We start from the raw sequence: 72089 nt of genomic DNA on the forward strand, positions 1-72089 counted from the left end.
GCATAGTCCCACAATCGCTTAATCACCCCTGTCAAGTCAGGTAGCACCATACATTGAACAACCACAAGTGGCCCACCCCAGGCAACTCAGGCATGGGCTTGCATAGATTTCCTAGCTCATGTTCGCACAAATAAATGTAATAGCAAATTTTCCAATATTCGTTTTAAAAATTTCTAGACTGTAGAGACTGCAGTAGATATAAAGCAGAAACCAGGTTCCCCTATTTTGGAAAAAACAAACAAAACAAAACAAAAAAAACTTGTGTGGGACTTAATATTGTAGTTCTTTTAATAGAGTTGTAAAGTAAGATCATCTGGAATCTAAATCCAAATGAGGGAATACCAAGAAAGACAGTGAAGGTACACTTGGGTGTAATTTCATGCTGGTGATTTTTTGTTTAATGTAAGCAGCTAGTCTTAGAGCAAATTTTAAACTAAAAGTTGCATATTCATTGATACACACATGACTCGGAACATAAGTGACTTAGCACATTTGTACACATGCTTACATAACCTTAGTGAGAAGTATTTACATATTCAAAGTTTCATTTTAACAGCTGAAATTTAAACACATGAAAGCATATTAGCTACTACAAAAATGCATAATGGGATCAAATTTTACACTAGCATAAAACACATTTTAAAGTACTTTCTGGGTATTTCAAATTAATTATTTTCTATATGGTCTTGTGTAGCATACTTTCAGTCATTACAAAATTAACTTAATCATTTACTTATCTATTTGCAGGTACATTGTCAATTAAAAAAACTAGCATGAACTTTTACTTGTACACAACTTTTATGCTCTATCAACATAATTGCATACAATCATAAATTCAAATGAAGTTCTCAAATACTTTGGTTTAATCTTAGTTGGGAATAAGTATTTGATGCAACACAAATCACATCCGCCACCCTAACTTTGCTGAAGAAACAAAGACATTGATAGCGTTCTTTGGTAAAAATGTTTGGGGCATTTTGTATGCATTTGTGTTTACCAAAAAGTGGTCTCTCTGATACTGTTGTACTGTCAGTTTACAGACTTAAAAAGCTATTCCAATTTAGTGAAGAATATAAAACTATCAATTTAGTAATCAATGAAAATTGGCAGAGACAACATCTGCAACTACTACAAGGGATCAATAGTATTTCTGAACCCCCCTTTATTTTAAACACTTATCTTTTATTTTGTAAATACTTGAACTACAGCCTGTCTATTATTTTGCAGGTAAAGTAGAAACATTGTTAGGATTCTGAAAAGTCACCTAACAGAGTCAAAGATGAGACAGTATTTAACTGCAAAGTATTTGTGCATCAACTACAATACATACTAGGCAAAGGCTATTAAAAAGAAAATCAGTTAACTGCTACAACAGAAGCTATGCAAATATAAAACAGAGCAGATATAACACTGAACATACCGTACTTTATTAGCACAAAAAGCTGTAACAAGGCACAGCAAGCAGAAAAATACATTGATTGAAGGGTTAGTGTTGCATACAAGAAAAGTTATTCTTGTATTTGCAGCCATAAGGTTCTCTAACTCACACAGTCACTGCCATGGAGAAGTAACAACATACTGTAGCAGCTGGTAAAGAAACTAGGGAGCAGGAAAGTGGTACAGAGCACATTTCAAAAAGGGGTTGGCGATTCCAACACAATTTTAGTGCAAAAATATCCAGGACAGAACAGTTGGAAACTCTTTGATTAAATAAGTTTAATCCACTTATTTAATACTGGAAACTTCTATCCAATAATAAAATAAAAAACAGAAGTTTAATTTCAAGTAGTTTGTTCAAATGGTATCAGCACAAACATTGCAAAAAGGTGCTAAATGGAAAAATATTATTTATAAACAAAATAAACAGTAACCTTTGAAACCTGCTATTTACTACAGTTATGTCTTTTTTTAAAAAATTGTATTAAGTTATACTTTAGCTATGAACACTTTCAGCATAAACAATGTTAAGTAGAGTTTTAAATTAAGCATTTCTCCTCAACATCATTTGCAACTGAGACATAGATGTCAGGTCACTAACTCCTATAACCTGGGAAATAGGGTTTCCTGGATTAAGGAATTGTTGCAGAATATGGATGGTGCTGAGGCAGGGTCTGAGAAGGAAGGGGAGTGTAAGGGGTATGTGGATGGGGCACTTACCTGGTGCTCCATTCCAAAGGGCACACATGGCTCTGTGCTCCCTGCCGCACTCAGACACAGCCCTCCGCCACTATGGGAGCAGCAGAAGAAAAGCATCTGGGGAAGCACTTCGCTGCACTGCCATTCCCTTAGCTGAGGGAAGGGGATGCAGCAGCATGCAGAGCCGCTTCCTCCTACCTCTGTCATGGTACAAACTACAGGTGTTCCCGGATCAGGGACATCCAAAGTACGGAGGTTCAGGTATATTTAGCTTTTAGCGAAGTATACAGACTGTTTTAACTAATGGCAATAATCAAATTTGAACAAACTTTCATTTTTAAAAAATTTCAAATAGCAGATTTTTAACTGCCTGTCCAAGATAGTATTAATCTTGCTAATAATGCCACTTGAATCCGTGAATGTTCTAAATACAAGCCCACTTCTGATCAGACATGTTCAAGCCCTTATCAAAAGGAAACCTGGTGAGCTAACTAACTGTGAATGATTTTTAGCATCCAAAAACTCTTAATGTAGCACAGGCTTCCCATGCTGCTAAAAAAATATTTAGAGATGTTTCGTTTCTTGACATTTGGAAACTTGTTTGGAAGGAACAATTAAAAACTTTTCAAAGATGAAAAGATTTTGTTGAAAAAAATTAACCACCACTCAAAACATTAAAATAGTCAACCAATAAAAAAAATGAGTTTTTGTTCTTTAGCATCAGATGAAATGCCCCATAGTTGCTTCACCCAATTACTACAGCTACAAATTTAGAAGTTAGCAACAAATACTTATGTAGACCTTAATGTAAAGCACATCACTTTGTCTCTGCTTACTGTATTAAGAAGCATCACAACATGATTGGTGTAACAGCACACAGGAACTGACATACTAAATATACAGTATTGCAAAAAAGCGGATGTGTTTGCCAAGTTAAACTAATGCGCGCGCACACACACACACACACACACACACACACACACAAAAGGCAGCGCAGATTCTAGTAAGCCTACTGGGGACTTTCGGTTTACTTTGTCTTAATGGGTTCCCGTTCCAACCATCGCACCCGGACTTTTTGTTTATAGTGATATTCCTTTAGAAAGTCTTGCAACATTGATGGTAAAGGGAGACCATCAATTCCATCATATGTAGTGCACCTGCAGATTACTGCCCGGCAGATATACTGCAGACTAAAAGGAAAAGTCCTGTTCAGAGATACAGTAAGTAATGGTTCAAAAAACATGCAAGAACTAGGATCTTTATAGTGTTCTAGAAGTCCTGTAACTGTGGAGGAGTGAAATACACAGGGATCGTGAGCATCAAAACTAAAGTTGTGATTCCATTGCTCAATACGTGCATGTAGGGATCGGTTATAACGACGGAAGCTCACAGAAAAGAGATAGTCCTCTTGTGCAGAATCCCTGAGCAAAAAAGTGCCTTCAGGTTTGCCTTCCAGGAGAGCCTCTGCTTCATAACGGTCCATCACACCCCAATAACATGGGTTACCTGTTATTTTAAGCAAGTCTGGCACAAGGCAGTGTATGTAATCAATTTGCGTGTGTACTTTCCAAGCTCCTTGTCTGCTACTATGGATATGGCTCTCTCCAGACACCTGACGTTGCTTTTGCCTGCGAGACTGCAAGCAGAGTGTTGTTGCATCCTCTTCATGTTCACAGTTTCCCTGTAGTGTTGCACTATTGTCTCCAGTCAGCTCAGTCATACCTGGGGCTAACTTTGGTCCCAATTTATATAATGGATTAACCTGTGCTGTAGTTTCAAAAGTATGTATTTGGGCATTAGGAGGGGGATCCACCCCTTCTTCAATACTAAGCCTACGTCTCTCTCTAAGTCGGTCTTCTTCATCTTCTGTGGAAATCAAGGAAGGATCAAATGTATCAAAAAAAGTTGAATGAGGACTCACGGGAGCTGTATGTTGCTTAATCAGATGCCACTTTTGGGCAAGGTCAGATCCAGCAGGGAAAGGACATTTCTCAAGCATTAGTTCAGAGAGATGAATCTTTCTTTTATTAGAAAAGATAGGTTTTGACCTCTTGCTATAAGTTTTCATGGGAAAACATAACCCAACAGTATCCTGAAGCCGCTGTCGCAGAGAACGGCTACCTACCGTCCTGTTTGATACACTCTCCATATCATGAACAGAGCTCACGCCGTATCTTCGCTCCCTCCTTTGGAAGCCACTTCGTGTTCGACCAAATCTTTTATCATTATCCATTGAGCTTTGGGTTTTTGTAGAACAGGAATGTTTCTTCTTCCCACCCCAAGGAGCATGCCGGGAATAGGAATCTCTTCGTGCAAGTCTAGTTCCTGTGACACACGTGTCATTATCTTTCTCAATGCTTATTTCAACAATTTGAGGGATGTCAGTGACACAATTCTGATTTCTCTTCACTGAATTCTTTGAAGGACTTAAACCCAGTTGTAAGGCAATGTTCTCTCTTAGAGGGCTGCTTAGTTGCTGCTGAGCCAAATCGGGCACATGGATACTTCGGTCTTTAACAGAGGAATGCCTACTGGAGTCTACATCTGTGTTTTCATTTCTGTTTCCACCTTCATGATTGAAGAGATTCTGGCATCTGTATTTGAAGTTGTTCCACATCTTTCCCACTTGATCCATGGATTATGTTACCTAAATTCAAAGAGGATGAAAAGATTAATTAAAATTATTAAAAATAAAGATACCTATCTGATTAATGTAGCAATAGCATTCAAATGAACTAGAGGTATGGAGAAGATATTAGTTAACTGAAAAATTTAGAAAAAAAAATTAGTGCCTGCATAATCTTGTAGTGCTATTCTATTCATGTTGCATTATTTGAAGATTTAAAAAACAAGAATAGCAAAGAAAAGAACGCAGACAAGCACAAGTGACTAGTTTCCAAGAAGCTGCAGAATAAATGAATCTCACTTTACAAAAAGCCTTTCCCCACCCTACACCTAATCCCAAAATAGCCAAAAGCCCAAAAAAGCATTAATGGAAACAAGCACTATGATAACTTTTCAGTTTTGATATTTACATTTGATGGGCACATAAACATCTCTATAAAAAACAAAGAAAGAACAACATAAAGCCAATATTGCTGAAGTTAATTGTGTATTTGAGCCTAAAGCTTGTTATTTACATTTTATAATTACAATACATGTAAAGTCTCCAAGTCTTCAAATATGAGTGTCAGATATCTGTAAGTGACTCCCTAAAGAGGAGTGCCAAGAAACGGTAGTAAAACAAATGAAAAATGAAGGCTAACACCATTGAGTAGACTCCAGCAGAGCAGTTATGAAATTAGTCAAATAAACACTCTTTCCATCCCTGAAAGGGCAGAGGCCCTCTCTACAAAAAGCAGTTAGATTCATAAACTAAAATGGAAAAGTCAGGTCATGGTTTCAAGCTGTATTTGACAGATGTGAGAACCCCAACTTCAAAATTCAAAGATTTGATGAAAGAAAGCTGACAAGAGCTAATTCTCAAGAGGAACAGCAGGACACTCACAAAAGCTTACTGTTGAGGCTTCACTAAAGCGTCTCTTAACTATGAAACACCTAATAAAAACAGCATTTCTAATTTAACCCCCCCCCCCCACACACACACCAACCAAACAAGTGGGAAAACCGTGGAACTTCTGTTTTTACTTGTAGCAAATTTTACTTGTCAAAAATTAAATACAAATACAGTAGACTTCCAATAATCTGGCACCTTTGAGACCTAGGTGGTGCTGGATTATCAGATATGCCGGAGCACCAGGAAGTACTATAAGGGGGCATACTCCCAACCCAATCCCCCTTCCCATCTTATGCTCAGGTCCCGGAGCCGCCGGTACAGCTGCGCATCTCCCTCCAGGCGCTGGGGTACGTGCGCTGAGTGGCTGGCTTTTCAATGATTTGGCTGGGACGCCGTGCGCAACCCAATCCCCCTCCTCTCCTCTCCCCTCCCCTTCCCCAGAGCCAAACACCTCCCCTCCCTGCTGTCACCCAATCCCCCTTCTCCCCCAACCTATGTCCAGGTCCCGAAGTAGCTGCCTGTGCTCAGCGGCTGGCTGCTAGCACATGCAGGCTGGACAATGTGTGCGCTGGGGACCGTGAGCGGAATGGCGTGGGCTGTGAGCACGCATGCGGCTCACAGTGGCCCAGCCGTGAAAGCAGCTGACCTGAGCAGTTCCGGATTCCAGTTGCTCCAGACTATCAGGAGTGCCGGACAACTGGGTGACAGACTATTGGAGTTTTACTGTATTAGCAGCATCCACAATACAGTTACTCCTTTAGAAGCCAAATCTGATAACCTATAATCAAGGTATGAAGAACATGGGAGCTGCCTGGAATATTCTTATGAATCATATGTTTATCTATTTTGATTGATATTGTCATGTTGCTAACAAAGAGCTAATTTCTGCTACACAGTTTTTCTTCCCAATGACTTTATTCAACAGATATTACAAAGTATCAAGTCTCTCTAGTGATTCTAAGGAAAGGAGGAATCCAGGTGGAAGAAAATGGGAACTAAGGATTTGAGAATTGTTATTTTATGTTTACACTAAAACCAGCCAGCACAGTAATTAGTGTAGTGGTGCATGCCCGCACGCCCTGTGTGACTTGGGCCATCCATTGCCCTTTGCAAGAAGCAGGCTCAGATTGTTCAGTTCTCCAGGGGAGCAGAGTGCAGCTGGGCTGTAGCTGCCTGGTTTTCTTGCTAATTTCATGGCTCTGTGAAATTGACATGAGCAACAGCCACTGTCCACAGACATTGCCTGGCCCGCTCTACACCAAAATCAACCCTACACCTCTTGTGGAGATGGTATTTATGTTGGTGGAGATCATTTACATTAGGAGAGAAAGACAAGACTGAAATGTAGACTTGCAAGTAGTTAAGCTGATGTAAGTTGTCTTACAATAACATCCCTAATCTATACTACACAGCAGAAGTGGATAATTCACTAATTGTGTAGTCAACAGAATTTTTAGATCAATTAATAAAGGAAGGTGTTCAGTCCTGCTTCCCACTACATTTAAAATGAAGAGCCACAGCGGGGGTAGCTCAGGCCACAAACAAACAGGCTTCAGGCCACGTGTTGAGTAGTCCTGTTTTAGCCTTTTTGATTAAAAAAAAAATCCATAGGAACTTAGCAAACAAGTTACTCTGTCATTATATTGATATGGTTCTCAGCTCCCCTAAAGTGTTTAGCAGGAGCCAAAAACAATTGGAGCTGGTAGGTAACAAGACTGGTAAAGAAGGGTGTATGTAGCCTGCAGACCCAGTCTAATAATGGGACGAGTCCAGGGAATCTCAGAGAAGTGCAAGCATGGATCTGTCGCTGGAAATAGATGCTCACAGACAGATTGACTCAAGGGTCAAATGTACAGCTTAACTCTGAGTCACAGTTCCAGGGTAACAAATGTGGAGCACCCTATTGCTGCTGGAGCCCCAAACCACAGGAGAAACTTCTTTTACTAAAACACCTTCAGAAGAAACAAAAGAGCAACTTCATTAGAAAGAAAAATAAGAGAACTGAGCTAATGAAGGATTCTAAAAGATACAGAATTAGAGACTAACATCTTTACTCTTCTAGAATTAGAGACTAACACCTTATTAAGTCATGTAAACTAAAATGATGGATAAATCTGACTGAAATTTCTTGTAACTACTATGTGGGCTGCAAGTTCCTCCCTATAGCGATCCTGAAACGATTGCAGGTATGGAGAAAGTGTACTCTTCTGAATTGGTGCTCTGAAAATTAGGTCCAGATTAGGGATGTGAGTAGTCGACTCAACTAGTCACTTTCTCCACCCCCTGCTGCCTCTATCGCAGGGGGGCGGGGCAGAAGCTGGTGTTGGGGGGAACCGGTTCCCCCCAGTACCATCTCTGTGGGGGATAGGGGAGGCAGAGGCACAGTGGTAAACAGTGCAAGCGGGCACTGCTTCAGTCCCAGCTCATGTTGGTTCCCACTGCAGGCACTTCTGCTTTTGAAATGACAAGAGCCCTGTAAGAGGCAGCGGGACGGGAACGGACGGACGCACACACACACACGAGCCAGCTTAAAAGCCAGTTCTCCCCAGCACTGTCTCCTCTATCAGAGATGGGGGAGGGGCGGGGGGAGAGAGAGGGAATAGGGGATGCTGCTGCGAAGCAGCCCCTGTCCGCAGGGCTCCCAGCAGGTAGCTCCCCCACCGCAGACAAGAGTTGTTGGAGCCCCTGTCCATGGCCAGCCCTAGTTGTCATGAACAGGGGCGGGGGCTGGAGCCGAGCTATCCACTGTGAAGAGGGGCTGCTGGACTCAGGGGTATGTCTACACTACCACCCTAGTTCGAACTAGGGTGGTTAATGTAGGCAACCGGAGTTGCAAATGAAGCCCGAGATTTGAATTTCCCGGGCTTCATTTGCATATTGCCAGGCACCGCCATTTTTAAATGTCCGCTAGTTCGGTCTCCGTGCCCGCGGCTACACGCGGCTCAAACTAGGTAGTCCGGATTAGGCTTCCTATTCCGAACTACCGGTACACCTTGTTCCACGAGGAGTAATGGTAGTTCGGAATAGGAAGCCTAATCCGAACTACCTAGTTCGAGCCGCGTGTAGCCGCAGGCACGGAGTCCGAACTAGCGGACATTTAAAAATGGCGGTGCCCGGCAATATGCAAATGAAGCCCGGGAAATTCAAATCCCGGGCTTCATTTGCAACTCCGGTTGCCTACATTAACCACCCTAGTTCGAACTAGGGTGGTAGTGTAGACATACCCCAGGAGCCAGGACTGCTTGGTCCTAGATCATGCTCACTGATCGCTGCGGCTCTGCATTTTAAATGTAATAAAAGCCCAGCAGCTCTTCCTACATTTAAAATTCAGAGCTGCAGCCCGGGTGGCTCCAGAGCCGTCACGAGCCAGGACTGCTCAGTCCCGGCTTAAGTCAGCTCCTGGAGCTACCCCCACTGCGGCTCTGCAGAGATGCTTATCGACTAATCATATAACCAATACAAATTGTATCGGCTATATGATTAGCCAGATAATTGCATTTTAAACACCGTTGGTCCAGATATTAGTTGCTTCTAAGTTGTATTAAATATAACGGATACCCTTCTTACCCAGAAAAGGCATAAAAACCACTATGTTCCGTCCTGAGACTGTATCTCACTATGTACAGTTTGGACTTCTTCAAGCTGTGGATAACATGATTACTATAAAAAGAAAGATAGTTAAATGTTATTTTCATTAAGTTATCTTTACCTAGAAATTTAATATTTGCCACCTTATTATAAAGTATATTTAACATATGTATGCAATGGCTTGTGTTCAGTTTATCATACCAAACAGAAACCTTAAAGAAAGTTTTTCCTTTTTTAAGTCTGTTAGTACTTATGAGACAGGACTTTGCAGAAGATCCTAAAACGGATGTTTTTAAATACATCAAAGCTAAAAGCACCTGGATCCTTGAGGCTTCAGATCCTATGAGCACACTTGTATAGACCTTGTGGAAAATGGTCTCACATCTAAAAGCAATGGTTCCCAAGCTCTGGTCTGCAGAAGCCCCTGTGGCCTGACAAGCTAGTAGATCACTTGATCCTGGCTCTCCTTATCTCCAGCTGCTACATCACATCAAAAAGTCAGCTAAAAATATATACTTTCCTACTATTACTCTTCCAGGTAAGCAACTGCAGTAACTGCCACAACGATGTTATTCAATTGTAAAGCAGAGGCGATGATAACTTGTGCACTTAAAACATGGGAAGGAAGGTTAGTCAGAAGAAAATCTATTGAAGAGGAGGTCACACTATACCTTGAAAGTTTAGGGTTAAGTCTCTCCAAAATGATGGTGTATGTTTCATTTCAGGAATCCAAGAACTGGTAAGAGGATTTCAGGAGAAGAACAGTACTCAGCTGCTAGTTAGAGTTTCAGAAGCAACAAGGAGAAGTAACAACTTAATGACTGAATCTACTGCTTCCTTACTCCAAACCCCAGCCTGTACTAGTAAGAGTGAGCTTAAAATAGTACTGGTATACAAGGGAATTATGTGTATAAAAAAAGATTTAGGGTATGTCTACACTACAAAGTTAGTTCGAACTAACGGATGTTAGTTCGAACTAACTTTAATAGGCGCTACACTAGCGCTCCGCTAGTTCGAATTTAATTACTAGCGGAGCGCTTAGTTCGAACTAGGAAAACCTCATTTTACAAGGATTAAGCCTAGTTCGAACTAGCTAGTTCGAATTAAGGGGTGTGTAGCCCCTTAATTCGAACTAGTGGGAGGCTAGCCCTCCCCAGGTTTCCCTGGTGGCCACTCTGGCCAACACCAGGGAAACTCTATTGCCCCCCTCCCGGCCCCGGACCCCTTAAAGGGGCACGGGCTGGCTACGGTGCCCATGCCAGGTGCAAGCCTGCCAGCACCCAGCCAGCAGACCCTGCACCTGGCACGGATCGAGCCACCCACCCGATGCCCCCCAGCCCTCCCCCTCTTCCCGGGACCAGGCTGGCAGCTCCCAGGAGCTTGCCCGGGACCGCAAGAGGCGGGCACCCGCCTGGGCTAGTGCAGACATCGTGGACCTCAGCCACGACCTCCGCACTAGGCACAGGAAAGTGGCCATCTAGGGCAGGAGAGCTGCCAGCCTGGCCACCCAGGAGCAGGTGTGCATGAAAATCAAGGGGGTCCACTGAGACCCCTGATCCTGAGCTTACAATGGCCATACTGGGTCAGACCAAAGGTCCATCTAGCCCATTAGCCTGTCTGCTGACAGCGGCCAACCCTAGGGACCCTGGAGGGGATGGACCGAAGACAGTGACCAAACCATTTGTCTCGTGCCATCCCTCTCCAGCCTTCCACAAACCTTGGGCAGGGACACCACTCCTACCCCCTGGCTAATACCACTTCATGGACCCAACCTCCATGACTTGATCTCACTTCCCTTTAAACTCTGTCCTAGTTCTAGCATTCACAGCCTCCTGCAGCAAGGAGTTCTACAAGTTGACTCTTTGCTTTGTGAAGAACAACTTTCTGTTACTAGTTTGAAGCCTGCTACCCATTCCTTTCCTTTGGTGTCCTCTAGTCCTTTTTTATGGGAACTAATGAAGAACTTTTCTGTATGCACCCTCTCCACCCAACTCCTGCTTTTAGAGACCTCTATCCTGTCCCCCCTCTGTCTCCTCTTTTCTAAGCTGAAAAGTCCCAGTCTCTTTAGCCTCTCTTCATATGGGACCTGTTCCCAACCCCTGATCATTTTAGTTGCCCTCCCCTCTCCCAGCCTCTCTCTTCCCCTCTCCCACCTCCTTTTCCCAGTCTCCCCCAGTTTTGTTCAATAAAGACAGATTCCATTTTTGAACACAATTGTCCTTTATTTTGTACATCAAGAAGAGGGGCTAGGGAAGGGTAAGTGGAAGGAGGTGAGCGAGGAATGGGGTACGTGCCCCCGATGGGGAGGACTGGGCTGGCTCTGCGGGCTTCTGGGGGTGGAAGCTCTCCTGCAGCCCCCCAATTGCCCCCTCTCCCCAGATGGCAGCCTGCGGCAAGTGCAGCCGGGCTGATGGCCGAGTGCTGTGATGTGCCCAGTGTGGGTACTCCGGGCAATTCAAGCCAGGACTGCCTTGCAGTCTGAGAACTGTCTCTCCGGGGTGGGGGTCGGGACCCTTTAAGCACAGCCCTCGGCTAGCCTGAGACAGCATCTCCACGCTCTAAGTCCTCCTCTGATGCCCTGCCGGCACTGCTTCCAGCCATCCTTAAGCCTGGTTCTGGGTCCACTTAACGTGAACATGCTAGTTCGAATTAGCAAAACGCTAATTCAAACTAGTTTTTTAGTCTGGATCCGTTAGCTCGAATTAGATTGCGCCCAACAGCAATCTGCGGCCAAATGTGATTTTTTGCTTCTAACACAATCCTGTGTATTGTACTTGAATAGGAAGAAAGACATAAAATAAGTATCTTAAAAATAGTCAGATGCAGACAGGCTTTACCTGAAACCAAGAATTGTGTCTTAAAATGGAAGAAAAAATATTAACATGTTTAAATATAAAACTATCAAAAATGCTAGTCAGGTAGAATTTTGGAGGGAATGGATATCTTCCTTACAAATTAAAGTAATATGTTACTTAAAGCATTTGCTCTACTAAGTAACACTCTGTTTTAACTCATTAATACCTAAGAAGTGCATAGCATCTTATCTTGAATCTTTGGATTTAATAATATTTTTATTTAAATCTTACCTCTTATTTCCCCTTCCTTCTTAAAATCTACTCCAAAAGATAAACGGAGCAACTCACTTCCTATATTTTGTCAACACTATTAGCTGCTTCGATATATGCTTGCTTACAAGCCTTTCTGTGACCACCATGCACAGTGGCTACTTTGGTAAGTCATCTCGGATAACAGAAAAGTTTCTGGAACTTGAGCCCTTGTCACAGTTAAAGCCATATGCGTCATATTGGAATAAGACTTGAATCATTCTTCAAATTATATTTGATGCTTAATTCATCTAAATTTCAGATGCCTAAAGTTCAACAGATTTTGTTTCAAGGGTTTCTTGTGCCGGCACTACATTGACAAAACTGCAGTAACTCAAAAGCCAGTTTTCATAAAGTTAAATAGTTATTTTTAGGGCCCTATCAAATTCACGGCCAGGAAGCATGTTGCCAATGGTTCAAATGGCAGTCCTATCACCTTGGAAAGGGCTAGGTAATGTCCTGGGGAGGGGAGAGGAAACAGGTTGGCGGATTTCAGAGTAGAGTTTACCATGGCCTTTTAAGAATCAATTGACCATAGGGTTGTCAGAGACAGAGTAACCCCATGTACCCTAGTGGAAAGCTGATATGGAAGCTAAGTGAACCCTTATAGAGGAGACTGAAAATCCTTGCTGTTTGAGATGGATGAGGTAATGTAGAAAAAGTGACACTGAGGCCAGTGTTGGGGGTGAGCCACGTTGTGCTGACTAGCCTGAAAGTCTCTTCCACTTGGCAAGGTAGGTGGTTCTCTATAGGGTTTCCTGCTGTCAAGGAGGACTTATCTAACCTGGTGGGAGCAGGAGAGCTCTACTGGGTTCAGCCTACGGATGTTAACTAACAATTAATTTACTAGTCGAGCAGTTGATGGAATTTCCATCAACAACTTGACTAGTTGATAGGCATTTATACACTCCACTTTTGAAACGTACAAGAGCCCCAGTGGGGACTCTTGTTCATTTCAAAGTAGAAACACCATGGAGCCCAGGGTCAGTGGGAAGTCCTGCTGACTCCGGGCTCCACACAGGTGCTTCCGCTTTGAAATGCACAAGAGTCACCACTGGAAACTCTTGTACATTTCAAAGTTGGCACGCGGCACAGAGCCCAGGGTCAGCTGGGGAATCCCCAGCTGATCTCGGGCTCCAAGTGGCGCTGCTGCTTTGAAATGCTGGGGGAGCCTGGGATCAGCTGGAGATTCCCCAGCTGACCCCAGACTCCATGTAGAACTGCTGCTTTGAAATGCCACAGCAGCATTTCAAAGGGGCAGTGCTACACGGAGCCTGGGACTCTGGGCTCTGTGTGGTGCTGCCACTTTGAAGTACTTTTATCTGATAGAGGCGCGGGGTGGGGGGGTGGGGGGGGGGAGAGTGACTAGTCAACTATCCGATAAGCATTTGGAAGCTAAGTAAACCCATATAGAGGAGACTGAAAATCCTTGCTGTTTGAGATGGAAGATGCAATGTAGAAAAAGTGACACTGAGGCCAGTGTTGGGAGTGGAGCATTGCCCATCCAAATGCAGCATCATCCCTGGCCTGATGGTTCATTGTGTAGCGTGCCATAAAGGTATGGATGGAAGAGCAGGTTGCCACTCTGCAAATTTCCTGAGGAGGAATCCAAGCCAGGAACGCTATGGATGAGACCTGCATTCTCATGGAGTGTGCTCCCTAGAGGCTTTTTCCACTGCTCCCATTGGCCAGAATCTGGTCAACGGGAGCAGCAGGAAGCCATGCCTCAGTTGAGGTGCCTGGGAGTGGTGTGGGGTGCAAAGGCAGTTAAGTTCCCCCTTTATGCTCAGAACCTGCACCGCATCCTCTCACCCACCCATCCCCAGCCCTCACTAAAACTCCAGCCCCCCAGCCCATTCCTGCACTCTCCCCCCGGGAAGACACCCTTCCCCTAGCCCATTCCTGCACCCTCCCTCCAGGCCACACACTGCACCTTCCCTTGATCTTGTCCCCTTCCCCTGGCCAGACACCCTACTCCCAAGCTTGGCCCTGCACCTTACCTCCCACCCAAACCTCTCACTCACACCCTCCTGCATCCCACCTCCCACCCAGATCTTGCACCCCATCCCTATACTACTCGCTGGCAGCTCTGTCCTGCACACTGAACCCCTCATTTTTGGCCCCACTCCAGTGCCTAGGGGGTTCCACAAAAATCCACTAACCCCGGAACCCCAAAAGAATAATTCTGACTTATAGGAAGCCTTGAACCTCAGTCCTCTCTGTCCCTCGCCATGGGGATCGAGTGCCAGAGGAGTGAGGTGTCTCAGTCAGGGACTACATCTGTGAGGGTTAAGGTTTTTTTTTTTTTTTTGCTCACTTGTGTGGTCCTCAACTGATTTTTCTGTGGGTCAGTAGCCTACGACACAAAAAAGGTTCCTCACCCCCGCCATAAATAAAGACACCTTGTGCATGGGGCATAAAATTAATATTTTACTCTATTTAAAATGAAATTTGATAAACTCACAAAAGAAAGTTAAAGTGTTTAATTGTTTACCAATTTAAATTAATATTTCCTTTCTTACTGGTTAAATTAAACCATTCTCTCTAGCTGCAGCACTAGCAAAACAGCTTAGGCGTAATTATGCAATTAACAGCAATTTTCCATTAGCAACTGGTGGTCCACAGAAAGCTGCATTGAGCCAGGTGGGCTATGAGCCAAAAAGTTTGAGAATCACTGGTTTACTGGCATCAATTGGTGCTGATCCTGAGCTCAGTGCCAGCAGTGCTGAAGGGGGCACAAATGTGTCCAATGCTACCAATGCTGCCCTTGAATGAGACACTGGGCTAAGATCTTGACTTTGATGAAAATCCCAGAGAGTCCAGAAGGGCCACTGTGTGGGAGAATGAACTGTGCAGGCCATGGCACTAGGTAATGGCAATGGTCTTAGATCAAAAAAGGACCATGTGCTCCTACTGCAAAAGGACCGGTATGAGTCCGACTCCGATTCTGATGTATCCGTGAAAGAAGACCATAAAGGATCAGTATTTCTAGGTGCCAATGGCTGATGCCTACCAGGACAGCCCTGGCACCAGGGAGTGATGCATTGAGACCAGTGGGACATCATAGCTGGCTTTCCTCTGGAAAGCTCTCTGGGAGGGACTTATGCCAGCTACTTTCCCTATCTGGGGGGAAGAGAATGATGCTGTGAGGTGGGGTAGTAGCAAAAGCTTTTGGAATCAAAGGCAGACAAAGCGCATGAGTAGATTCTGGTGAGCAAGAGGGAGCCAGACTCCACCGCCCTCTCTCAGGCAGGATTTGACATGACCGGCACCAACTCGGATCTTATGGCAGCCCAGTCCTTAGGAATAGTAGTGGGAGATCATCCCATCTGGCCACCTCTTCTTCTGTGGCACTGGTAATTTTGACTAGTGCCTGCATGCGGTATGTGAACTGCAAGGGGAGCCCGTGAGATGCTGAGAGTCCTTAATCCGTGCTGATGGGTGCATTGATGGTACTCGAGTGCTGCACACTAAGGAAGCAACACTCAGTGCCAGGTCTGTCAGCATGAGACTGGATTGGGCCAAAGTGCAGCCTTCCTTAGAGATCAGCATCTCAAGTTCTTGCTTTCTTTCAAAATCAGAGGGTGAAACATCTTGCAAGCACAGCAGTCCTTCTGATGGCCCTCTCCTTAGCAGAGGCAGTAGCATGCACCAACTTCCAGGGAGCTGGCTGCCACCCCGCATGTAACCATGTAGACGCTGACATTTTCAGCGGTTACTCAGTCAGGCAACTATACTCATTTTAGCATCCCTATTAACTACTATCTATGGAAATACAACAGAACTATGTCAAGGGACTGCTGCTGTGTTTATCGAACAAGAGCACAAGGGAGTTCCAGATAACTGTCACTGGCAGTAAGAAGGAACTGAGGTGGGGGCATGTTGGCAGGGCTCTATATGGCATCATGAGAGTGTGACTCCAGGGGCCACCCAGATGGACCCTATGGCTAACTGCTGGGGGAAAAAAAAAATCTTCAAGCTACTGCACACATGTGTTTACACATACCCCCCTGACTGGAATGCAAATGAACAAACACTCAAAATATATTTTTGACTATTTATATAAAAATAAAAAGATGCATGAAATAAAAGTGACCCTACATAGAAAAATCAGACTTAGAACAAATCTATAAAAATATATTTCATTTTGTGTGGACCTTTGCACAATACAGAATTTCTTGTTCCATGCATCACTTCTCAATCTTTTGGCTAAGATCAAGTATAAGGAGACTTGTTCCCAGTCTCAATCTACACTCTCTCCTGTTCCTCTTTCTTTCCTTTTAGCCATTTAACTCTAAAAACAAAAAGCAATCCTATGGCACCTTAGAGACTAACAATTATATTAGGTCATGAGCATTCCTGGATAAAACCCACTTCAGAGGTCAGTAATCTGATGGAGATATAACATGTTTTGACAAGGCAACAGAAAGCTAGTTGCAAATCAGATATTTGATCTAGTCCTCCTTTTGTATTACTGGTTTCAGAATTATAAGGAACTACTAATTCTGCTTGCACAATTTAAGATTGTGAGCAAACTGGATGGATTGTACAGGGCGCAGTTCTGCAAAAGCCCTTAGATGAGACATTTGGTAAGTAAAACTAAAAAAAAAAATCAAGTTAATTTTTCAGTCAAAAGCAGTTAGTTTTCAGCTGTTCTGATGGATGCAGTGAAGTGGAGCTGAGCTCCATTATTAATAATGCTGTTATTTTTTCACTTTTCAATATGATTACAACACAAATAAGATAATGAAATTAAACAGTCATCATCTGTAACACACAACATAACATTAATCTGCAAAAGATGTTACACAGTTCCAAACTGCGTGTTTAAACAGCAAGGGTGTTATAGTTTTCAGCTCAGAAATCTCTGCTTATGTGTTGTGAGCACTCTAGACACCTAATAGTGTCTTACAGATAGTATCTGTTCTATTCATTGTTAACGGTGAAGACTGTTAATTGCTTCAAACTGAAAAGTGGCAAACCCTACTATGCTACTGTTATGAGAGTATGGGAAAAAAATCTTAGGTGATGGGAAAAACTAAACTATGAACTAACTTTACTAAACATTGTAAGGTCCATGAGCTTTACAATATTCTAAAAAAATATAAATATAGGCACTCACAGGATGTTTTTACCCTTAATAATCTCAGGTATGTGACTGTAAACCAGGGCTAGGCAAGATACAGCCTGTAGCCCAGATCGGGCCTGCCAAGCAACCGGATCTGGCCCATGGACACAGCAGGTAGCCTTAGGCAGACTCCCTGCCCTGCCTGCCCCCTCGTCTACATGCTGTGCAGAAAAGTGGCTGCTAGCGATTTGTGTTTCACAGCTGTGAGCTGGAAGGAAAGGGAGAGGCTTCCTGGGCTGCCCCGACCCCCAGCACAATCCCGTTGGCCAGTTTCTAGCCAAGGGGGATGCCTGTTTGAAGAAAAAGCAGCACACGAAGCACCACTCCTCTGTCCCCTTAGGCTCTTTTCACCAACACACATGGCTCCTGCAGCCTGTGCAGGGGCAGAGCAGGCAAGAAGCCTGCCTGAGAAATGTGCTGGGCTGCTGGTTGGGAGTCACCTAGGTAAGTCTCCTGACCAGAGCCTGCCTCTGGCACCCCAGCACTTCCTTTCCCCATTCCCACTCCCCCACATAAGCCAAACCCTCTGCTCCCCTCCTGAACCCATATTCCTTCCCAGTCCCCTGCCCCAGGTCACACCACCTCCTTTACCCAAACTCCCTCCCAGACCCCACACACCCTCCTGCATCCCAATTTGTTCTCCCAAACTTCCTTCTGCATCCATCTTCCATCCCAGACAACCTCCATTAATACCATAAAAATGTGGCCCTAGACCACCTTCCAAAATCTTGGAGGGACCTTCCCCCTCCCACTGCAAAAATTATTGCCCACTCATGTTGTAAACCCCAGCCCTCAACTTACTCCCTCTTGGATGAGTTTGCAGACCCACACACAAGCTCCAAAGTTAGAAACATTTATCAGATTTTCCCCTCCAAAAACCCCTTACATTTTTAAGACACAGGAGCTTTAGCCTGAGCATCTAGCCTTATACAATTACAGTGGTCCTGAACAGGAAAAGGGGCAGGAGCAGATGTCAATTGGACAGATCCTAAGACATCATCGGTTCTCTGCAGCTGATGCATTTCTGCATCACACACACCACATCTCTAATGAGGTTATCACATAACAGGATTTTGAAAGGTTTTAGAATGAGACTGGGAATTTAACACACACATTGCCTAGAAAATTGGGGGTAAAAACTCTGTCTCAGACAGAAGGTACAAAAGAAACTAGCAGACAGGCTTGTCAAAAGCAGTCCTTGGCTGCCTTATCAAGACTAATTGGCAAAGAAACACCTCATTCCCCAGAGCACCATGGATAGGCAGAATATAAATTCTGCAGGGAAGAAAGAGCTGGAAGGTTACAACCAGCTCTAACTTGTTTTGTGCCTTTATTCTGACCTGCAGGCAGCTTTGTCCTATGCTACAGAGAGCCAAAGATACAAGAGACACTCTTTCCTATGTTTGAGCCTAGCAGCTGAAAGGAAGCTGCACTTCACTGTTTTGTATACAGACTGAACTGCCTCAGTCCTCAGCTGAAACCCTGTTGCTGCAGGTCCATTTTACAGTAAAGAACTAAATCATCCCATCCCACTATTACAAGAGTAAGCTAATCCCCATGCAACAACTGAATACTTGTGTTTTAAAGCCTTAAAGAGGGGAAATTCAAGACATTAAGATTTATACTTCAAAATAGCATTTCCAGGGCAAATATACGAATGTGCAGTGTGCTAGAATAGAAAACACAAGGAACATACAACCAAATTAGCAAAACCCTAATGACCATTCAGAAGGCTCAAGAGGGTTAGAAGTTCAAGTTCCATTTGTACGCCTAAGTCATTAGGTGCTTTTGAAAATACCACCTTTCCAAATTTGGTGGCAAATCGAGCATTCAGGTGAGGAAGTTTTTAAGTATTAGTGCAAGGTGCATTTTTTGATCTTTTGTTTGAGGAAGGCAGGTGTTAAGATTTCAAGAGAATATGACTCCAGGTATGTCTACACAGGGCTAAGACCCATAGTGCAGCCACAGCTAGCTCAATGAGTTGGCTTGGGCTGGACTTAGAGGTCTTGGACCCTCCACTCTAGCAAGGCCCTAGATCTCTGGCTCCAGCCAAAGCCCAGACATCTGCACTCCAGTTTTTGTTTAGCTCTGAGCCTGGTCAGCTGACTCAGGCAAATTGCAAGGTTTTATCCCTTATGTAGACTTCAGAGATAGTCAGCTTGATAGTTTTGCTGGCAGAACTTGTACATCATTTGAAGCAACAAATGTGCATGTTACTGCAATATATTTCAGGATTTAAAAAAAATTGTGTTTGCTTCCAGTTTTCAAATGCTCAGTGCTAGTAAGTCAAAACATGTTTTATTCAAAACCAAAATCAAGGGCTAGTGCTCAAAGACTATAACAATTTCCAATACTTTGTTTTATTGAAACCTATATGCATATAATTTTAATTGCAAAAGTTGTAAATATTCTTGTAACTTAGGAGTTATGAGGGTTATTGCTCAGTTTTCTATTAAAACATTTCCTTTCAAGCACAGACTAAGTACAAGACATTTCAGTAAAGAAGGGGACTGCTTCAGAATTAAGCACTTGGCAAAAGAGAGCTTTTATAAAGGAAACTGTTTTGTAACCTAGGATACATAAAATTCTATTATAACGAAGTTTAAAAAAAAATAAACCTACTTACAATTAAATCTAATATGGACAATCTACAGTAAGGCCTAAATTATTCCAATATATTAACTGCTTTAAATTAAATATAATACACTAAGCAATAGGGATGTTAAGAAGCAAGTACAGTAAAACTCCATTAGTCCGGCATCCAATGCTCCGGGACTCCTGATGGTCCGGCACCAACAGGAACCCGGAAGTGCTGGGGCAGCTGGACAGGCTTCCCCCATTCAGCTGCTGCTGAAACTGACCAGCAGCTGAATCGGGGAAGCCGGGAGCAGAGCAGCTGGGGTGCTGCCGGGTTGGTCTCGTAGTGCTGCCCCTCGGGGCTGCGGGACCAATCCAGCAGCACCCCAGCTGCTCTTGGGGACGCCTGGGGCAGAGCAGCTGGAGTGCTGCCGGGTTGGTCCCGCAGCGCCAAAGGACGGCGCTGCGGGACCAATCCGGCAGGACCCCAGCTGCTTTGCCCCAGGCGTCGGGCAGCAGCGTCAGTTTCACCAGCAGGCTGAATCTGGACGCCTGGGGCAGAGCAGCTGGGGTGCTGCGGGGTTGGTCTTGTAGCGCCGCCCCTCGGTGCTGCAGGACCAACCCGGCAGGACCCCAGCTGCTCTGCCCCAGGAGTCCCCAAGTCAGCCGCTGCTGAAACAGATCAGCGACTGATTCCAGGAAGCCCTGGGCAGAGCAGCTCTACCCAGGGCTTCCTGGAATCAGTCGCTGATCTGTTTCAGCAGCGGCTGAATCAGGGACCCCTGGGGCAGAGCAGCTGGGGTTCTGCCGGGTTGGTCCCGTAGCGCTGCCCCTCGGGGCTTCGGGACCAACCAGGCAGTACCCCAGCTGCTCTATTGCAGGCATCCCCGATTCAGCTGTTGCTGAAACTGACCAGCAGCAGCTGAATCAGGGACGCCTGGGGCAGAGCCGGACTATCGTAAGGGGGGGGGGCTATGAGGGGCCTGGGGTGGCATCCCCTCCCACCCCACTCCAGACCCCTCATAGCCCCCCCTTCTGATAGTCCGGCATATCTGATAATCCGGCACCCCCTGGGTCCTAAAGGTGCCGGATTATCGGAAGTTTACTGTAAATAGCTAATCATGTGGTCCAGTGTTTCTCAACCTTTTTAAATAAAATACTGCTTTTAAAAAAAATTAAGTACCCCCTCCTTTTTTTTTGAAAAAGTAAGCACCCCCAGTACCTACAGTTTTCAGACAGACAGAATTTTTTTCTATCATTGCAACACATTTGTTTAAACAACTTAATCATAGCCAGATGGGCGATGAAATTTTTGGGTGTAAAAAGTACAAAAATAATAAAGTGCTATAAAACTTATAACAAAAATTCAGTTCTCTCCAAATTTCAGTTGCGTTGACATGCCCTCCAGACTTCTCTCTAGTACCCCTAAGGGTATTTTGTTTGTACAACTGGTTGAGAAACACAGGTATAGTCAAAACAAATTCTATTGACTACACAATTAGTCGATAAGGAAGGCAGTTAAAGCACTCAGTCCCAGCTCACACCGGGTCCTAGGCCTACCCTGCTGCAGCCCTGCATTTAAAACGTAAGTTAAAACGTAGTAGAAGCCACGCTGTCAGCCTGCCCAGCTTTTACTATGATTTAAATGCAGAGTTGCAACAGGGGACGGTCCCCCACTGTGGCTCTGTATTTAAATGCATATAGTCAATAGCATTAACCAATAAGCTTTTACTTATCAGTTAATCAACTATACTATTACATCCCTATTAAGCTTCAGGGGGTAGCCAAGTTAGCCTGTACAGGATAAACTTAAACAACAAATAGTCTGGTAGCACTTTATAGACTAACAAAACATGTAGATGCTATCATGAGCATCTGAAGAACTGGGCTGTGCCCTTGAAAGCTCATGATAGCATCTACATGTTTTGGAATAACTGAAGTGTTGGAGCATAAGCTTTCGTGGGCAAAGACCCACTTTGTCAGATGCAAAGTGGGTCTTTGCCCACGAAAGCTTACACTCCAACACTTCAGTTAGTCTATAAGGTGCCACAGGACTCCTCGCCACTTTTGCAGATTCAGACTAACACGGCTACCCCTCTGATACTCTACATGTTTTGTTAGTCTATAAAGTGCTATCAGACCTTTTGTTGTTTAAGTTTATCCCTATTAAGCAATTCAAGTTTACTGCCAAGTTTTAAAGGAAATTTAGTCACTGAAGGGGTGGAACAAAATACAGGACTATGTAGCACTTTAAAGACTAACAAGATAGTTTATTAGATGATGAGCTTTCGTGGGCCAGACCCACTTCCTGAGCACCTGTAATCAGTCTGTGTAAGTGCTAAACAATGTTCTCCTGGCAATACCTTCTTCTGGAGGTACAGACAGCATAATTTTTTTTTTCAGTTTTTTCACCTATTGCAGTTCAATGACTGCTCAAAGCTAGGCAACCAACAGACTGTCATATTAGCAGAAATTAATAGAACTGGGACTTCTGAGCTTAAAACACAGAAGACTAAGGGATGATAGATACAGTAGAGGTTTATAAAATCATGACTGGTATGGAGAAAGTAAATAAGGAAAAATTATTTACTTGTTCCCAAAACACAAGAACAAGAGGTCACCAAATGAAGTTAATAGGTAGCAGGTTTAAAAAAAACACAAAACAAAAGGCAGTACAGTAAAACTCCAGTTGTTCAGCATCCAGTGGTCCAGCACTCCCGGAAGTGCTCTGGCCAGCTGGACAATTTGAGCTGCTCTGCCCCCAGCTTCCCCAAGTCCGACGCTGGTCAGTTTTAGCAGCAGCGGACTTGGGGAAGCAGTGGGGCAGAGTACCCCAGTTGCTCTCCCCCTGCCTTTCTCAAGTCTGCCGCTGCTGAAACTGACCAGCGGCGGACTTGGGGAAGCCGGGGGCAGAGCAGCTGGAGTGCTGCCCACGCTGCGCAGTTCCCCGCCGAACCCCTCCCTCCCCCAGACCCCGCATAGCCCCCCTTCTGGTACTCCGGCGTATTCAATAATCCGGCACCCTCTGGGTCCCAAAGGTGCAGGATTATCAGAAGTTTTCTGTATTTCTTCACACAATGCACAGTTAAACTGTAGAAATCCTTGCTAGAGGATGTTGCGAAGACTGGAATTTTGACAGTGTTCGAGAGAGAACTACGTAAGTTTCATGGAGGATAGGTCCATCAATGGCTATTAGCCAGGATGGGTAGGAATGCTGTTTACAGCCTCTGTTATGGATGCATACAGGTAACTGGTTAACCCAGTTACTCCGTGAGCATCACCCTTACTAACGGTTAACTGCTGCCTGGGAACAATCCCCCACCAGGGGCATACCATGGGTGGAGGGCTGCTCTTACTCCAGCCCTATCCCTGGCCCAAGTGCAGGCCTGGCAGCCGGGCTGGTGCTGTTTCCCGTCCAGGATCCCGCTTAGTCGTTTAACTGGTTAGCTGATTAATCGCGATTTTACATCCCTAGCCTCGCGATTTTACATCCCTAGCCTCTGTTTGCGAGAAGCTGGAAATGGGTGACCGGGGATGGATCACTTGGGCTATGTCTACACTACAGGGTTTTTGTGCAAAACCCGCCATTTTTGTGCAAAACCCTGCAGAGCATCCACACCTCAAGCGCGTTTTTGTGCAAGAAAATCTACAGTCAATCGATAGAACAGTGGGCTTTTTGCGGTGTAGGTATACCTCCTTCTATGAGGCATAACTCCTTTTTGCGCAAGAGTTCGTGCACAAAAAGGTGCGTGTGGATGCTCAACAGGTTTTTTTGCGCAAAAAGTGGCTATCACAAAAAGCACAGGTGCATCGGAACTTCCTTGCACAAGTGTCCATGCAGTGTAGATGCTCTTTTGCACAAAAGCACCTGGCTTTTGCTATGCGCTTTTGCGGTGCAACGCACTTTTGTGCAAGAACTCTTCTGCAAAAGGCTTCTTGTGCCAAAACCCTGCAGTGTAGACAAAACCTTGATGATTCCCTGTTCTGTTCATTCCCTCTGGGACAGCTGGGATTGGCCACTGTCGAACACAATATACTGGGCTTCATAAACCTTTCATCTGACTTAGTATGGCCAGTCTTATGTGGAAGCTGAAAATGTGTTTTCCTTTTCCAAGTTATGTAAGAGCCTACATGGAAAAGAATGACATTTTTTAGTTCTAACATCTTAAAGTGTTTTTATATATCCAGCCCTACGGTGGCTTTATTTACTTACTAATTAGAAAGATTTAAAAATTCAGCTTGTGCTATTTAAACTGTATTCCAATTTCCAGCCAAATAATTGTCAAGTATGAGTAAAAAGTTAATTTAGTAAATAAAAAAATCATCACTCACCATTTAATATATTAAAGGAAAAAACCACAATAAACTGTAAGTTAAGCTATATAGTTGCATAAATTCATCTGTATATAGCATAGCTAGATTAGGCAGGATTTAATTTAAATCCATTGATGTCAGTAAATGTCTATTTCAGCAGACATTAAAATTAAAAAAAAATACCCATCACTAACAGTGAGCAGGAGTGGATACTCTCTTTGCACCTTGTACCTGCAAGGATCAGGGGTTAGCTACCCCATGGCCAGGCCCAGAACCGTTTGCAACTCCGCTGTCAGGGCTGTATGCACTCCTTCACCAGTCAGGAGCATCAGAGCGGTGTCCAGGCAGGAACTATTTGGCAGCAAAGTGGCCTCCTTTGGAACCAAGCACTAGTCCTCTACCTTGTAGGGTTGGTCTGATATCTCTGCCTCACCAGGCTAGGATCCAAGCTTCCCCAACACCTTTCACCTACACGGTTGTGAAAGGTAACCCCTAGAAGCCTCACTGACAATGCTAAGGATCCTTTACAGACCACCTATAAATGTCACTCTGACAACACTTTAACTTCTATAATTGGAGAAATGTATATCTACAAATAATGAAATTAAAATGAATAGCCAAAACTACATACTCAAACAGAAAGCTGTCAAACTTAACTATAGTATGGATTAGATTTTTAATTGGTAAATGTCAATAAATGGCAGTTTCACCACATACAGAAAAACAAAAATTCCAGATAAACAAAAATTCCAGATAGGTAAGGCAAGAAAAGTCTGCTTGGGAACTCGGAGTTTGATTTAAGAGAATTTACTTTGTATATTTTGACATATGCATAATGTTGAAACTTTTTGAATATCAGGGTACCCAGTCTAATGATGATTTTCCACACTCCCCACCACAACTGTGTGTAAATTGTGAAAATGTAAGTTGATAAAAATAGAAAAAAATGCTTAAACATTGATATTATTGGTCAAAGTTATAAAAAAAAAAATAGAAGTCAAATTCTGCCAGCCTCGATATAGCATATCCTCCTGCTTAGCAAGAAGAAATACCAAAGGTAGCATGAGGGCTATATTTAGTGGCAAGTCACTTTGTTTTAATAGATATCAAGCAATGAAAATGAAATCATCCTTTATGAAAAAGAAAGCTAAAACACAAAGAACAAGACTCAAAAAAGATCATAAATCAATATTTCCTAATTAATTACGTCACTTAAATATCATGGGTAGATGGATGTAAACGAGAGAGCAGAATACTCTCCCAGTCAGAGGACAATGCTTCTAATTTAGATGCAAGTTGGATAAAACACTAGAAAAGATACTATATAGAATAAATATGCATTTTCAGAGATGAAGTAGCAAAAGGTTCATTAAATCACCTATCACTTTGCACTATGGATTCTAAATTCAGAGGGGATACTAAATTAAGTTTGAAGTGTGTAGCATTATGATTTTAAATATAACTCATTTGTAACTTGACATATTGAGGCAATGTACATTTTCTAGCTATAATTCCACAAGATTTGTACACTCAAGTATAGATACTAATTTTCTAAAAAATTACTGCTGCCAAGTTGTGTCAGCTACTCACTGGCACAAGAACTAAATTCTATAACTCAAAAAGCACAAACCAAACAGTAGTCCCCCCACTAATTTACTTATTGTTCTAGGCACATGGTGTCCAACATGCTAGCCACTAGCCACTGGCCAGTTGAATATGGCTAGTTTGCTATAGCAGTAGTCTCTATAGTGGTTACTGCTTCAGAGCTGGTTGGGCACCACAGTTCTAGGCAACGTTTACAGCTTTGGGGAAACATTACCATCACAGATGCTTACATTTGATTTTGGCAGAAAATAATTTTCTCTGAAGATTGCAATTTAACATCACAGATCAACTGAACAAGATCTGTGAGGAGATAAGACTACAGACAAATTCAGCCTTGCTGGAAACAAGAACTGGAACTGAATTTTTGACCCTGATCAAATCAGCCAAAATAAAATTGCAACAGCAAGCTATAATTGTATCAAGCAAGGTTATTCAATGAGCAACAGAACAAAAGAGACAAGATAGTCATCACAACAACAACACAAGTCTAGTTTTAAGTTAACAACCAAATAAAATTGAAAAATAAAGTGAAAAATTTATCACTAAAACTAGTAATCCACCAAAGACATTAAGTGGTACCTTTCTAAAAGGAACTAAAGTAACTAAAAAGTAACACGTAACTAAAAAGTAAAAATTTGTTTTGCTTATCTTGGCTGTGCCAAATCAAATAAGGCTTACCAGCGAGTGCAATATTCAAAGGAAAGTTTAATACAATTGCTGCTGAACAGATTGTAAAATACAGTACAGCAGATTTATTTCCTTGTGTACTGATAGTTCTCAACCATTTATCTGTATATTATATATGCTCCTTGCTCATCCAAGACTGATATCAAATAAAAAGGAGGAGCCAAAATTATCTTGTGAAAAATACAGAAAGCTAAGATTTTCAATCAGGACATTTCAGGAAGTAATTCAAACTTTACCAATTATAACTAGGTGAGCCCAGAATTCCCCCCTTCCCCTGCATTATAGGTTGAGAGAGAAAGAGGGTCTGAATGACAGTAAACTAATTGCTAGGTGTCTGGATTATATATATATAATCCATATATATATATGGATTATGATTATTAGTTAGTAACCATAAGAAGCTTTAAAGCCACAATGAGATACAACAGACAATCCTTCTCTTAAACTCAATTTATACTTTTACAGTTTGAAAAATGAAGTTAAGAAACAGATCAAGTCATAAAGAAAATTAATTTCACACCATTATTTTTGACCCTGTCTAAGCAAACACAGTAAAAACCTCAGAGGGGTAGCTGTGTTAAGTCTGTAAGGATACGTCTACACTTGCTCCTTAGTTTGAGCTAGGGATGCAAATGTAGCTGACCGAAATTGCTAATGAAGTGGGGATTTAAATATCTTGTGAAAAATACAGAAAGCTAAGATTTTCAATCAGAACTCCTCCTAAATGGCAAGGCCTAGGATCACCACATTTCATATATAGCTTCTTCTTTCTTCTTCTTATAAAGTAAAGCAAGATAAAGGATTTGGCTGTGCAGGGGGACTTTCAAGCTTCCCTCAGTACTCCCCCCCCTACATAAAACCATACATGGAGGGTGGGGGGGGGGGGGGGGGAGGAGAGAAAAAAAGAGAGACAGAATCACCAGGTAGATGAAAGAGGCTGGCTGGGATCAATCTCCCCTTTCGCCTCTGTTCAGGACTGTCCCAGCCCTGAGCCTCCCATCCCTCAGGTGCTCTTTAGGGAGGGCAGAGAGGGTGCAGACCTTCTCCATACAGGAACATTGCTGCCTGTTCTAGGGATATTAAATATAGGTTAATTGAATAGTCGAGTAACTTCACGAATTCTTATCAGTTACTCCACTATTCCATAGTTCCCAGGGGTAGGGCCAGAAGCCAGTATGCTCCAGCCCCACTCCCGAGAAGCCTCCTGCCACTCTGCATTGTTGCCTCTGTATCAGAGGCAGAAGCACAGGGTGGGAGCTGGTTTGCAAGGGGGAGCCAGTTTAAAACCCAGTTCCCCTTGTGCTGCCACCCTGTGCTGCTGCCTCTGATAAAGAGGCAGAGGTGCAGGGTTATAGCAACCCCTGTCTAGGGGGTGGTTTGAGTTCCCAGACCTGGGGAGAGCCATAACGGAGTTGCAGGGCTGGCTTTAGGAAGCGCGAGGCCCAATTCGAACCGTTTTGGCGGTCCCCACACCCCGGATTTTTTGTTGAGTGCAAAAAAAAAAAAAAAAAAAAAAAAAAAAAACCACCAAACCACAACCACACAAATATCACATCAAGTAGATCTGATCAAAATCATATCTATATAATTGAACATTTTAAAAAAAAAAAGCCATCTTTTATTATGCAAAATTTTACACAAAATTAAATCAGTTGCCTTAAGTGTAGGTCAAATATTTTCAATGCAAGCTATCCAATTTTTTTCAATAAAGTTTAAAATTTGATTTTTAAAAAGTTACCAGAGAGCACTGCAGTTTTCGGTTACAATGATTTTCTTTTTAAATAGCAAAAATGGAGTCTTTGTTAAGAAAGTGTTAGTTCTGTGGTCAAATTCCAGTCCTTAGTGATTTCAGCACCAATGATTTCACTAGGTAATATGGTACCTCACCACCATTGCCTCCTTGCACTGCCCTTCAACACACTGCCTGCATGTTGAGTCCAAGGTCAGTCTACACAAGATTCTACCAATGATTTTTGCTCAACCGATCACTGAGACAAGACAAGGACTCTCAATTGATTCTAGTCATCTGTGCCTTTAAACACTGGATGTAAAGTGTCAGATATAATTGAGGACTCCCAAATAGACTCTACACCACAAGAAATAAAACCTGTTTCCATCTTTTGTGACTTTCAGTTAGATGTGACTCTCTATCCTCTGCTTAGCGTTCAAGTTATGGTAGACTCTAAGCCAGGTCATATTAAGTTCAGGTCTTTAATGTTTTAATCATACAATATGGATAACAACATTTCATTCTCCCAACTCCAAGTCTTAAGTGAATTTCAACCCAAAAGAGCCAAAATTGATCACCTTGACACAGCAAGAGTGTCTACTGATCTCTGTGTCAAAGTAGGTATGTCTATATAAATAAGGTCTGCTCCTGAAGCCTTTTCCTACAGTTGATTAGCAGATGGCAGTAGACAGCTCATTCAGACCACTGGCTGATGATAGTCATCCTGACCAGTCATTAACCATAGTCATGGACTCACCCTACTCTCCATTATCTCTATGATTCTCTGATGACCTGTGACAAAAAAGGAGGGTGGAAAGGGAAACTGAAGAGAGAGACCGCTCTAAATTCACCAAAGAGCAGTATTGTCAACCCCCCCCCCCCCAAAAAATCACAAGCAACACCTATACAAAGTTATGAGAATGGTCTACAAATCATAAGATATTTTAAAAATAAAACATATTGGATTTTTATTGGCCTTTTGTTTCATGAGTATTTAAGGTTCATGTTTTAAAGCTTTCCTCCTTAGCTGTAAGGCCCAGAAGTATAGAGAATTTTTTTTAAATGAAAGCTGAGATTCCTACATAATCAATTGACTCCAGGCCTTTAGAAAAAACACCAAATGTTTTGAGACTCATGGTAAAACAATGGAGGAATTCTTGGAAGCCCATGCTTTGCTCACAGTATAAATTAAAAAAAAAAAAATCTTCTCCACTAAACATCCTAATGAGATACTGCAAATGGTAAACTGAATTCAACAGCTCCTGATATGAACAGGTATCAACCTAGTTTTTCATATTTGAGATGGGTTACCAGGAATCATACATGACAATATGAAAACTTTCCACTCTCAAGTCAGCATATTCAAAAAGCACCTATAATTTTGATCCATGCATTTATTGGATAGTGAAAGAGAAAGGAGGGGAATTAGTGTAGATAAATGTTTAAATTTAAAAAAAAAAAAAAGGCTGAAGGAATTAGGACTAGGCTCCTATATCTCACGTTCAGAACTGACTAGGACACTTATGACCCGGGACACTTATAAATCCCGGGTGTGACATCATGTCATGCCCGGGCGTATCCCCGCCCACCTGCGAACTGCACACACAGCAGGAGCAGCCAGCAGCGTGCGCTGGTAAAGGTGGGGGAGGAGCTGAGCCGAGGGAGCAACTTCTGGGTGCAGGGGTGTGGGGCCCCCTCAGGCACGGGGCCCGATTCGGCTTAAGGCCGGCCCTGCTGAGCTGGCCTGCTAAAAATGTACTGGCAAATGGGGGGAGGTGCAAATGCAAGTAGTCTACTATAGAATTAACCGATAAGCTTTTGCTTATCGGTTAATAGACTAAGGATGTAAAAGTGTAGCCAGTTCCCCTTCATCAAGGAGCAAGTGCACAGTTTGGCCTCTTGAAAATGAGAGGGGCGCCTAAGGACTAATTTACACTATAGAGTTAGGTTGGCTTAACTGAATAGCTCAGGATTGCTAAAAATTTCACACCTTGTACAACATAATTAAGCCAGCCTAAGCTCTGGTATAGACACTGCTACGTCTATGAATTCTGCCATTCCTTGGAAAGGTGGATTTATTATACCAATGGAAGAAAAAATTCAATATATTTCTAGTATTTTATATATATAATCTAATCTGACCTATTGTGCCATATTTATAAAGCTTGACCTCAAAAGTTACCCCTCAACCCCACTTAGTGTATCTTTAACTTACTGTTAAATGCTGCTTTTCTGAATAAAGTTTGCTATAGGCTTATGAATTCAGTAAATTTTTTATTTAAATGTTTAAGGCCTAAATATTTTATATTAAATACATATTTCATTTTAAACGGGTTATTTTTAAAATGATAATTTAAATGAAAATCTGATTAAGGTTACATATTTTTATCCACACTGATCCTGGGCTACGCGTGGCATTTCAAACCGGAAGCACCCTCACGGAGCTCGGGGTCAGCAGGGACTTATTTTTGCACAACAGTACCACACTAGTGGCTCATTCAATTTGAGACACTACAGTCTCCATTCTTTTCTGTCTAGCTAATTATTTCCCCATTTTGTATTTGTGGATTGGATTTACACCCCTCCCTCGCCCTAACTAAAGAGCTTTGCACACATTTTTATTGAATTTCATTTTACTGGCTTTCAGACCATGTCCCTGAGATGTGGGGAGTCACCAGGACCTGCACCCCCATCCAGAGCCAGATGTAACTCTCAGCCAGCAGGCAGAACAGAAGATTTATTAGGTTCACCGAGATACAGTGTAAAACAGACTTTTAGCACAGGAACCAGAAGCAGTCAGTAGGATCTGTCTTGAGGGAGGGAGGGGGGGAAGACTCAGAGCCAAGGGCCTTGCCCCCCCATCTCTGCACCTCAAGCCAGTGAGAATCACTCTCACTCTCCAGCAGCCTCTCTCTGCCTGCAGCCCATCTTGCCTCCAGCCTTTGTCCAGCTTCCCAGTTAAAAGGTGTCACCTGGTCTCACACGCCCCTCCCAGGCTCATGATACAGAAAGCCTTGGCCATTGTGCTGGGCCAGCTTCCCTCAGTTTCCCCCCTTTCCTCTTCCTTTATTGTCAGCAAAGAGCCATTGTATACTCTGCTGTTTATTTTTGTCAACAGAATTGGCTTCTGCCAGTATCCCACAATGCCTGCCTGATGACTGTGCTCAGTGTTTTGATCTCTGTTGCTCTGCAAGTGTGTGCGTCATAGAATCATAGAGCTGGAAGAGACCTCAAGTCCAGCCCCCTGCTCTAGGCAGGACCAATCCCAACTAAATCAACCCGGCCAGGGCTTTGTCAAGCCTTAAACACCTCTAGGGATGGAGACTCCACTACTTCCCTAGGTAACCATTCCAGTGCTTCACTACCCTCGTAGTGAAATAGTTTTTCCTAATATACAACCTGGACCTCTCCCACTGCAACTTGAGACCATTGCCCCTTGTTCTGCCACCTGTCACTACTGAGAACAGCCTCCCTCCATCCTCTTTGGAACCTCCCTTCAGGAAGTTGAAGGCTGCTATCAAATTTCCCTTCACTCTTCGCTTCTGCAGACTAAACAGACCAAAGTCCCTCAGCCTCTCCTCATAAGTCATATGCTCCAGCCCCCTAATCATTTTGGTTGCCATCCACTGGACCCTCTCCAATGCATCCACATCCTTTTTGTAGTGGGGGGCCCAGAACTGGACACAATACTCCAGATGTGACCTCACCAAAGCTGAATAAAGGGGAATAATGACATCTCTGGATCTGCTGGCAGTGCTCCTCTTAATGCAACCTAATATGCCATTAGCCTTCTTGGCTACAAGGGCACACTGTTGACTCATATCCAGCTTCTCATCCACTGTAACCTGCAGGTCCTTTTCTGCAGAACTACTACTTAACTGGTTGGTCCCCAGCTTGTAACAATGCTTGGGATTCTTCCGTCCCAAGAGCAGGACTCTGCACTTGTCCTTGTTGAACCTCATCAGGTTTCTTGTGGCCCAATCCTCCAATTTGTCTAAGTCACTCTGGACCCTATCTCTGCCCTCAAGCATATCTACCTCTCCTTAGTAGCTTAGTGTCATCCGCAAAGTTGCTGAGGGTGCAATCCATCCCCCTCATCCAGGTCATTAATAAAGATATTGAACAAAACCGGTCTTAGAAACAAACCTTGGGGCACTCCACTAGAAACTGACCGCCATCCTGACATCGAGCCATTGATCACTACCCACTGGGCCCAGAGTTTTAGCCATCTTTCTATCCAACTTACTGTCTATCTATCCAATCCACATTCCCTTAACTTGCTGGCAAGAATGTTGTGGGCGACCGTATCAAAAGCCTTGCTAATCACTGTCCTCACTTCCAAATGCCTCAAAATGGATTCCTTAAGGATCCCTTCCATGATTTTTCCAGGAACCAAGGTAAGACTGATGGGCCTATAGTTCCCTGGATCGTTCTCCTTCCCTTTTTTGAAGATGGGCACTACCATTTGCCTTTTTCCAATCATCCGGGATTTCTCCCGATCTCCACGACTTTTCAAAGATAATGGTCAAAGGCTCCTCAATGACATTTGCCAACTCCCTCAGAACCCTCAGATGCATTAAGTCCGGACCCATGGATTTGTGTACAGTTAGCTTTTCTAAATAGTTCCTAACCTGTTCTTTACCCACCAAGGGCTGTCCATCTTCATCCCACCTTGCATCACTTAGCGCATTAGTCTGGGAGCCCACCTTGTCCGTGAATACAGAGGCAAAGAAAGCATTGAGTACTTCAGCTTTTCCCACATCATCTGTCACTAGGTTACCTCCTTCATCCAGTAGGGGCCCCACACCCTCTCTGATCACCTTCTTCTTGTTAACATGCCTGTAGAAACATTTCTTGTTATCCTTCACATCCTTAGCCAGTCACAATTCCATTTGCGCTTTTGCCTTCCTGATAACCCCCCGGCATTCTCGAGCTAGACATTTAAACCCCTCCCTGGTCATTTGTCCAAGTTTCCACTTTTTGTAAGCTTCCTTTTTGTGCTTAAGTTCACAAGGATTTCCCCTGAAAGCCAATCCGGTCTCCTACCATGTTTGCCTCTCTTGCTACGCATCAGGATGGTTTCTTTCTGTGCCTTCAATAAGGCTTCTTTAAAATACTGCCAGCTGTCCTGGACTCCTTTCCCCTTCATGTTAGCATCCCAGGGGATTCTGCCCATCAGGTCTCTGAGGGAGTCAAAATCTGCTTTTTTGAAGTCCAAGGTGTGTATTTTACTACTCTTTTCTTCCTTTGGTCACGATCCTGAAATCTACCATCTCATGATCACTGCTTCCCAGGTTGTCACCCACCTCTACTTCCCCTATTAGTTCCTCCCTGTTTGTGAGCAGAAGGTCAAGCTGCGCACGGCCCCTGGTCAGATCCTTCAGCACTTGTGTCAAGAAGTTATCCCCAACATTCTTCAAAAACTTCCTGGATTGCCTGTGTACTGCCGTATTGGTTTCCCAACAGATGTCAGGGTGATTAAAGTCCCCAACAAGAACCAGGACCTGCGATCTGGAAGCTTCTCTCAATTGTCCGAAGAAAGCCTCATCTACCTGATTTGGTGGCCTGTAGCAGACACCAAACAGAACATCACTGCTGTTGTTTGCTCCTTTAAACTTAACCCATAGATTCTCAACAGGTTTTTCTCCCTCTTTATACAGGAGTTCAGAGCAATCATAGTGCTCTCTTACATATAGTGCAATTCCTCCTCCTTTTCTTCCCTGCCTGTTCTTCCTGAACAGTCTATACCCTTCCATGACAGCGCTCCAGTCATGCGAGTCATCCCACCAAGTCTCTGTAATCCCAATTAAATCATATTTCTTGGACTGGGCCTTTTCTTTTGGACTGGGCCTCCAGTTCTTCCTGTTTGTTGCCCAAGCTTCTCGCATTAGTGTACAAACACCTCAGGTAACCAGTTGATCGCCCTATCTTCTCCATTCGAATTGGGGTCCTCCTTTCTTGCTCGTTCCTCTCTGCATTTCTTCCCAGTATCTGACTTTCACGCTCCCCTCAGGGTTTTGGTCACCATCCCCCCACAAACCTAGTTTAAAGCCCTCCTCACTAGGTTTGCAAGCCTGCCCACGAAGATGCTCTTTCCTCTCTTCGTTAGGTGGATCCCATCTCTTCCAACAATCCTTGTGCCTGGAACAGAGTCCCATGGTCGAAGAAACCGAAGCCCTCTTTGCGACATCACATGCACAACCACGCATTTATGTCCTCAATTCAACGATCCCTGCCCAGTCCTTTCCCTTCAACAGGGAGGATGGACGAGAACACCACTTGCGCTCTGAATTCTTGGATCCTTCTTCCCGGCGCTACATAATCCACAGTAACCCGCTCAAAGTCATTCTTGGCCGTATCATTAGTTCCCTCGTGGAGAAGCAGGAAGGGGTAGCGATCCGAAGATTTGATCAGTTTGGTAAGCCTCTCAAGTCACATCCTGAATGCGAGCTCCTGGTAAGCAGCACACCTCTCGGGATTCCAGGTCCAGACGGCAGATGGATGGCTCAGTCCCTCTTAGGAGGGAGTCCCTGACCACCACGATCCGTCGTTGTCTTTTGGGGGTGGTGGCTGTGGCACCCCCATCCCTAGGAATACGCATCACATGCCTTCTAATAGATGGTATTCCTTTCTGGTTTCTTCCTTGTGAGGTTCCTTCCAAAGCATTCAGCACTGCAGAGCCTGTGAAAGTGATTACTTACCTCTATAGCATTGGGGGATTCCCATGCTGGCCTTTTTCCCCTTCTAGAAGTTACATGCTGCCAGTTCTCTTCCTGGTCATATACTGCCCTCTCTGGCTCTTCTGCCTGCCATGCTTGAAGGATTAAACGCTGCCTTCTATTGAGGAAGTCTTCATCCTCTCTGATTGAGCATAGGGTCAACACTTGGGCCTCCAGTCCTCTAATTTTTTCTTCCAAAATGGCGACCAGCTTGCATTTAGTGCAGATGAAATCCGTTCTTTCTTCCGGGAGGAAGACAAACATGGCACATGCTGTGCAGGTAACAACAGCAAACCTATCACCATCCATCGCTGCTGTCCTGGAGAAGGGATTTAAAAAGAAAGGCAAGAGAACCTCATGCCCTTCCCAAGTTCCTCTCTAAACTCCCTGTTAGCACTCACCTGTTCGCAAACTCCTTGGTCGCTTGCCCACTGCCTTATAAAGCCATGGAGTGCCTAAAAGTCCCTCCCCCTACCAAGGCTCAGCCAATCAGCAGAGGCTTCTAGAATTCAAACTTTAATTAGAAGCCAACAGTTTCCACCTGCCAATCACAGCATATACTCCATGAAGGGGGGGGGGGCAACGGGGAAGTGAAAAAAAAAAGCCTCACTCACAAACAAGGGGAAAAAAAAAAAAGTACACACACCAACCCTCACTCACAAACACAAGCTCAGCACATAGCAAGAAAGCCCCAAACACAACACACACTTCCCTCAAGAGTCCTGAATGTGCTTCTCCTTTACCTGGAGAACTCCCTCTCTAAACTTCCTGTTAGCACTCATCTGTTCGCGTCCCTCCCCTTTCCAAGCTCTGGTAAGTACCTGACAGCTGAGTGAGCTGCTCCCTTTGGGGAACAAACAAAGAACAAATCATTGGAATGCTCCTGTTCTGCTCTGCACTAGGAGCACAGTGGCAGGAAGACTGCTGCTGCAGGGGGAGGGAGTTAGATGCTGTGCTGTTTTGACATTTTTCATCACAGAAAGCTCAGAGAGCTACTCTTGATGCCACTCCCAGCAGTGGAGGAGGCTGGGGGAGAACGCTGAGGGAATCCCAAGATGTGGGGATCAGCTCTGCCTTCCACAACATTGCACTGTGGGATACATAGTCACAGTGCACTGCTCACACTTTCAGTGATAGTGCCACCACTATGGACATGATCTGTTGACCAAGAGAGAAAGTGTGAACACCTTCTGGCTCTTTGTTTTCTTCACTTTTGGTTGTTGATATACATTTTGTCAACAACACTTGGTAGTAGAGACATATTCTAAGACACAGGCAAAAGCTCCAAAGCCTTCAGTTAGTTAGCTAGCTAGATTACAGGGCACGATGGACAGAAGTAGTTGAATGTATGCCTTTTCCTCTTAAAAGGATTGCATCATTAGCAGTAAACTAGTACAGGCAGTCCCCGGGTTACGTACAAGATAGGGACTGTAGGTTTGTTCTTAAGTTGAATCTGTATGTAAGTCGGAACTGGCGTCCAGATTCAGCCGCTGCTGAAACTGACCGCCAGTTCTGACTTACATACAGAATCAACTTAAGAACCCCAAGCGTCCCCAAGTCAGCTGCTGCTGAAACTGATCAGCAGCTGATTCCAGGAAGCCCGGGGCAGAGCAACTCTGCCTCGGGCTTCCTGTAGTCAGCGCTGGTCAGTTTCAGCAGCGGCTAAATCAGGATGCCTGGGGCAGAGCAGCTGGGGTGCTGCTGGGTTGCTCCAGTAGCGCCGCTCCTCGGCACTACTGGACCAACCCAGCAGCACCCCATCTGCTCTGCCCCAGGCGTCCTGATTCAGCCGCTGCTGAAACTGACCAGCAGCGGCTGAATCAGGACCAGAGCAGCTGAGGTGCTCCTGGGTTGGACCAGTAGCGCCCAGAGCGCTCTGCCACAGGCGTCCATAGAAAAGCCTAGTCTGCTGGGGGGGGGGGGGGGCGTACTAGCTGTGCCCCCCCCCCACCCCAGCAGACCAGGAAGACACGGGCGGCGGACCGAGACGCACCGCGGTCCCGCCGCCTGGGTCCTCCGCGGCTTTGCTCCCAGTCTCCCTGGTCTGCTGGAGACCAGCAGACCAGGGAGACGGGGAGCAAAGCCTCTGAGGACGCCGGCAGCGGGACAGCCGCGGGGCGTCTGGGCTGTCCCGCTGCCGGCTTCCCCCGCGGCTTTGCAAAGCCTCGGGGAAGCCGGCAGCGGAGCAGCCCAGGCGCACCTGGGGTGGCCCGCTGCCCGAGCCCCCCCCTCGGCTTTGCAAAGCCGCGGGGAAGCCGGGAGCGGAGCATTCCAGGCGCGCCTAGGCTGCCTCGCTGCCCGAGCCCCCCCGCGGCTTTGCAAAGCTGCGGGGGGGGGGGGGGGGCTTGGGCAGCGAGGCAGCCCAGGCGCGCCTGGACTGCTCCGCTGCCGGCTTCCCCGCGGCTTTGCAAAGCCGCGGAGGGGGGAGGGGGGCTCGGGCAGCCCAGGCGCCCCTGGGCTGCCCGAGCCCCTCCGCGGCTTTGCTCTGCGTCTTCCTGGTCTGCAGACCAGGGAGACGCAGAGAAAGCCCCAGAGTACACGGGCGGCAGGACCGCGAGGTCCCGCAGTCCATGTACTCTGGGGCAGCCCCGTTTGTATCTGCGGATCCGATGCAAGTCGGATCCGCGTAAGTCGGGGACTGCCTGTAAACAGTACCTTCACACTCATTTTCCTAGACTTTTGACTAGAAATATATAAAATATGAATCATACACAAAATTCTAATAAGAGTGAACGAGATCAGAAAAATGAACAGTTTGACCACTATGGCTAGTCGCAAGTTAAAGCAGGGGCAGTCATCTTTTGTTATGCTCCAAATTTCTTGGTTAAGGCATAGTCGAGATCCAGACTCTGAAGAAACAGTTTTCACACAATAGTGATCAGTAAAAAATAATAATTTTTTGCTGTCTCTTCAAAAGTATCTGGAAGTCCAGATTTGACACACCGTTTACCTATTCACCACTCTTAGTTTAAAGGAACAAAGCAATAATTATACCTCATTAGATTAATGGCCATCTTCTAGCTAAGTGAATCTTACTGGGTGATGCTTAATGATAACTGGTTAACCAGTGGTCCCATAGGGTCCCTCTTAAATTGGTTAAGTATAATGTTTAACCAGTTAACTGATTAAACAGGGTTTTACATCTGTGTGATTTACATCTGAGGCAGACAATTTTTGATGAGGAGGGGCTATTTTGGGCTCCATGTAGTGCTGCTACTTTGAATGCCGCAGGGAGCCCAGCATCCCCAGCTGACCACAGGTTTCAGTGCTTTTGCCTCAGAAGTGCAGCAACAGACCTATAGCTGTTGCTGAACTTTAAAGGTGGAGGTATCCTATCAACTAATGCAGGGCTACTCAAAACGTGGCCCACAAGCCGCATGCAGCCCATGGCCCATTTGTTTGTGTTTATTTCCGGCTGGACATGCAGTCCACAGGTGAGAGCCAACACAAAAAAAGTAGTCAATATAAGGTCTTCTGTTGATATGCGTTTTAGTAGTTAAATTCCTGGACTGTCATTGCTCATTAAAAGTGCTGTTATATGGGTGGAAATTGGGTAAATATTGTACTTTATTAATATAAGCAGAACCAGCTTAAATGGGGCCTGTGTGTTGTATAGTCTTGCCTTAATCTTTATATTCATGTCTGTCAGTTTGAAAGAAGCTAGTTGCATATTATATATATATATATATATAAAAACACTTAAGTTGCAGCCCTTAGCTGTGAGTATCACTGTGGCCCCCAGAACTTCCAAAGTTGAGTATCCCTGGACTAAGGATATGTCTACACTTGCTCCCTATCTTGAGATAGGGATGCAAATGTAGTGTACCGAAATCGCTAATGAAGCATGGGATTTAAATATCCTGCACTTAATTAGCATAATCATGTCTGATTGCCATTTTGAAATCACATTATTGTGAAATAAAACACCCCGTGTAGCAGCATTATTTTGAGAGAAAACCTTCTCTCGAAATAACTGTTCCTCCTCATATAAACCTCATTGTATTTCCAATTTTAAATTAATGTATTTCCAAACTAAGTTAATTTCTCTCTCTGACACACATATGCTAAAGCCTAGTTTCCACATTTAAAGAAAAAACTACATGTCTGTTCATGTTTAAACATGCTTGATTAAGGTCTGACTGTTCCAGCCTTATGTTGAGCAGTACCTTGCTATCACAAGAAGTCTCATGAATTTCAATTCATCTGTCATCTGAAGAAGTGGGTTGTGCCCACGAAACCTCATAATACTATCTATATTTTTTATTAGTCACTAAGGTGCTACAGGACCACTTGTTAAAGCATTTCAATAGGATTATTTGTGGTGTTAAAGCAAGGGTGGGGAACCTAAGTCCTGGGAGCCATCAGGATCGGGCCCCAAGGCTCCGCCCCCCCCCCCAGCACTGGAGAGCTGGCACTAGCGCTCCAGCCTCACAGCTCCCCTGAGGCTTCTTCTACAGGATGAAGGAATGCCAACACTGCCTCCCCACTGTGGGGAGGAGGTCCCAAGCCTCGCAGGCCAAAGTCAGATCTGACTCACGGGCTCTGCCTTGCAGAGGGAGGGGGAGGAAGTGTCTCCATGTGCTGCTGCTTCCCCTTTCCCCAGCTAGCACAGCAAAGTGCCGCCTGTAGGGTTATCCCCTTGCTGCTCTGGTTGACCATAAACGTGGTCAACAGGAGGAGAAGGGGGCAATGTCTCAAAGCAGCAGCGGGACACGTAGCCATGTACGTCCTCAGGAAGCTGCACCAGCTAAGCACCCTCCCCACCGCATCCCACTCCGCTCATGCGCCCTCCCTCCCACCCGGAACCTGCACCCAAAGCCTGCTTCCTGGCACTCCCTCCCACACACTGACCCCCTCATTTTGGGGACCACCTCAGAGCCTCGGAGTGGGGGGGAGGGAAACACACCAAAAGATCTACTAGCCTGGGCCTTCCTAGACCTTGGTGTGAAAGGGGAATGTGGGGTGTCTTTCTGCTTCTCAGTAGGGATGTTAAGGACTAGTCGACTTTTGCCCCCTTGCTGCCTCTATCAGAGGGGGTACTTCAAAGGGGCAGCACCGCACAGCTGATCCTGAGATCAGCTTTGCGGCGCTGCTGCGTGTGAAGCTGAGGGTCAACTGGGGACTCCGCAAGTGACTGCAGGTTCTGAGCAGCATTTATCGAATCCCCAGCTGACCCCGGGTTCCACTGAAATACCGCAAGGAGCCTGGGATCAGCTGGGGAATCCCCAGTTGACCCTGGGCTCCAGAGCATTTCAAACCGGCAGACCTCAGGCTCCGTGCTGCGCTGCTGCTTCGAAATGCACAAGAGCCCCTGCTGGGGACTCTTGTCCATTTTAAAGCTGGCACGCCATGTGAAGCCCAGTGTCAGCGGGACTTCCTGCTGGCCCCAAGCTGCACGCAGACTTCTGCATTCCTCCCTTGAAGTGCACAAAAGCCTCAGCAGAAGTGCCTATTGACTAGTCTGCAAGTTAACATCCCTACTTCTCAGTCAGGGACATCTCACTTTTGTGTAGCATCCCCGACTGATTTTTTCTGCGGGTCAGCGGCCCCCAACCCAAAAAGCGTTTCTCATGCCTGTGGGTGATTGAATCTGGCCCTTAAAGTGTTAGTTACTTCTGAACATCAATCAAAACTTTGTTAGCCAGAGGCAATAAAAAGTGCTTTACAGAAATGAGCTTGTTTCTAATCATTTTGTGTAAACTGTATTCACTTTAAACTTCTACTCATTGACAATATGAAGTGATATTACAGCAACTTCAAAAAAGTTAAGTCATTTCCTCCAATGGTACTATGACTACTGTATTCATATTGTAATATCACTATAGCTACTGTATTCATATTGCAATATTTAAGCACAATGGAGCAAGCTGCGGATAAGTTTACAGATTGACAAAAGTTTCTAAACAAGAGATATATGGCTGAAACTTTAAGCCACATTCCGATAATGAACAATGATTTGCAACTCCCACTAAACTTTCATATGAATTAACCCAACGTTTTGGTTTGATGTCATTTGTTTTCTTAACATTCTCGGTGGACATTATGCTGAAGTGTTTCAGCACAATTTGCTGGAGACTTTCCACTGAGAAGGTTAAGAAAACAAGTGACATGAGTTAATCCAGCATGAGCCACACTAAATTTATTTAGACGCCCACAGAATCTTAGAAGACCTAGTTATCTTGGTGCACTGTAGAATATGCTAGAAGTCAAATTCAGGAGAGAATTTTAGTCTTTCCCCCAACTGGAGGACACAGATTGCATTTTTAGACATTATTTGTTGTATGTTAACACCTCCCGAACATCTCTTCTAACTGCTGACTTATGAAAGGGCATACCTTTCACCCTCTAGTCCTGGGGAAACTCTTCCCTACTGTGAAATGCAGAATTTTGCAGAAATTAATGCTGTATATGCAGATTTTCTTTCCCTCATTCACCAATAGGCTACAGTGCTGCTGACCACCATTAAGGGCCACTAGATAAGGATGGAGGAGGGAACTGGAGGGTTCCCAGCATGCCCTAAAGTAATGATGCAGTGGTGCACACAAAACTTCATGCAAGCCCGGGCCCCAACATCAAGTTGTTTCTCCCTCTGAATCCCTGGGCATAAGGATGTGAAGGAGTAGTCAACTAGTTTTATTGGTTAATCGACTAGTCTTATTAATCTAGTTGACTACTTGCAGTTTCCCTTCCTGCCTCTGTATTATTCACAGCACTAGCTCCATGCTGCTACCTCTATCAGAGGCAGCAGAGCAGGGTTGGAGGAGAGGGCCAGGGGACACCGGAGCCGGAGCAGCCTTCCCCTACCCACTCCCTCCCAGTAGCCTCTGTCTGGGAGGAGCTCGGATCCCCTCCCCCCCCCCCCCCCCCCCCGCCATGGACAGGGGCTGCTGTCACCCCGCTCTGCTGCCTGTGTATCAGAGGCAGCAGCAGGCAGCCAGTCCATGAGAGGAACTGGTCTTTAAACTTACTCCCCTCATGAACCAGAGAAGCAGCAGCAGCACTGGGTGGCAGGGGGCTCGCCGGGAGTGAGGCCAGATTGCACTGGCTGTTGGCTCCGCCCCCAGAGACTACAGAATAGTTGACTAACCACTAAGAATTCATGTGGTTAGTCAACTGTTCTGTTACCTGCTATCTAACTTCCCTACCTGGGCTCAGGGGGGCAGGTGAATGGGGGTAGAGGGCACAAGTGTTTGGGTGGGGGATTGTTGTAGCTCAGCTCAGGGAAAGGGAATGGAGAATCTGACCCTTCAACACTGGGTTCTGTGGAAGAGCAGGCAGAAACCCCGCCGCCCCTCTTCCCCCCCCAGTAACTGGGTTACTGAAGGAGTTTCTTTAACTCTCTAACATGGGGGAATTTGCATGTGTCTTTCCTGTTGCAGACTAGATGTTACATGTTTACATGCAAGGGGGAAGGCAAAAGCCACTGCTTGCGGGGAGCTAACTTTTAAGCCAGCTCCCTGCTGCCTCTGATACGGAGACAGTGGGGGTGGGGGTGGACGGGAAGGAGAGAAAGGGAGGAAGGAATTAATGTAACCACAAGGGTTAATGAATAAGCCAATATGCCTAGGCTTGGTCAGTAAGGGTATGTCTACACTACAAAGTTAATTCGAACTAACAGACGTTAGTTCGAATTAACTTTGATAGGCGCTACATTAGCGCTCCGCTAGTTCGAACTTAATTCGAACTAGCGGAGAGCTTAATTCAAACTAAGTAAACCTCATTTTACGAGGACTAACGCCTAGTTCGAATTAGCTAGTTCGAATTAGCTAGTTCGAATTAAGGGCTGTGTAGCCACTTAATTTGAACTAGTGGGAGGCTAGCCCTCCCCAGCTTTCCTTGGTGGCCACTCTGGGCACCACCAGGGAAACTCGTCTGCCCCCCTCCCGGCCCCGGACCCCTTAAAGGGGCACGGGCTGGCTACGGTGCCCGTGCCAGGTTCAAGCCTGCCAGCACCCAGCCAGCAGACCCTGCACCTGGCACGGCTCGAGCCAGCCACCCGTTGCCACCCAGCCCTCCGCCTCTTCCCGGGACCAGGCTGGCGGCTCCCGGGAACCTGCCCGGGTCCGCAAGAGATGGGCGCCCGCCTAGTCTAGTGCGGAGATCGTGGACCTCATCCACGACCTCTGCACTAGGCACAGGAAAGTGGCCATCTAGGGCAGGAGAGCTGCCAGCCTGGTCACCCAGGAGCAGGTTTGCATGAAAATCAAGGTGGTCCACTGAGACTCCCGACCCTGAGCTTAGAATGTCCGTACTGGGTCAGACCAAAGGTCCATCTATCCCAGTAGCCTGTCTGTCAACAGCAACCAACACTAGGGACCCTGGAGGGGATGGACCGAAGACAATGACCAAGCCATTTGTCTCGTGCCATCCAACTCTAGCCTTCCACAAACAGAGGCCAGGGATACCATTTCTACCCCCTGGCTAATAGCACTCCATGGACCCAACCTCCATGACTTTAACTTTTCTTTAAACTCTATTCTAGTTCTAGCCTTCACAGCCTCCTGCAGCAAGGAGTTCCACAGGTTGACTATTTGCTTTGTGAAGAAGAACTTTCTGTTGTTAGTTTGAAGCCTGCTACCCATTCATTTCATTTGGTGTCCTCTAGTCCTTCTATTATGGGAACTAATGAAGAACTTTTCTTTATGCACCCTCTCCACACCACTCATGCTTTTATAGACCTCTATCATATCCCCCCTCAGTCTCCTCTTTTCTAAGCTGAAAAGTCCCAGTCTCTTTAGCCTCTCTTCATATGGGACCTGTTCCAAACCCCTGATATTGTAGTTGCCCTCCCCTCTCTCACCTCCTTTTCCCAGTCTCCCCGAGTTTTGTTCAATAAAGAGAGTTTCTATTTTTGAACACGTGTCCTTTATTTTGTACATCAGGAAGGGGGGCTAGGGAGGGGTAAGTGGAAGGAGGTGAGGGAGGAATGGGGTACGAGCCCCCGATGGGGAGGACTGGGGTGGCTCTGCGGGCTTCTCGGGGTGGAAGCTCTCCTGAAGCCCCTTGATTGACCCCCCCCGGATGGCAGCCTGCGGCAAGTGCAGCCGGGCTGATAGCCGAGTGCTGTGATGTGCCCAGTGTGGGCACTCAGGGCACTCCAAGACAGGACTGCTTTGCAAGCAAGGAACCCCTGAGAACGGGGTGGGGGTTGGGTCCCTTTAAGCACAGCCCTCGGCTAGCCTGAGGCAGCAGCTCCACACTAAGTCCTAATCTGATGCCCTGCCGGCACTGCTTCCAGCCATCCTTAACCTCAGTTCAGGGTCCACTCAGTGTGGACATGCTAGTTCGAATTAGCAAAACGCTAATTCGAACTAATTTTTTAGTCTAGATGCACTAGTTCGAATTAGCTAATTCGAATTAAGTTAGTTCGAATTAACGCTGTAGTGTAGACATACCCTAACTGTGTTCATGGATACATATTAATGCCCTTTGTGCAACCAGATTGCAGGGAGAAAGAAAAGGCAGCTAGAAGGGTTTTTTTGCTTGCTCAACTATTATGTGATGCAAGGTCCATATACTTTATTGTAACTAATTTTATATGAAAGGAAAGTAAGAACCATAGTATTGATTATGAAACCTCTTGAACCAAAACAAAAAAATCAAAGTATTGTTTTCAAGAGATGGTTTAATCTCTTCCTGTAATGAGTTTCATGCTAGTCTATTCCTGTGCCAAAGCAGATTTCATTCGAAGTTTGAGTCCCGAGCATATATTTGAGCATTTAAATAAATAATGAAATACATGTTGGACCTCCTTGGTCTGGCACCCTTGGGACCTGACTGGTCCTGGATGAGGGATTTTGCTGGATCAGGGAAGGTCATTTCTGTGCATCCCGGTCACCAGCTCCCCCAGCCATCGCCTCACTCCCAGCTTCCCAGAAAGCTTCCCCCTGCCACTTACCCTCTGCATGCAGGGCTGCCCCAGTACTGCACATAGAGCCCTGCTGTTGGGCTCCCAGCCCCACAGAGCAGCCTGCCTACTGGGGTATAGCTGTGCCACTGGGTCAGAGCCCAGCTTAGGTTTCAGCCTTAGTCAGCAGCCCCACTGTCTCCTCTCACCGGGCAGCTCTACAGGCGGCAGCAGCAGGGCTGCTGGGCTCGTTGCTTCATCGCCGGGCAACAGCCCCACTCTCAGGTTCCTGGCCCCACCACCAGGCAGCCCTGTGGTTAGACTCCCAGCTCCACGGAGCAGCCGTGCTGCCTTCTAGTCCTGCTGGGCAGCTGTAGGGCTGCCATGCTCCTGATTATGCTGCTAGGCAGCCCTACTGCCTCCTGGCCTCACGAGGCAGTTTCACTGTGGAGCTCTAGCCCTGCTGCCTCGTGCCCCACACCCACAGCCCTGATAGTGTCATCAGTGGGTGGCAGCCCTACTGCTGGACTCTTTTTTGCTGCCACAAGGCAGCCCTGCTATGCTGCAGGATTCCCAGCTACCAGCCCTCCATTGGGACTCTCTGGTGCTGGGCAACATCTGAGTCATTGCTTTCCTAACAGTAGAAGAAACATTTGAGAATGCTTGTCCATACATAAACAAAAGAGAATTCCAAACTTAAGATGTATCTGATTAGTGAAGTTAAAAAAAAAAAAATTCAAGCTATTGTAAGTGGTACATTTCAAATGCTAACAACCTAGTGTAGTGAAATAGTGTAATAGTGTGTCTTGTAGGATGAGTGTCAGAAATATACCCAGAAGTACTTTGAAAGTTAGTTTGTCTTGTTGAGAGTTTAAATAAGAGTCAACTTTAAAGAAGAAATTAATAAAGGCTTTCTTTAACCATGATTAAACATCAACACAAGAACAGTATAGTATATTTACATACATTTTGCTGCTTCACAATAGACTTTAGAAATAGAAATGGCACTTGGTTCCTAGCCTTAAACATTACATTAAAAAGTCATGAAAAAGCTTGGAGGATTGTCACTTCTCATTTCACTATTCAGAGCACATCCATAGTTCACCATTCTTCTGGCTCCCAAGAATCAACTTAAAATCAGACCAAGTTATCTGTGCAATGCTTTACGGTCTTTAATTTTAAATAAAATTAAATAAATACAAAATTTAATAAGTTATTTTCTATTCAATAAATTTACAGTTAATCTGTAGATTTACAATTTCCTTTAAAGATTGAATTTTTTTACTATGATTTCTAATGAGTCTTGGACAGATGAAAACAGTCAAGTGAATGATGGAATGAAACTGCCCAAACCTCGACTTTTACATGGTATGAATATTTAGCAATGAGCAGATGAAACAAAACCCTGAAATAAACATGGACATCACAGATACAAGTGTGAACCACAATAGCTTGCTACTGTGGTTCAGCACTAATATTAAATTACAAAGCTTGTGACAGCAGAAATAGAGCTATTTATTACCTCTTTAATTCCAAGAAAATATCCACAATAATGCACACATAAATCAGCCTTTCAAAATTTTCCTCATCCACACACCTGGGGCAAGTAAACCATCTCCCCACCCCCACAAATATTCATGCATAAAACATTATTGGAGACAATTTTGCAAAGCTAATATGTGTGTATACAGTATGCATCAATATGTATATAACATTTATAAGTACTATCAGCAACCTGTGTTACCTTTGGAATTATGCTAAATCTAACAATAGGATAGCATCAGAGGGGTAGTCTGTAACTGGAAAAACTTAAACAACGAAGTCTTGCAGCACCTTAAAGACTAACAAAACATGCAGATGGTGTCATGAGCTGTCATGGCATAACCCACTTCTTCAGATCAAGTCAAGTTTCCCTTTCTGCCTAGCCACTTAGAACTTGACATATGCCCTTCTTGTCTGATTTTCTGGGGTAATGCAAAAGTTAGCTTCAAGAGAAGATCAGTTCTGACTTTTCCATAAAAGCATCATAGAATGATAGAAGATCAGGGTAAGAAGAAACCTCAGGAGATCATCTAGTCCATCCCCTTGCTCAATCAGGGCCATCTAAATCATCCCACGATCTCACAAGCCCGGCCTTAAAAACTTCTAGAAAGGGAGATTCTGAGTTTCAATGTCAATTCCGAGTTCCTCCGCCTCTGGAAGAGCGGCCACTCTCTAAAATTTTCCAGAAGGCCCTTCCTCCTGCAGCAGACCCAGTAAGCCAGAACCCTTCCCATCAGAGCCAAACTCAAAGGCATCTTCTGGGGCTGCTTGCCTTGCCCTGCAGTAACCTCTCCGCGCAGGGACGGGGCTGGGCACGGTACGTGGAGGGGCTTGACCCCACGCTCTCTCCATTCTCAATCCCCTCCAGCCTCTTTGCACCCTGCCCCCGCCCCGCTCCTCTCCCTTCCCCTCAGCTATGACTGCTCGCGGGCGGAAGGGAGGCGCCGCTCCCCGCCTCTCCTTGTGGGGACTGGGCCTCCCACAGGCCGGGAGAGCCCGTGGGGGGTGGAAGAGCGTTTCTGCGCCCGGGAGCCGAGCTAGCCCCCAGCGCCCCTCGCCTCAGCCCGGGGACCCCTACCGTTCAGCTGCGGCGGGACCGGTGCACCTCAGCCCCGTCCCGGCGCCACCGGGGCCCCAGCATCATCTGCTCCCGGGCCCACCCGGCTCCCACCGCCTCGCGCGGACGGCACAGCTCCAGGCAGCAGCACCCCTCCGAATGGAAAATAGCTACCCGGGCCTCGGGGCGGAGAGAGATGGGGGAGTGACACCGCCGCAGCCAATCCCAGGGGACCTGTGACTTCATAAGACCAATAGGAACAACAGAGGACCAAAGGCGGGGTCAAACCCAGCCTATAGGAGCCTTCGGACTCGCTCCGCTAGAACTGATCTAGCGTGCGTCTGTTGACTGCCATCTTGGATTCGGGCAGCTTGACCAGGCCTGTAGCGGTCTCGTCCGCGTCCATTTTGGATTCGGGCAAATAAGCCCGGAGAACGGGATTGATCACGTGGGGGGAACGTTAACTGAGGAAACCGTTAGCCGGAATGTTCCAGGGCCTGGCCTTGTGAGGACGAAATCTTTCGTAGAGGGCATGAAGGGCTTTCCCCGCCTCGAGCTGGCAGCGGAGGCCTGGCTGCCCTGCATGGCCCACCCAGCCTGGGGCACTGCTGGAAGGGCCCAGAGCGGCCGGAGGCTAAAATAACCGTCGCGCCTGGCGCAGTTGCCCAGAGGGTTCCTGACTGGCAATTTCCTGGGGGGCTGGGGGGGGTGGCCAATAGGGGTGCCAGGTGTCCCATTTTGAACCGGACAGTCCAGTATTTGAGCTTTCTGTTCAGGAAACAAATTGAGAAAATAGAAATGTCCGGTATTTTCTAAATAAGGTGTAATGTAGATTGTGATGTCATGTCAAGTGTGTCCAGTATTTTTGTTGAAACCATCTGGCAACCCTAGCAAACCAATTGGGCGGGGGGGAGTGCATGAAGTCATTTGCTGTTCAAAATGGCTGGTGGCTCCCTCTGGGCACCATGCACTCTCGGTGTGGTGTGGGGGGCATTCGCTAGCCACTTTGAAAAGCAAATGACTCCTCTGCACACTCCCCCGCCTACAGGTCCAGATTGGCCTAGGGGCGTGGCAGGGCGGGCCATATCTGGCCACCTCTGTTCTTCATTCACACACCTTCACACACTCATTTTCACAGGGCTGAGGCAGAGGTTCAGGGTGTGGAGGGGATGGGGCAGAGGGTTGAGAAACAGGAGGGGGTTCAGGGTGTGGTATCTGAGAAGGAGTTTGGGTGTGGGAGTGTGCTTAGAACTAGGACAAGGGACTGTGGTGCCAGAAGAGGTTCAGGGGGCAGACTCTGTCCCTAGATGTTTTTAAATCCCAGCTTGACAAAGCCCTGGCTGGGATGATTTAGTTGGGATTGGTCCTGGGTTGAACTTGATGACCTCCTGAAGTCTCTTTCAGCATTATGATTCTGTGACTGTAGGTGACACCACAAATGGTTCCTGAAAGTAGCCAGCATTCTCCTCTGTCTCCTAAGCGCTGGGGCAGCCAGGATCAGAGGGCTCTGTCTGTGTGCTGCTGCCACCACCCACAGCCGATGGGCACTGTGCAGGCAGTGGTTGGGGTTGGGGTTGGGGCAGGACATGGAGCACTCCTAACCACTCTTGCACCGAGGAGCCTGAGGAACATGCCAACCAATTCCAGGAGCCATCGTGAGACTAGTATAATAAGGAGAATTGGCAACTCCCCTGGCTCACTGACATTCATAGCAATGCCTTGCATACCCTGATGCCCACACCCATCATGTTTACAGCAGCTCGGCCTGGCCTACCACAACTCACAAATAAATCAGTTTTAATTACAACACCTTCTGTTCCCCTAAACACTTACTCTAAGCAGCCAAATGTACTGCAGACTTAATTCAAAAGTCCAATCAATAGCTTACAATTTATGCCAATTTAAGAGGGGAAAAAATAACCATAAATGATCTGCAGTCTCCAAGTCAAAAAGGCATAATGAGCATTGGCAGCCAATGGCCTGGGTAGCTGCTTCCAGGCATGGCCTCTGCAGAACCCTGAGCCGGAACTGCTGCATGAGATGGTGGAGTTGGGGTGGGAGCCAGCGGCCGGGCTCATCCTGCTGTGGAGGGAGCAAGGCAAGGGTGGGAGGAGGGAGAAAGCCCAGAGCCTTGCTGCACCAGGAAGACACCATCCCTCCTCCTCCATGCGGTTGGAGCACTAGCACTGGCTTCCCGCTATGGGGGTGAAGGGGAGGGAAGAGAAAGCCTCGAGCCTCTCTGTGCAGGAAAGAAGCACTCTCCCTCCCGGGCTGGAGGAACAGCAGCACACTGTCTGGAGCAGTGTTTCTTAAACTTTTTGAGACCACGGAACACCAAACAATATTTTTTTCTGAAGAACACCTATGAAAATTTTCTTCAAAAAAAATTGTCAAACAAAAAAAGACAAAAAGAAAGAAGAGGCCGTGCCACACCTGTGAGTTGTTCACAGAACACCAATGTTCCGCAGAACATAGTTTAAGAAACAGTGGTCTGGAGCTTTCCCTGCGCTCCCATTGGCCACAATCTGGCTAATGGGAGGTATGGGATGCCCAGCATGGGGCATGAAGACAAATAAGTGCCCCCACCTCCTCAAGCCTAGCTCCTGCCCCCTCACTCACCTCCCTGCTGAGACCCCACCCCCAATCCACTCCTGCCCCCTCTCCTCCAGCCATACACCCTACCCCATGAAAGATACCTCCCCCATGCTGCAGCCATCCTGCACCCCAAGCCCCCTAACTCTCTGCCCTGCTGAGATCCCGCTCCCCCAGCACTCTCACTCACCTCCTCACTGAGACCCCAGCCTGTGCCTGCTCCCCCCCAGCCAGACACTCTTCCCCCAGACTGCTCCTGCTCCCTTCACGCCCCCCCCCATCAGACATCCTGTCTCAGCCTGCTCCTTCACCCTACCTCCCACCCTCAGCCCCTCCTGCACTCCCATCCCTATCCCACAGACCGGCAGCCCTGTCCTGCACACTGAACTCCTCATTTTTGGCCCTGCCCCAGAGCCTAATGGGCCCACATAATCCACTAACCTTGGAACCCCCGAAGAATTAATCTGGCCTGAGGCCTTGAACCTCAGTCCTCCCCCTTCATGGGGCTGGAGTACCAGGGGAGTGAGGTGTTTCCATTGGGAGCCACATCAATGAGGGTTTTTTCAAGGGGCTTTTTTCCCCCTTCTCACTTGTGTGGTCCCCAACTGATTTTTCTGTGGGTCAGTGGCCCCGATCCAAAATAGGTTTCCCACCCCTGCCATTAATAAAGACAATGTTAAATCCTTTTTGTGTTGAACGTAATATTTTACTTTATTTAAAATGAAGCCTGACCAACAAGGCCCCAATCGGGGCCCAGCCCCCATCTGACTGGAGCATCTTTTCCCAACCCCGAATCCTGGAGAAGGCCATGTGATTCAGCCCCCATCTGGCCACAGAAAGGGCTGGTGGCAACCCCCCGCCTGCTGTGGCATGGGTAGGAGAAGAGGCCACGATCTGGCTGCAGCGGACAGAGGGGAGTTGGTGAGCATAGTGAAAGGTAGGAAATTCTTTCCTGATTTTGCTGCTATAAAAGAAATACATTCTTTTCTGTCTAGTCTTTACAGCAAAAAATCTGCTTTTGTCAATATAAGTGACCGGACAGTCTTGTATTTTGGCCTCCTGTCTGGTAAAAATTTTTAAGATGTCCGGTATTTTCTGATTTTTTCCCCCGGCCAGGAGGTGAAAATGCCGGGCACCTGGCAACCCTACAAACACTCAGAGCCCAGCCTCCCTCCTAACCCCCCTCGTGGTCCCCAACACCCCCAGACACCAGACACCATGTTTACCTGGTTCCACAAGGCCGCCGGCACAAAATGGCTGCCTGCAAAAAGACCAAGGGGAAGCAATGACTCCCCTGAGTCTTAGTGCTCAACCACTCCCCTGTTCCTATCCCTGCACTCACTGTTAAAGGGGACATGCTGTTTTATTAAAAAATTTTTTCTTAATAAGTCTTGGAGTCCTTTTTTTTTTGCTCAACAACTTTGGTCTCCCCCTCCCTTTTTTTTCCCATCAACAGAATTTTTTCCCGGTGTTTTTTTTGGGGGGGGAAGCGGGGGTTCGGTATTTTTGTTTCAACCATATGGCAATCCTATAAGCGAAGGGCAAACAAATCTCATCAGCATCAGTAGGAAGAGTATGGAAAGTAAGTTTTGATCCATAAGTTGTGTCCTGCACAGCTTTAAACCATCTTTGTGTTCTCAGTGTTCTGGGTTTGTCAGTACAACTCCCATGTAACTTAATGTAACTTCCTTCTGGGAAGCCTGTGAGCAGCTCCATCCAGAGCTAATCGGAATGACTGGACAGTATGGCCCTTCCTCCAAAACACTGTGATACATCCTTCCTGCACCTGGCCGTGCCCTGGAGTTTGTATGTCCCTTCAGTAGAGTTTGGTGGTAATTAAAACAACTATAATAATACATCACTGTAATTATGAGCTAACGGTCCTAAATTAAGGCCAAAACTAGTTCTAATTTGAATTACTCTATGGCTGTGTCTAGAATGGCATGATTTTGCAGAAATACTTTTAACTAAAAAGTGTTTCCATTAAAAGTATTTCTGCAAAAGCGTGTCTAGATTGGCACGGATGCTTTTGCGCAAAAAGTGCTTTTGCGAGCAAAAGCATCTGTGGCCAGTCTAGATGTGATTTTGCACAAGAAAGCCCCGATCGCCATTTTAGCCATCGGGGATTTTTTGCGCAAAACAGTTCTTCCCTGTCTACACTGGCCCTCTTGAGCAAGTTTCTTGCGCAAGAGGGCTTTTTCCCGAGTGGAAGCGGGAAAGTATTTGCGCAAGAAGCACTGATTTTGTACATTACAAAGTCAGTGCTCTTGAGCAAATTCAAGCAGCCAGTGTAGACAGCTGGCAAGTTTTTGCGCAAAAGTGGGTGCTTTTGCGCAAAATCTTGCCAGTCTAGACACACCCTATTAATATAAATTCCTCTGTCCTGTAATTACTGTTAAGTTTATTTCCCAGTGTACTGAATGTTACCATTGATTCTGTTAGTTCCCACGATAGCAAAAAATATAGAAATATTAAAAATCTTGCTGTATCTCACTAACTGCCCTTATTTACCATTTCTACTACATTAAGTATGTTTACAAATTCCTTGGGAAATGTAGGGCCAGATTTTGTTTTCAGCCTCACAGGTGCAACATCCACTTAAGTCAACAGGAAATGTATTGGAGTAACAATACAGAACTGGGCCTTTACTTCCTTGTTTATTGGTATTTAAAATACTGTATTAAACCTCTTGTGAAGTGGAGCAAAAGGATGTAACCAGTGGAAAACACTTCTACCAAGTTCAATGTCCAGCCAGTAGTGGGCTTCAGAATCTCAATTAAACAGGGCCTGATAGTATATCCTGAGGACTAAAAGAAGGTTGTAGGCCAGTGGTTCCCAATCACTAGTGCGGACCCCCATTCTCCCCGCAAACCATTTGCAGACCCCCATCAAAGCCAAAACCCCCAAATCATTTGGTCCACTGAATTTTGATAGGAAGATTGTAAAGTGGGGCAAGCTGGAAACATTATCAGAGGCCTGAGGTACTGTACTATTTCAGGGACACCAAAAATAGTTTAAAAAATCAACCTCTCAAAGAGGATTTGTTTCACCACTGACAGATCATAACCATTTCTAGTAAAACTGTATTTTTCATGAGCGTTTCATTTATGCCTGTTATGTTTCCATATCCTGTTTTGTTGTACCATGGTAGCTAACTTGTTTGGGTTTGCTGTGAGGTGCCCTGAAATTCTTCATTCTTTATTACTTTCATGTCAGCTGAAATATTTTTACATACCTTTTAAGGTCATACAAGGGATAAAAATGAGTTAGATGCCACCCGATTGAAACCTGGATGATGATAGCACAGGGGTGGGCAACATTTCTGGCCTGAGGGCCACACTGGGGATCAGGTAGGGAAGGATAGGGGAGGCTGTGCCTTCCCAAACTGCCAGGCATGGCTCAGACCTACTCCCATTCAATATCTCTGCTCCACCCCCCAGAAACCACTCTGCTCCCAACCCATTGACCACACTGCCCAGCCAGAGCATATAGCTGGGGCATCAGGTCTGGCAGCACAACAAGTACAGGTCCTGGTGTAGCTGAGGCTGCAGGGGAGAGTGGACATAAGGGGAGGAGCCAGGAGCTAGCCTCCCTGGGCAAGAGCTCAGGGGCCAGACAGAAGGGTCCTGCAGGCTGGATGTGGTTTGCAGGCCATAGTTTGCCTCCCTCTATGTTAACAGGTTACATGGCTAGTTTTGTATCTTCGGAGTATTGTCCCTAGAATCTGAAGATGTCTGCTTCACCATCTGCTGGGATTCAAGATGGAGGAATAATACTTAACATTTATATAGTGTTTTTCATCTGTATATCTCAAAATGCTTTAAAGAAACTAATCATCATTACTACCAGTTCTGATGAATAGAGCCCTGCAAATCTGCAGATGTCTGCTTTCTTTCCATGGACCATTTTTAAGGATTTCAGCTTGGATTCAGATATAAAATTGCATCCAAACAGGGTTCTACAGCACAAACTCCCCGGAACAGAGCAGCTGTCAGCCAGCCCTCCGTCTTCAGCTTGGGTCTCTGAATCATGCAGCAGCTAGTTGTGATATGTGGTAATAACCTATGGGCGTTCTGGGAGATGTAGTCTCTAGTTTGCTCAGCTGGAGGAGGTAAACTACAACTCCCAGAAGGGAGTGAGCCAAGCAGTAGTGTAGCAAGGATGGGACAGGTGGATGAGCCCCAACTTTAGTGTGGTGGGCAATAATGGAGGGGGAAGAGCAACGGGGCCGCCTCTCACACCCTCCAGACAGCCTTGGGGGAGGGATAGATGCTCTGGCCATGGGGCCCCTGTAAAAATGTGCACCCCTCTTCCCTCTCAGAAACTTGGGGCTTAGCCTGCTCTACCCACGCATGCTCCCACCTGGGAGTGAGGTCATGTTCTGTTCTGCTTGGTGCTCCAGCTGGGAGTGGGATCAGAGTGCAGTGAATTGTCGCACTTTCCTGCCTGCCCAGTGCTCCATCTGGGCTTAGGAAGCAGGACTGGGGACTTGTCCCACTCCCCTGCCAGGTGCTCCTGCCAGGAAGCAGATCAGGACGCAGAGGCTTGCAAACCCCCAGGCTCCACTCCCTAACTGGAACACCAGGCAAGCAGAGCAGGGCATGCCTGCTCTTCAGGCCCAGTCCATGAAATCAGTCAACATTTTCCCCAAAGCCTATTTGACTTTAGCATTACAGGTCAAATTTTCAATCCTAAGCAAATGCAGAGTTGCACACACACTGCATCTGTAAAACCCAGCTTATACATACAGACAGGTGTCTAACCAGTCACTTGAGTTCACTTGCCTGACCGCACATGTGAATGCCAGTGTGAATGAGGGGGTTTGTGGTTGTATCCTATCTGTCATCAACGGACATTTTCTCATCCATTCAGACATGGCACTGATTCTTTGATTCAATGCAAGATCATGTAAAGTACAGCAATGGATAAAGCTACTTCAACAAATTTCTCATGCAAGCAATTAAATCTCCTTTCAGAAAAGTCATTAAGAGGTCACACAAATCAGAAGTCACAGTATTTCATAGAGACATTCAGTTACTAGAATCAAATCTTTGTATTTTCATACAGACCAACACCATATGCTAAAAAGTTGTTTCTGTCTCACACTTGTAATTTTTAACTGATTTACAAATGTTGAACCAAATTCTTGTCTCATTACACTGGCAAAACTCTAGTTAAGTCTCCAAGGAGAACAGTGGTTGTTTAGTGTCTGAAGAGCCGGTCATTTATTTAGGAACCTCTATGCGGACTTAGGTAACTGACAAAGGGCTCGGTCATCAATCGGTTTTGAGTGGGAAAGTTGACCAGTGGACTTGTGCTGATGGAAGTGTGCAGAGCAATCAATTGCATTCTGCTCTGAAAGGCCATGACTCTGTGCAATGTGCCTGAAATTGTGGATGGCTGTGCACAGATGGGCTTCCAAAATGTGGTGGGATGATAGATGGCATGCGTATTCTAATTCTGGCATCAGATCACCTAGCCTCCGAGTATATTAACCTCACGTGTTCTCCAGGTGCTTGTGGATCACTGTGGGCATTTCACAGACATTAAGTAGGCTGGTCTGGAAAGAGGCATGATGTTCAAGAAGGTGCAAGTGGAGACTTTCTTCCCAGACCAGAAGATCACTAAGGAGGAAAAGTCAGTCCTTTGTATGAACCAACCTAGTAGGGTCCCCCATATCAGCTGGAGAACCCATCCTGAAGCACTGCATCCATGGGGATGTGCAATCCTATCCAATTGCATAGGCATGAGGAAGGGGTGTATCAGGTTAGATTGGCCCCAAGATTGACCTACTTTGTGATTTTGGGATGAGATCGGTGGGGAGTTCACAGGATTGTCCAAGACTGGAGCCAGCAGGAACAAGAGGAAGAAAGCATGCACCCGGTGAGGAGGGGACTTATGACCCAAGTGACAACAGAGGTCTCAGGGGAAGACCCATCATCTGCCCCTAGTAGCCCTCCACAGCCTATTCAGAAACTGGACTGATGGACAGGATCGATTCAGATTGACTGGATACAGGGGATGACTTCATGAGAGAACAGTGAGAAGACCACATGTTGAGTCAGGCCTGAGAGCAGGTGGTGGAGCTGAAGCCTGCAGGGGATGCAGAATGAAGAACGCCCCCAGAAACCTCGGTTTGAGCTATATGAAAACTCTCTTTATTGTGTAATCAAGGAACCCCAGATCCAAGGTGAGATGTGGCAGTTGCTGGAGAGGCCTGCTACGATTACCCATGTGACACTTTGGGCCGGGCACTTGGGCCAGGAGAAGACCTTGCAATGGGCGGCACAAAGGTTTTTTTGGCCTAGCATCCACCACGAGATATGGGACTTTTGTGAGTCCTGCCCAGAGTGTCAGTGCACCGGCCTAAAAGGAGTACCAAAGGCCCCCTTGATAGCTCTACTGGGAATGGGGATTCCATTTGAATGGTTCCAGCCAGAGCAGCTGAACTTATGTAAATCTTTTCTGGGATGGGGATATCCAGGGTGATTTTGACCGATCAAGGAATCAATGTTTCCTCCAAACTCATGGCTAAGCTGTGTCAGCTGCTAAACATCAGGGCCCTCTTGAAGGAGACCTGGGAAAAACAGGGGTCCTGAGTCATGGGTACTGTCCTCTACATAATCCAAGTCCACGAGCAGTTTCAGAAACTCGGAGAGTTCGCTGATCAAATCCCCTGCATGCCCAACAGATGGAAGCTCGGTATTACAACTATGGGACAAAGCTACACACTTTTGAGCCAGGATATCATATCCTCCTTCTATTACCATCAACTCAGTCTAAGTTGCTTGTGAAGTGGCAGGGCCCTGTCATGGTAGTATGGCGCATGGGGACAGTGGATTACGAAGTTCAGTTAAGAGGAAGAAGGAAGGAGGTCCAGACTATCATGTAAACCTGTTGAAGAAATGGAGAGCTTAGGAGGGCTTACTGATCACCCAGTACTGACCCACCCAACCCAGAGATGTTGGTGGTGGTTGAATCCATAGTCCCTGCACCTGTCATGATAGGTGCGGAACTGAACCCAAGGTAGCAAGAAGAGCTACACCAACTGGTTCAGGCCTTCCCCTCTATATTATCCACCCACCCACAAGAGTCCAAATTAGTAAGACACCATATTGTTACACTACCCAGCCAGAAAGTGCATCACCACCATCAGCCCGTACCTAAGAAGATGTGGGATGTGGTCCAGAAAGAGCTCAGACCATTCTTGAAATGGGGATAGTTGAGGAGTCACAAAGTGAACGGAGAAGACCAATTGTACAGGATACAAAACCTGATGGGACCATCCAATTTTGTATAGACTTTTGAAAAGTGAAAGAAATACCACAGTTTGATGCCTACCTTATGCCCAGGGTTGATGATTTACTAGAGAGACTTAGTAACACTAATTTAATCTTTACCCTGGTTTGATGAAGGAGTATTGGCAAATAATTTTGACTCCTGCTTCCAAGGAAAAGACAGTATCCCTAACTCTTTCAGGCTGTTTTTCACCATGCCCCACAGCCTTCATGGAGCAGCCACGACTTTCCAGGAACTTATGGATAAGTTATTACAACCCCACCATCAATACATGGCAGCCTCCATTGATGATACAGTAGTATACAGCCAGTCATGGCCAGAACATATCCAGCATCTGGAAGCCGTGCTTCCAGACTTTGGGTGAGGCCGGCAAGTGTCACCTGAGTCAACCCAGCAAGTGTCACCTGAGAAGATGCAAGGCAACATACACCAGGTACAACATTGGGCAAGGGACCCTACACCCATTGGTGGACAAAGTGCAGGCTTTGAGGGATTACATGGCTTCCACAAAGAAGAGACAGGTTTACCAATTTTTAGGGTTGGCGGGTTACTACCACCACTTTGTGGCAAATTTTGCAATACTTGCAGCCCCCCATCTGATTTGACTAAGAACACCCAACCCCGAAATGTTCAGTGGTTGGCAGAATGTGAAAAGGCTTTCCAAAACCTAAAAAGACCGATTAACAAAAGTGCCAGTTTTGCATTACCCAGGTTTCTGTAGACTTTTTATTCTACAGTCTGATGCATCTGAGGTGGGGCTGGTAGCAGTATTGTCCCAGGAGTCAGAGGGAGAAGAACATCCAGTCCTCTATATGAGTCAGAAATTGTTTCCCAGAGAACAGAAGTACTCAACAGTGAACTAAGCAATTGACACCATAGTATTACCTTCTGGGGAACCTCTTTCATCAATCACAGACCACGCACCAGTTCGGTGGCTAAACAGTATGAAAGATGCCAACCATTGATATCTATTGCTCATATGATTTTAGCATGGCTCATCAACCAGGTAGGGTGCGCGCTAATGTGGACTTTTTCTCCCGGGTAGGAAGGGAGGATGGAACACAGGAGCCCCTATCAAATACCCTCTTAAGGGGGAGGGTGTGTGACTGGTGTATCAACCCCGCACTGGAGCTGAGAGGGTTAACCTGGCCCAGCTGACTGACGAGGTCCTGCCCTCACAGTCCTGCTGGACATGCTCCAGCTGGAGGCCAGCTATAAAGGCATGTGGAGCTGCTCAGTCTAGGCTGAATGCTGCAGGAGAAGGAGGTGCCATTGGAGCTCCAAGGGAGGAACCACCAACTGACCAAGCCACAGAGGCCAGTCAGTGGGAAACTGCAAGGGAGGCCCCTAGTATGGAGGGAAGTGCTGGAAAGAATGATCTGGAAGAGATCAGTAGGAAGTAGCCCAAGGTGGGGAATTGTTGCATGTTTTAGTGGGATTCCCCCTGAGCTAGTGGTGGTTCACTCCACCACTCAGGGTCCTGTGCTGGGATCCGATGGAGAGGGTGGGCCTGGGTCCCCCAAACCCCTCCTCATTAACTCCATGAGGGAACACACACCTGTTGTTACTGACTCTGGTTACTGGGCCACACTGCCCTGGGAGAGAATAGTGTTATAATTGACTCTGGCTATTAGGCTACGCTGCCCCAAGTGAGAGGGGTGTGGCTACAGACTCAGGTTGCTAGGCCACACTGCCCTGAGAGAGAGAGGGGTGTTATCACAGACTACTTTTACTAGGCCACTCTGCTCTGAAAGAGAGGGGCATTGTTATTGACTTGGACTACTAAGCCACACTGCCCTAAAAGAGAGAGGCATTGTTATAGGCTCTGACTGCTAGGCAACATTACCCAGAGAGTGGGTGGAACTGGCATATGCAGGTTAGAACACTATTTGAGCTGTCGCTGAAGGCCCGACGCCCCCGTCCCCATGGAGATGGGCAAGATTCCCTGCAACAGTCACGTACCTTGAGATCTGCCCGAAGCTTTCATAATTCCTATGGTTGGAGCACAGCTGGAACTAGACAGTCTCCTCTCCTCAAACACTGATGAGGTCCAGCATCTTGGCATGGCTCCAAGCAGGATCTCCTGGTGCATGGAGCAGACATGGCCAGCTGGGAAGATGTGCTGAGAACACAGCACACACATCACTGAGCAAAGAACTCACTGAGCAGGAAGAGGACTTTCAAATTTCAAAAAGAATGCAAAGGGCAGGTCTTGAAAGTTGGTGACCTAAGAGCAGGGCAGCAGAGTTCAAACATGACCACAGAGGCAAGAACAGATATTGTGGGAAGGATATCAGAGGCCAGTCACAACGCAGTACTACACCCCAGTATCCACACTGCCTCCCCGCCCAGTGCTGTATGCTGAGCTCAGCAAGCTCTACACTTCTCTGTCAGATGGTTTGCCTAAAGTGCAACAACTGAAGAGTTAGTGTGCACTACGTCTCTTGCCAGCATGGACACCTCAAAAGTTACAGCATTGGGAGCTGATTTTTTGTGCAGTAACTTGCCAGTGTAGACTTGGCCTACAATGGCACTTTGCATTGCTGAAACTTTCTGGCTCGGGTATGAAAAAACACCCCTGTGCACACAAGTTACAGCACTGTAAAGCGCTGGTGTGAACCAGCCACAACGTTCGCAGAACTTTCAGTTTAAAGCACTGCCATGACTGCTTTTGTACTTTCTTTACAATGAACTTGTGCTAACTGTCATGTTTCCAGGCACTAGGCCTTTTTGTGCTAACCCATTGATTAAAAAAGACCAAGAGCCCTCATAACATCATTTCATTCCTATTGGGATGTATTCCTAACTCCTTGCTTAATGTTGTAGTCATGTTCCCAAAAAATGCTGTTTTAAGCAACATGATGATAAACAAAATCCAATTTCCCCATAAAATTAATGGAAATGGACGGGGTTAGTTTCCATGGGAAATTTGTTTTGCCAGACTTATATACAGTAACATTTTAAGTGTTAAACAAAGACTTTAATACTGTATTCACAAAAGACAATTGTGAAGCCTGGCTGAGACAGAGATGTAGTGGGGTAGGAGCACAGGAGCTTGCCCCACCTCACCCACCTGGCACTTGCCAGGGAGCAGGGTCACAGCATGGGGGCTTACCTCGCTCTGCCCAGCTGAAATGCCAGGCAGGTGGAGTGGGGTAAACCCCTGCACCCCAATCCCACTCACCATCTGGAATGCTGGGTGGGTGGAGTGGAGCAAGCCAAACAACCTTATAATGCAACAAGGAGTCCTGGGGTACCTTATAGACTAACAGATTTATGGAGCATAAGCTTTCGTCGGCAAAGACCCACTTCGTCGGATGCATGTAGTTGTAATTCCAGAGGCAGGTATAAATATACAGGCATAAGACTTATAATGGAACATTGCATGACTTTCAATGAGTATGTGCTCTAATAGATCAGCAATCTAATAATGAAACAATGTTAACTGGGGTGGCTTTAAGTGAGGAGTACCAATTTCCTTGCAACAAGGAGGAAAAAATAGAACAGGTATTTACTAGCTAAAGGAGAGAAAAAAGCAGCAGACAGCTGCAAAATGACTCTGCTAAATTTAAACAACCATCTCCAGAAAGGCATGATGGGAAAAGATTGGCAGTTAGGGGGAATTAGTAGGAATTTGCAAGCTCTTTCTAAAGAAAGTGTGCCTAAGAAGGGGCCCTATATTATGGCCAGTTTGGATTTCTGATTTTGTCTGTAAACTGTTTGCAAGGATGAATACTGAAAGCAATGCTCAGCTCACGTAGCTGGAGGTGGAAAACAATAAGCTGCCTCCTCCCAGTCTGAGCAACTGTAGAGTACTCTATGGAGAGTTTTTCACCCCAGTATCTAGATGACTCTCCACCAGCCCTTATGTAATGGTGCTACCACAATGAACGCTAGAAGAGCTGTGTAGCAGTAGATCCTGTGGCCCCACCCACAGGCTGTGTGCTGCCCTATAGAGAGTCCTGAGGCAAGGGCTTTGTATAGCACAGATTTTCTGGGTGTCCCCCCACCCCAAACTTGAAATTTTAATAATTCAGCTGCCAGCTGCAGGCTTTTTGCTTTCTGAGGTTAGACATGGTTTGCCCTGTAGGAACTAAGCTCTACATTTCTAAAGAGATTTAGTTGGCTAAAGATGCAGATAGTGGGAAATGAATGGTTGTCAGGCTCCTAGGTGTTTTAGAATGTCCAGGTGCTTGGTTTCTATCTGAATATTTCTATATGGCCCTAGATGTCCCATTGCACAACAACATACTATAATTAATGTGGCACTGACTGTGCGCTATGAGATACTGTGATCTTTGGAAAACCGCTTTTCCCTAATTACTATTGTCTGATTTTACACTAATCTCTACACACTGCCCATTTAAAACATCAGCATGGCCTGTTGAAAAGATTTCCAACATCAGATGGGTTAAAGACTTTTTTTTTCTAAGAAAATTTTGTCTTTAAACTTTTCAACTAAAATATAAAGTTTGACACCACAGCTACAACAATCAACAATGGAGGATTCATTTCACCTTATAAGGGATACAGTTTGCAGCAGCAAAGAATCTTCCATGATTTTTTATATCTTTTGGGCATTGTAGTTCAAGAACTGTACTTGGATTCTCTTGAAAAGCCCTAGTGTACATCGCAGTGTTCAAGTTTTCATAGCACTTTCAATCCTGATCTAAAATTAGAGCCTGCTCCTGAAATGAATATGTTGCTCTTCAGTAAGCAAGCTGAAAATTGAACACTAAATTCTTGTCTCATATACTTCTGAGGTAAAACAGGAAGATTTATTTCTTGTCACATCTAAGGTAATAATATAAACTGTTTCCATTGTGTCTGTAAGTAATTGCAGTTTATTGGATCATACAGTACAAATTCTGCATCGCAGCAGGGACTTAATAGGTAAGAGGAGGAGTATTATAACACTCTCAGTTAAATCTGTCTATATATTTTAGAAATGTGCATCTGTCTGTCCATCTTCTGAGAGTCCATTTGTTCAAGAACTCCTGCTAAACAATAAGTGTTAGAACCACCACATTTTATATGCGGCTTCCTCTTCTCCTAACTTAAAGCAAGGTCAGGGTTTGGTTGTGCTAAGAAAAAAAGTAGTACCTTGAATGTAAACAGTGAGAGTGACACAAAGCAGCAAATAAGCAATTACAGATACAGAGTTCAATATTCCTAACTTGCTCTACAAAAATGATGCATGCATACAAATGGGATAATTATATCTGGTAGATTAAAACCTTTCCAATGATATCTCACTTGAAATATTTCTTATATGGCATATTCCAGTTATATCACATTCGTAAGTATATTCCCATAAAGTATATGAATGCTCTGTCACACAGAAGCACTTGCAATCTTAACTGGGTTATTTTTAAAGTACTGAGGGCTTTTTTGCTACCTTGATATTCTTTTAACATTTTTTCACATGGAATTTATCTCTATTTAGAGTTACTTTACCTACTTTTTCCTATTTTCTGGTAATGTAGTTGTTTAGCTGAATTAGCTACATTCATTTTCTGATTCAGTTTCTGTTTTGACACCATGTACAGTAAAACTCCATTAGTCCGGCATCCAATGCTCCGGGACTCCTGATGGTCTGGCACCATCAGGAACCCAGAAGTGCTGGGGCAGCCGGACAGGCTTCCCCATTCAGCTGCTGCTGAAACTGACCAGCAGCTGAATCGGGGAAGCCGGGAGCAGAGCAGCTGGGGTGCTGCCGGGTTGGTCTCGTAGCGCTGCCCCTCGGGGCTGCGGGACCAACCCAGCAGCACCCCAGCTGCTCTTGGGGACGCCTGGGGCAGAGCAGCTGGAGTGCTGCCGGGTTGGTCCCGCAGCACCAAAGGACGGCGCTGCGGGACCGACCCGGCAGCACCCCAGCTGCTCTGCCCCAGGGGTCCCCAAGTCAGCCGCTGCTGAAACAGATCAGAGGCTGATTCCAGGAAGCCCCAACAGCGTCAGTTTCACCAGCAGGCTGAATCCAGACGCCTGGGGCAGAGCAGCTGGGGTGCTGCTGGGTTGGTCTTGTAGCGCTGCCCCTCGGCGCTGTGGGACCAACCCGGCAGGACCCCAGCTGCTCTATTGCAGGCATCCCCGATTCAGCTGCTGCTGAAACTGACCAGCAGCGGCTCAATCAGGGACTCCTAGGGCAGAGCCTGACTATCGTAAGGGGGGGCTATGAGGGGTCCGGGGTGGCATCCCCTCCCACCTCACTCCAGACCCCTCATAGCCCCCCCTTCTGATAGTCCAGCATATCTGATAATCCGGCACCCGCTGGGTCCTAAAGGTGCCGGATTATCGGAAGTTTACTGTAATACAATTTACAGCACAGACACAAAGTTCTCATGGGCCTTCCATTCTGTCAGAAATAATTTCCTACATCTTTTAATACCATTGAATTCTTCTTGACTGGGATGATCTATACGCTGCAGTGGAAACACTGAAAAATCAATTCTGAGTTGCAGTATGTCATGATGGTTTATTAAAAATGGTTACTCTTTACAGGAGATATTTACTGAAGTTAGGAAGCATTACAGGTACATTTTTAATTTTTAAAAATAAAAATAGGTACTTTGAAAATTTCTTTATATGAAGCTGTGATGAGCTTACTATTATTATAGCCCAGTTATAGTTAAGTGTAATCAGCATTTCCATGATCTAACAGTGGATTTAGGACTGGAGTTAGAACTCCATTATAAAAATTCTGTCTCAGCACACTGTTGGGTATTTTTATAATCAAACTAATTATTTAGATAATTGGTTAGGTTGCTCACACATTCAGGGGCAGATGACTGTTTTGCAGGGCCCTGGGCAGCATAACTCCGCGGGGCCTCCCCTTTGCCACAGCACATGTGCCGCGATGCCATGCGCATGCGCAGTGGCGCCACGGCGCATGCGCGGGGCTTTTTTAAGTGCGGGGCCCCGGGCGGCCGCCCTGTTCGCCCTGCCCTATATCAGCCCCTGCACACATTTATCCCTAGTCTTCCAACAAGAACTTTGCAAAGATTTTAGCACATGGCCTGGGAACAAGTATGCAACAGCTGTACATACTCCCAGTATATGAATTTGAGAATCTTTTCTAAAAACACAAATATCTTGAAAATGACTTAGTGGTGGAATTTAAAGTCTTCAAGCTGAAAATGCCAAAAGACCACTTCTGTACACTTCTGTGTATTTGGTAGCACATTGATTCTCTGGGTGTTATTTCTCCCTCTTTAATGGGTGGTCCACTTAACCCAAGAGCCAACTACTGCTCATGCAGTATCCATTTATAAACACACACAAATTTGCCTATACATTTGCAGGTACAATTTAAGAGCTAGTATTGAACATCTGGCCCTTAAGGTCACAGAAAACGAGCTTCACACTTCAAGTGAAGTAGTCATGTCTTGGAGAGCTAAAGGCACTTCATATCTTTTCACTCAGTTCCTGGAGGGTTCTAGTCTTAATATTGATGGTTTTCCATACCAATGAAGACCAACGGAATCCTGGTCACATGACCTGGGCGAGTGACTAATTGGAAGACTGTCAAACCAAAGGACCCTACAATTGTTGGAACATAAGAATAGTCGTATGAAGACTCAGTATTAGCTCATTATGTGGGCTTCATATAAAAAGATTAAACACTTCCTAGATGATTATAGTTATACGCATATGGCAACTCTTAATGCTTGGGTTTCCTCACAAAGAAAATCGCCATCTCATGGTCATGCTCCAAATTATGCACTTAGCTGAGATGTGGCAGGATTAAGTATATAATTAAGCCTTTCATAACCCATTTGGTATCCAGAACTAACTATTTTGCTTTGAAAATACCAATCCTTAGATTCAAACGGATAGATTTCCAATACTTAGACATACAATACATAATTTTCAAAGCCATGATAAACTGCACACTCCAACTCCAGCATTCGTACATGCAAGTATATATTTTTAAAACCAATTGCCAGCTTGGCATGCACGATTGTCAGAGGATGCGCCTTATTTGATGCCCCCTCTTGCCCCTTATCCTTAATTTCTTCTTTTTGGAGTAACATGACACTAAGCTAGGGGAGAGGTAGATACGTTGGAGGGTGGGGATAGAGTCCAGAGCTGTGTTCCCTCTAACATGGTCTATCTTTGGGTGGGTTGAATTTTCTTTTGGGTGGGTTGAAATTTCTCATGTGCAACACCAATATTGAGGTAGTGTGTGGATGTGCACTGCCACTACAAACAAAACATATGGACTGTTTATATATATTTATATGTGTGGAAGAAAATATATTAAAACAAGGGATATTTAACAAGGAGCAATGCTTACAATACTTAAGAAAATTAACACTACCCTTGGAGTACCTGTATCATCATTTCTAAAAACTCAACCTTGTAAACACACCAAAATGCATATTATTCACACACAGCTCAGCTTTAAGATGCTAAACAAATCTATGAGTTAACTAGAAATAATATTTGCAAGGAGAGCATGACTAATACAATATTTACTTACACTGGAAAGGGGAATAAAAGGCATTCACTAAGGCTTATACAGTTTCTCTGGGGAATGTTTAGGATCCATGCTGTAAAAGCAGATAAAACTTCGCCTGGTTTGAAACTTTCACATTTTTATGTGTCACCAACTGAAAGAATAGAAGCCCCAGAACAAGTTAACACATGACTTCAGGATTTGTAGACAGATGCATGTTTCAAAGATCTTGCAAATAAGATTTCATCCTGCAAAATAACTAGCATCACACCTAGTATTTGCTACTTCTGACTCATGAGCCAGAACTCTACTACATAGCAAAGATCTGGCCTTAATGCAATACAATATACCATGAACTAATTAGTAACACAGGTTTTTTTACATGATTAAGATTAGAGTTTTAGATATCTGCAACACTCCAAAAAACTTTTGTTAAAATAATCTTTTTCTTTCCTACCTTAAGCCATTAACACCTATGTAAACTGTGTTTGAAATGTAATCATGCAAATGTCCTGGCACACATACCCCCCATGCAACTTGCTTTCCTCTCCACCCTGCCAACCCAACTAGATGGAGAGGACTGCAGCAAGTGAGTCAGGAGGACACTCCAAACAAACTGCCTCCTGCCTCCATTTTACTGCACCTATGCCAGCACCTACCCACCTCCTTTCCCCTGCCACTCCTGTGCAATCTGCTCCTCCCAGACCAGCTGAGGGCTGGGATAAAATCCTGCTTCTCAGACTAGTAGGCACCAGCAGTCTAGCTGCAAGTCAGAACAGGATCAGCACAAAAAATTATCCACACCTCCCCCACCTCACCAAAGGACACAACACAAACTCACTCCCCCTCTTCACCTCACCCCAATGCCAGTACACATACAGACACCCTCTTTCCCCGACCTACCTCATGCAGTCAGCCCCTTACTTCCCTACCAGCCCAGGAGGGTTGGGGAGACTGCTGGGTTTCTGCCTCTGCTTCTCTCTCTCTCTCTCCTCTACCATTACAAGCTTCTACAGAGAGCCTTTGCCACACACTTCTCTACTGACAGAGCAGATCTGATTCTTTGTTTTTTATTTGTTTTGTTTTAGGGTGGGAGAAAGCAATTTGCAAAGTTCCATGAAAGTGGACTTGCACATATAGAAGTTTTGCAGCCACTGCTGATCATCCCATACCTGCACTATAGTGTGAGCTCACCCGTCTGTGCTTGTCTGATGGCACCAAAACCGGCATTCCACTGCATCCAGAGTATTGAACACTGGCAGCATTTGCAAGTTGCTCAATTCAAGTGCTTTGCATAGGATCATGTTCATGGTCTCCTGCAATTCATCCTTGTTCTGGCAGGCTCTTGGTATGCTCTGGGTATACTTCAGCATAAGGTGAATAATGCTTGCCATCATTATCACAATGCTTTGTTTTACAGCGCAGTCCATTGTGGGATCCATGCTCATGTTGCTGTGGTGTCTCCATGGGTAGGCAAGTAAAGAAAGGGAATGAAAAGAACACCTGCCTTTATAATAAGCAGGGGTGGAGTCAGTAGAAGAATGCATTATATGACACTGACAACATGTACCCAGAACCACCTGCCACACAGTTTTGGTTCCAGCATCCACTGAGACCTTAGCTCAGAATTCAAAGGGGCCACAGGCATTGTGGGATAGATTCCCACGATGCATCTCTCTCAAAGTCAACAATATCCTCCCAGCCGGGGATATGCTACTTCAGCCTACTTTGAATAGCATCAGATTCTCTTGCAAACTGGGGACACACATCTTTGACTTAACAAAATCGGGCGGGAAGACAGCGACCTTAATAAATTTGATCTAATCTCATAGTGTAGATATGGCCTTAGTCTTTAAGGTGCCACAGGACTCCTTTGTTTCAGTGAATTAAATATGTAGTAATCTGGAATGATTATAAAGGCTTAAGAGTACATTTAAAATATAAAATTAACTTAGAAATACTGATGAAGAAAATGTAAAACAGAGAAGACCTACATCATGTATTCCATAACATTTAATGTATTCAGCAGGACAACTGACTTGCCCTTATTGGAAAGTTTTTTTCCTACAAATCTCTTGCAGTCTCTTAAAAAACAGTAACTGACATTTTTTATTCCCAACTTTAGTGCTTTTAAATGGGTACCTTCTGCATGTCCAGTCTTCACAATCTGGCATGTAGTGAAAAACATGCTCCTTTTGCTTTAGAAAGAAAATACAAAAGAGTGCTTTTTCTCAACTATAATTTGCTTCATTTCAGGGATTTGGCTGGAAGGGGGCAAGGATGAAGTTGGGGTGGGAAGAGAAGAAGGAGACAGTGGGGAGTGAGTGGGGCCTGGGCAGAGTGGAGTTGGAGCAGGGATAGATTAGGGGCAGGGCAGAAGAGGTAGGATTGGGAGTTTACCTCCTCAAGCAGCAGCCTCACCCAAAGATCCTCCACCTAGCTTCTGGGGGAGAGGTTGAGTGAGTCACAAAGTGCTCAGCTGCTGCCCCTCTACTTCCTTTTGCTTTAGGATGGCGTATTGTTGGGGGCAATGGGCCTGTCTTTGCAATGGAGTTGCAAGGCAGTAGTACTGGCCCAGCTAGGGAGAGAGAAATTGGAACTCTTGCTGCGTCACCAGCTTTTCTTCAGCCTTATGTCAGCTCCTAAGAACCCCATTAACCATCTCTGGATGTGGAGTGGGATGATAGGAGCTTTGGAATGAAATCCTGACTCCATTCAAGTCAATGGCAAAACTCCCCCTGGCTTCAGTGGGGCCAGTTTTTCACCTTAGCCTTTGCCTTTGGGTCAAAAACAAGGGGTAGCTGTGAGTTCACTGCCTAAGCAGCTCTCGTTTCCCCAGGACTGGAGCAATGCTGTGTGGGCCTGGGGCCAGGTAGGCCTCAACACTCAGTCAAAGCTACTTGTCTACCTAAAACAGGATGCAGATATGGTCAGGAGTTTGCAGAATGGTAGGACTTAAGCTGGCAATGTCAGCTTTCACTTTGATTCCATTCTCACTTCCTGTTTTGCCATCCTTAGTCAGATTGAATAGAACCTTATCATTCTAGAGAAATAAATGGGACTATTTGATACTATTCTAACTGACTAGGGATGGCAGAATTAGGCTCTGTCTCACATCTTCAATGCTTTTGTATTTATTTTTTGCATAGAACTAAATTCACACTGCTTGTACTGGCTGTAGGCATTTGCAGGGGGCACTACAATGTTGGTTGCTTTGGTTGGGTTGGGTTGTTCCTTTGTTTTTTCCTCTGTGCTTTGCTGAGCCTTTGGTTTGTGGATGATAGTAATGGAAAGCAATTATCATTCTATCCTACTGAATTTGAAGCTCATTGCCCTACAGGAATGTTTCTTAAATTTGTCAATTAGAATTAAAGGAAAGTCTCCTATGAGCTGAACTTCTAGCAGCAATACTACTTTTGTCCTGTCAATGTGATTACCATTTCTGGAAGGTTAATTACTTTTATTAAATATTGAAGCTTATTTTTTAAAGTAGCATAAATCAAGATTTGAAAAAACCCATGAGCCTTATCATTATGGCTTTCTCAATTGTTCAGTTATCTTACAAGGTCAATATTTAGAGAGTTTAGGCATATAGGCTATAAATTCAGCAATTTATTACCAAACTGTCTGGTGAGAGTTGTAAAAGCAGCTCTGCAAGAGGAGTGATAGTAATTAGTAGTCTGGCAGATGTGCAGGAGAGATAAATTTTAATAGTGAATACTAATCTACATACAAGTTGAACAGAGTAAGACAGATTTATTTGGGGTTTTGGTTCCTTTTGGGCATTGCATTTCTGCGTGGCTGCCAATGACTTTATCTTAGTACTCCCAGAACTGAGCTGGTTTAGGGTCTATGTTTTGGCCAAAGTGATGGCATTTTCCTTAGTTCTTCTGCTTGCTGCATGTATGTAACATAAGAATGCTGTCAATTTGTTTGAAATCATAGCTCTGGTGAACTAATAGACACTATGTAGAAATGTTGATTCCATTTTGACTGGCATCAAGGGCTTTGATCCTGCAATTTTATTCTGTATTGATTTTATACCCATTACTGTGGTGTCAGAGCACTGTGGCACCTGAGCACTCAGGATGCTGATGAGAAGTCTGTAGACATTTTAGATAAGACCTTAGGTAGTACACAGCAGGGAGTAGGAGGAGGAGCTCAAGGTGTGCAAATTGGGGTAAGCATTGAGTAGCAGTGATTCTCAAGCTCCTTGCAGGCCTGTTCCTTTATTCCAGAGAGTTCAGAGTAGACAAGGATCAGGATGTGGGTGGAGGACAAGTGTGTCAGAAGAGAAGAGAGCTTCATACTACACATCATGCACTTATCTTCATGTTCCTTTCTTTGGCCTCCCTCCTGCTGCTTGGACTGAATTACACATTAATTCACAATCCAATTCCCCACTCCTCCTGATTACCAACACAGGTGGACACTAAGTTTGTACTATCCAAGGTCAAATTCAAAGTGTCTGCTAGGATCCCTATGTATTTAATAAGTGTCTATTTGCCTGCTGAATGCCTCCTTCCATACCTCTTCTGACTTTCTCTTTTATTCTCTAAAGCTGAATATCTTTCCTCTACTCTTGGCAGCTGACTTGAATCATCAGACCAGCAGCTGGGTCACATTCACAGTGTCTCAAGAGAATGAGCTAGGGCTATTAGTAAAAACAATACTACCTTCTCCTTTCATTTCTTGCAGTCTGATAACAGTGACTAAGATGTGATTTTTTTTTTATTGATTACATTTCTTACAGCAAGCAGAGAAAAGTATAACTTGCTATGGCAGCAATTTCTTCCCTTTCATGCTTGATCAAGCAGACTGTACTGTTTGCATACATATGTTCATATTTCATCATTACTTGGGTGTTCTGTCTGCCCAAGGGAATAGACCATGAGAAAGTGTTGTCAATTTTTTTAAGACCAGAAAGAGCCATTTGCTCATCTAGGCTATGTCTAGACTGCAAAGAAATTCAGAAAAAGATATGCAAATTGGAAACAGCAATTTGCGTATCGTTTTCTGCTTTTCTTTCAAAAGAGGCTTTTCTGAAATTTGGCCCGTCTACACAGGGCCAACTTTCAGAAAAACCTCTTCTTTCGGCCCATCCCTTCTTCCTGTGGTATCCCGGAAAAGCTCTGCAGTGTAGACATAGCCCTAATCTGACCTCCTACATTACACGGCCATATGATTTCAGCTAGTAGTTCCTGCATCAGCCCAGAATTTCTGTTTGAGCTGTAGCATATTTTTAGAAAGGTATTCATTGATGTAAAGGGTCTTCCTAGAACACCCTCCAGCAGTACCCTTTGAAGCCTGAAAAATTAATCCATAAAAGGCTATATACAGGGTTGAAAAGCCTTTAAGGATTACTATATTACAAATCCTGTGCACACAAATCATGAAAGAGTCCCACATGGTTTGTTTGAACAGTTCATGCAACTAAAGTATTGAGCTAGCATCACCTTCCCTCCCCCCGCAATGTCTTAACTCTCCAAGACAGCTCTGGCATCTCCCATCATGCCCCGGCTGTCCAATACAGCTCTGGCATTTCTAGCTTCACCTTACCACAGCTTCTCTGTCCCACTAGCTTCAACGCATATTGCTAGTAGGCATCTCCTTCTGCCTTTCTCTGCCTCTCTCCTTCAGCCCTTAGCTACAACTAGAGATGATGGCATTCTGAATCAGGGAGGTTAGCAGGCAGCCCCCCACCTCCCTCAGCTCCCTAGCCCTCAGTGTTTTTCAGTCTTCCAACACTGGGTTTGGTTCAGAAAGATCAGCAGCTCTGTCCCCTCCACTTGGTTCCTGGCAATGCTTAATTTGTGTTGGGGCTCCAGCAATTTTTTTACATTCCTAACTGTTGATACAAGCCCAGAAGCATTAAAGCAATGAACTGATATACCTAAAGGTGCCAGGGCTGAGGCCTGGCAAGCCCTGGCACAAATTAAGCACTTCTGCCTGGCCCTCTTTTCAGCTTTGGCTCACAAGATCTATAAGTCAGTCCCTCCGTTGGCTTCCTGATGATCCTTCCTGGAAAGAGGGAAGAATTAACAGAGTTTTCTGCTCACTGCAGCTTTCCCAATAGACTCCCATCCCCAATCTTAATTCCCTAATAGCTCTCACTTCTCTTTTTTTGACTATCATGTGAGGGGAGTCAAGAGGAGAGTTTCTTCTCTCAGCCTAGCATGGTGTAGACAGA

The 72089-nt window shown here is 45.3% G+C and overlaps 1 protein-coding gene across 2 annotated transcripts; it reads right to left on the minus strand.

The window, feature by feature from the left end:
- Positions 1-370: 370 nt before the first annotated feature.
- SOCS5 (suppressor of cytokine signaling 5) lies at positions 371-47745 on the minus strand. 2 transcript variants are annotated; one of them, XM_075925405.1, is made up of 3 exons: positions 47572-47745; positions 9221-9313; positions 371-4783 (listed from the first exon to the last, which is right to left on the minus strand). In XM_075925405.1, exon 3 carries the CDS (start codon positions 4769-4771, stop codon positions 3164-3166), a length of 1608 nt encoding a protein of 535 aa, XP_075781520.1. In that variant the 5' UTR covers positions 4772-4783; positions 9221-9313; positions 47572-47745; the 3' UTR covers positions 371-3163. The 2 variants fall into 2 exon arrangements, with proteins under 2 accessions (XP_075781520.1, XP_075781519.1); XM_075925404.1 differs by lacking the exon at positions 9221-9313.
- Positions 47746-72089: the final 24344 nt, after the last annotated feature.

Source organism: Pelodiscus sinensis, chromosome 3 (assembly GCF_049634645.1).
Source record: "Pelodiscus sinensis isolate JC-2024 chromosome 3, ASM4963464v1, whole genome shotgun sequence".
Classification (NCBI taxonomy): Eukaryota; Metazoa; Chordata; order Testudines; family Trionychidae; genus Pelodiscus; species Pelodiscus sinensis.

Bases quoted from the DNA above. Each gene is read 5' to 3' on its own strand.
- SOCS5 (XM_075925404.1), bottom strand. From the start codon at position 4,771: ATGGATCAAGTGGGAAAGATGTGGAACAACTTCAAATACAGATGCCAG.